General features: G+C 34.6%; 7 protein-coding genes and 1 pseudogene across 11 annotated transcripts; 4 read left to right on the top strand and 4 right to left on the bottom strand.

Annotated features, from left to right (window-relative positions):
• Nucleotides 1-645: 645 nt before the first annotated feature.
• On the bottom strand, nucleotides 646-4,550 carry LOC133703335 (alpha-glucosidase-like; annotated as a pseudogene).
• Nucleotides 4,551-5,891: 1,341 nt separating this feature from the next.
• On the bottom strand, nucleotides 5,892-9,161 carry LOC133703471 (ACT domain-containing protein ACR10-like). Of its 2 annotated transcripts, none has more exons than XM_062128011.1 (6): nucleotides 8,795-9,158; nucleotides 8,367-8,585; nucleotides 7,872-7,977; nucleotides 7,225-7,558; nucleotides 6,767-7,051; nucleotides 5,892-6,507 (listed from the first exon to the last, which is right to left on the bottom strand). In XM_062128011.1, the coding sequence occupies exons 1-6, from the start codon at nucleotides 8,946-8,948 to the stop codon at nucleotides 6,367-6,369; spliced, it is 1,239 nt and encodes a 412-aa protein (XP_061983995.1). In that variant the 5' UTR covers nucleotides 8,949-9,158; the 3' UTR covers nucleotides 5,892-6,366. The 2 variants fall into 2 exon arrangements, with proteins under 2 accessions (XP_061983995.1, XP_061983996.1); XM_062128012.1 differs by having other exon boundaries at nucleotides 6,290-6,507; nucleotides 6,694-7,051; nucleotides 8,795-9,161.
• A 7,158-nt stretch (nucleotides 9,162-16,319) lies between these two features.
• LOC133703070 (vacuolar protein sorting-associated protein 2 homolog 2) lies at nucleotides 16,320-20,599 on the top strand. Its single transcript, XM_062127476.1, has 11 exons — nucleotides 16,320-16,587; nucleotides 16,854-16,898; nucleotides 17,042-17,076; nucleotides 17,182-17,232; nucleotides 17,666-17,770; nucleotides 17,874-17,945; nucleotides 18,585-18,656; nucleotides 18,979-19,059; nucleotides 19,148-19,183; nucleotides 19,291-19,352; nucleotides 20,330-20,599. Exons 1-11 carry the CDS (start codon nucleotides 16,554-16,556, stop codon nucleotides 20,388-20,390), a joined length of 654 nt encoding a protein of 217 aa, XP_061983460.1. The 5' UTR covers nucleotides 16,320-16,553; the 3' UTR covers nucleotides 20,391-20,599.
• A 3,514-nt stretch (nucleotides 20,600-24,113) lies between these two features.
• LOC133702720 (protein LSD1) lies at nucleotides 24,114-28,784 on the top strand. 2 transcript variants are annotated; one of them, XM_062127055.1, is made up of 8 exons: nucleotides 24,114-24,331; nucleotides 24,490-24,625; nucleotides 25,667-25,777; nucleotides 26,507-26,619; nucleotides 27,934-28,008; nucleotides 28,137-28,190; nucleotides 28,318-28,363; nucleotides 28,530-28,784. In XM_062127055.1, the coding sequence occupies exons 2-7, from the start codon at nucleotides 24,514-24,516 to the stop codon at nucleotides 28,357-28,359; spliced, it is 507 nt and encodes a 168-aa protein (XP_061983039.1). In that variant the 5' UTR covers nucleotides 24,114-24,331; nucleotides 24,490-24,513; the 3' UTR covers nucleotides 28,360-28,363; nucleotides 28,530-28,784. The 2 variants fall into 2 exon arrangements, with proteins under 2 accessions (XP_061983039.1, XP_061983038.1); XM_062127054.1 differs by having other exon boundaries at nucleotides 24,115-24,331; nucleotides 28,318-28,784.
• A 1,443-nt stretch (nucleotides 28,785-30,227) lies between these two features.
• Nucleotides 30,228-31,213, top strand: LOC133702587 (CASP-like protein 1B1). The gene is made up of 3 exons (XM_062126894.1): nucleotides 30,228-30,501; nucleotides 30,641-30,764; nucleotides 30,860-31,213. The coding sequence occupies exons 1-3, from the start codon at nucleotides 30,272-30,274 to the stop codon at nucleotides 31,091-31,093; spliced, it is 588 nt and encodes a 195-aa protein (XP_061982878.1). The 5' UTR covers nucleotides 30,228-30,271; the 3' UTR covers nucleotides 31,094-31,213.
• Nucleotides 31,214-36,301: 5,088 nt separating this feature from the next.
• Nucleotides 36,302-43,100, top strand: LOC133702623 (lysine-specific demethylase JMJ18-like). Its single transcript, XM_062126928.1, has 10 exons — nucleotides 36,302-37,049; nucleotides 38,146-38,223; nucleotides 38,300-38,809; nucleotides 38,905-39,129; nucleotides 39,465-39,626; nucleotides 40,097-40,465; nucleotides 40,585-41,617; nucleotides 41,737-41,840; nucleotides 41,966-42,163; nucleotides 42,383-43,100. The coding sequence occupies exons 1-10, from the start codon at nucleotides 37,008-37,010 to the stop codon at nucleotides 42,737-42,739; spliced, it is 3,078 nt and encodes a 1,025-aa protein (XP_061982912.1). The 5' UTR covers nucleotides 36,302-37,007; the 3' UTR covers nucleotides 42,740-43,100.
• A 2,109-nt stretch (nucleotides 43,101-45,209) lies between these two features.
• LOC133703054 (gamma-soluble NSF attachment protein-like) lies at nucleotides 45,210-48,704 on the bottom strand. The gene is made up of 9 exons (XM_062127459.1): nucleotides 48,537-48,704; nucleotides 48,068-48,135; nucleotides 47,884-47,968; nucleotides 47,614-47,772; nucleotides 46,922-47,059; nucleotides 46,724-46,802; nucleotides 46,346-46,425; nucleotides 45,861-45,990; nucleotides 45,210-45,502 (listed from the first exon to the last, which is right to left on the bottom strand). Exons 1-9 carry the CDS (start codon nucleotides 48,581-48,583, stop codon nucleotides 45,398-45,400), a joined length of 891 nt encoding a protein of 296 aa, XP_061983443.1. The 5' UTR covers nucleotides 48,584-48,704; the 3' UTR covers nucleotides 45,210-45,397.
• Nucleotides 48,705-51,638: 2,934 nt separating this feature from the next.
• On the bottom strand, nucleotides 51,639-57,692 carry LOC133703457 (subtilisin-like protease SBT2.2). Of its 3 annotated transcripts, none has more exons than XM_062127987.1 (10): nucleotides 57,182-57,692; nucleotides 56,252-56,405; nucleotides 55,576-55,973; nucleotides 55,299-55,394; nucleotides 55,128-55,200; nucleotides 54,358-54,640; nucleotides 53,836-54,167; nucleotides 53,404-53,674; nucleotides 53,022-53,303; nucleotides 51,639-52,253 (listed from the first exon to the last, which is right to left on the bottom strand). In XM_062127987.1, exons 1-10 carry the CDS (start codon nucleotides 57,406-57,408, stop codon nucleotides 51,823-51,825), a joined length of 2,547 nt encoding a protein of 848 aa, XP_061983971.1. In that variant the 5' UTR covers nucleotides 57,409-57,692; the 3' UTR covers nucleotides 51,639-51,822. The 3 variants fall into 3 exon arrangements, with proteins under 3 accessions (XP_061983971.1, XP_061983973.1, XP_061983972.1); XM_062127989.1 differs by having other exon boundaries at nucleotides 55,576-55,986; nucleotides 57,182-57,320; XM_062127988.1 differs by lacking the exon at nucleotides 57,182-57,692 and having other exon boundaries at nucleotides 55,576-55,986; nucleotides 56,252-56,783.
• Between the last annotated feature and the right edge of the window lie 1,317 nt (nucleotides 57,693-59,009).

Raw genomic sequence — 59,009 nt, forward strand, 5'->3', positions numbered from 1 at the left:
AAAAAATAAATATTTTTTACATATTAAAGATAAATAAAGATTTTTATACAATTTAGAAATATATATACCTTTAACTTTAATATTTTATTTTAAATATCACAATAAAAAAAATAAAAAAGTAAAGTAAAGTCTTGCATACTAATATAAAATCTAAAAGGATTGTTAATTTTACATCCATGGCTTTAATAAAATATTAAATTTAGAAATGCCGGATATAATAGCTTATTAAATCTATAAATACTTGAATTTAACATGTAGTTGAGCCCATAAATATTAAATCATCATCATATCTTCAGTCTTTTTTTTTTTTAATAAAAAATAATATATATATAAACACGTTAATCAACCATCTATGATCCTGATCTGAAGTTTCTGGGATGGCTTCTTGAAAAGAGACTTGGAGAGCTTGCGACTGTTTGTCCTCCTTAAGTCTTCCTTTTATTTTATTTTTCCTTGTAGAATACGCCAGTCAATGATTCAAATGTATGTCCAATTATTCTATCGGCCTTCTATATATTATAATTTGAGATTTTGATAACCTATTTCACATTTATATATTCTGGATTTTTCACCAAATAATAGCTGATGTATAATTTAGAGGGTTGCCTGTGAATTCTCTATAATAATTAAAAACCAATACCAAACTAAAACTGTACAAATGAATTAAATTTAAAAATTAATTATAAAATATTCTCGACGTTGATTAATCTTCTAATATAATATTTCATGAGAAAATATTTTTTTATAAAGGGACACTGATCCATCAACTACTGCTACTTCAATAATTTTTAAGAGATTTATTGTACTATAATTTAATCATCAATGTGGACGGACTAGCGTTACAGCTTTGCTTTCAACGACCGAAACTTCCTCTCAAAACTGTTGAACACGGAGACGACCATTTCTGCAGATCAATGTCCAGATGATTTGGTTGCTGAAGTTTGCAGAGGCATCATCCTGTCATTTACCGTATGAATTCCAAGTATAGTCTTGAGTCACTTGCTTGATTTATTACTATAAACTGCTGGCAAAAGTGATATGGCAATGCTTAAATGCTTAATTTCACCTCTAACTTGAACTCCTCTCCAAGTGATAGAGAAAAACCTGACATCTCTAGCATGCCAAGCTCTCCATTGCTATTGAAGCTTGCTACTGTACCTGAATTTCCACTCTTTGTTTCCTTGGGAGTCTGCAGCTCATACCACTTGAACCCCTTGGTCTTTTCCAATCCGATGAATGTTACTTTGCTTACAATCCATTCTTGGCTCAGAGCATGTTCTCCATTTATGATGATTGATCTAACCATTGCCATATCTCCAACTATTCCACCGTAAAATCTCACTAAGCTCCAATTCTTTCCCTCCCCTCCCATCTCCACGCTCTCCCCGTCATCTAAGAAAACCTCCCCTGTGCTGTTTTCATTGCTGCTAAGAACTACTAGTAGATGGAATGCTGTTCTTCGAGCTTCTTTAGTTGTCATGGCTTCACCTTGCAAGGTCATCAAGATATTTCCTTCGCGAACATGAACGTTTATATGATCTGCCCGAGCATCAAGCTTGATGTACTTTCCTGAATCTGCAGTAACTGAATTGGTGTGGTTGAAAAGGTTAAACCACTTTCCTGCTGGGAAGTATGCATCAACTGAAACTGCTCCTGAGTTTAATACAGGTGATACCATAACTCCTTTGCCGACTAGAAATTGCGAGTTGATTCCGTAAGTTTTGATGTCTTGAGGGAATGAGAAGAAAAGAGGTCTTGCTATTGGGGTTCCTTTCATGTGTGCCTCATACGTTAACGTGTAGAAGTAGGGAAGTAATTGGTACCGGAGACCGAGCACCTTCTTGGCTGCTGCTGCAACAGAATCCCACAAATAAAGCTCTTGCCGTGTTAAGTCTATTGCTGAGTGATCTCTTGCAAAGGGATAAAAGGCACCTAGCTGCATGGCAACCACATTTGAAAACTAATTAAACAAAGGCAGAAGTGTTAAACAACTGTGCAATTTCCAGCCACGAGCAATAATTTCACCTGAATCCAACGTCGACAAAGCTCTTCAGTTGTGTTCCTAGAGAAACCACAGATGTCAGAACCAACCATTGGTATACCGAACAGCCCAAAATTCAAAATCGAAGGAATGGTGTATGCCAAGTCATCCCATGTGGCAGCATTGTCTCCAGTCCAATGTGCTGTGTACTTACCAGAGCCAACAAAAGTTGATCTTGAAAGTATGAACGGCCTTTTACCAGTCACATTGATTAGAGCTGCATTTGTGGCTTTGGATTCTGATAGGCCATAAAATTATGCGCATTATACTCTACAATGTCTCCATTGTGTAGAGAGGTTGCAGGAATGGTTTTGTTATTAATAGGTTGTTGAACAGCAGCATTGTTAATCTTGTATGGAGGATCGTCTAGCTTAGAGAATTCGGTAGGAGATGGAGTTATGAAATTGGATATCTCATTCATATCTAGCCATAGACCATCAAATGGCAGAAGTTCATGGAACAATTTGATCTCATTGCTCCAAAACTCTCTGCCAGCTTCATTAAGAAAATCAGGGAAGTAGACTGATCCAGGCCAAACCTCTCCCATATAAGGAATGCCATCATGTCTGATGAAAACATCAGCCTTCATCCCTCTGATATAAGTTCCATATGTTGTGTTCACGCTGATACCTGCAAAGGTCAGAGGCAGTTTGGCTCTGTAAGAATTCAATTTAACCCTTTCATCCCAGCAGCCTTGTAAGAACTAGAGGAGTTTCAGATAAATGGAACTTTTTCTTTCTTCAAGTTGCCACATACCAGGATCCAAGATGAGCACATATTTCTGACCATTTTGGTGAAGGGTGTCGGTGAATTTCTTCATCTTTTCCAATGGGAAGTTCACAGGATCAAGAGTGAAATCCTTAAATCCATCCATTTAATCAATTTCTGTCCACATAACTTCAAGAGGGATACCAGCTTTTGCATAGCCAGCAACCACTCCTTCAACATCAGAAACATTTTTGTAACCCCATCGACACTGATGAAATCCTTCACACAGGAAAATCAATCATATGGGGCAAGCAAGAAAAGAAAATCCAATGATGTGAAGCAAGAAAATAGTGGCTGCAAGCCTGTACTTACCAAAGGACCAATATGGCATAGGAGCAGGCCGGCCAATGAGTTCGGTATACTGCTGTACTACTAACTCAGGCAAAGGCCCGGCGAAAATGTACAAATCAATTACTCCACCAATTACCTTATAAGTGATCCTATCACCTTCATAAATTATGTCCATTCCATTACTATTAAGCAGCAAAACACCATGAGTAGTCCCTGCTATAACTTTACCGTCAAGAGATTCTGATCTCACATCAACGTAAAAGGGATGGGATCCATAAAGGTTAACATCAGGAACAGCACTAGCAATGTCAGCATTCCACAAAGTGAGTGGCGTCTTATCAGGTTCCAACTTAAAGGACTTCTTTGTATGCTCTCCGAGGCCATAAAGAGAAGACCTATCTTTTGGGAGTGAAAAGGAAAGCTGGATATATTGGTCCTTGAAAACAAAAAAGGTTTCAGAATCGGATGTGTTCGGAGACGCATCGAAAAGGACATCTCCAGAGGAATGCCGGGACAAGGAGAAGCCAAATGGTGTGGTGTTGTGAAGGGTGAAGAAGAGGTCAGAATTGGGGTCTGAAAGAATGTAGTTTGCCAATGAGGACTGGACATGGTTTTGTCCAAAGCTGAGGTTATGTTTTGGGCGTGGAATTATGTCTTGAGGGATTTCCCACCTTCGCTTGTTGGCGTCTGTTATCCGAATTCTCAAACGATCTTTTGTGTCAAAGCTGCAGGGAAGGCATTCTTATTGATCAATTCTAGGGAAGTTAGAGATCTCAAATAGTAATTGAAGGACATTCCATAATTATCAAACCTGGTCTGATTAGAAAATTAACTCAGAGCCCGGCTCAAGCCATGTTTACTCTAGTTAAATCTGAGTGATCAACTTGTAACTCAGTTGACTTAACTAAACTTAGGTGAGATATAAACATGTCAACTTCAAAGATTTTTTTAAAATATTTTGTCTTAAATGATATCAATTAAAAAAAAACTTAAAAATTTGAAATAAATCTCAATTGGCCCCATCAATCCATAGATTAACTTGACCAATCTACAAGGCTTGATTTAGAATCGGGTCAAACATCGAACCGGATGGGATAGCCATGCTTAAACCCACTAGCTATAACATTTTTTTTTAAAGTAAAATTAGGAATGAGTATTGAACCAAGTGACCTGGCAATAAAGTTGAGGTTCTGAATGTCAGGACCAAAAGTATAGGAATTCTTGATGAGTTGAAGATCAGCTGTCAAAACATTTACAGAGGGATCAACTCTAGCTGACACGACCTTGTGACCATAACCAACAGGCTGTGATTCTACCTCTCCATTTGATATAGATAGTGGAGCCAAGCAAGATGCAAGGAAGAAACACAGAATAAAATAAGCCAACTTGGCTGTAATATTTCTATTATTTGTTTTTGTCATTTGTGTTTGTGTTGTGAGAAAAACGGAGCCTTTCCTAGTGACCTTTATCTCATCTCCACGGTCCAAACAGGTACAAAATGGGGCATTTTTTTCCTCCACGTGCCTAGTGGCCTTGTCCCACTCTCTGTCTCCGGTTGGAACAGTAGGTAGGTAGTAAAGCTTTTCCCCATGTTCATCAAACTACAAGGAAAGACATGGTCTGAATGTAGGAAATTAGGAATTGGCCTGCCTCGGAAGGTCAATATACATACGTAAAAACTTTGGACGCTCAACTTGAAAAAAAACTATTAAAAAAAAAAGCTCGCTCGTTCATATAAGTATATATGGGTGTTAAATTATTTTCCTCGTAAATGCAGGGACTCAATTGACAAAATCTATCCTTCTGAGTTCTGAACTCAAATGAGAATTGGTATATATTTCAAGGACTTAATTGAGAAATTGGGATACAGGCCAAGAACCAAACCAGCCAGTATATGTACGGACAGAGAATGGTGGGGTTTTAGACTTTTTGTTGGTGCTCTCCAATCTGTCAGTCATCTTTCTTCCCAGAAACAAAAATTGCAAGAGAGGAAGGTTCGGTCTAACTACTTGTTATATTTCTTTTTATTTTTTTATTGTCCTGCTGTATTTTTCAATTCTTGGCCTGTAAGGCTATTGCTCCCATGGCCACAGCAGCAAGTGTTGCTAGAAAACTTGAAGCCTTCCCAAAACATCTTACTAAAGACATCCACGTCAATAACCTGATGTGTTAACATCTCTCACACCAGCTTCAGACAATCATACAGCATCTGAGGAAATCTTCCTTGAACAGTGAAGTATTTGGAATTTGAAGATATGGCTTGTGATTTCTATGACTACAGGTTTATTGTAATTGCACCAGGTAAAACGTCTAATTGATATGGTTATACATCACATCTACAAGTCCCGAATGTGTTAGGATGTTACGATATTTAGAATATAGATTTTTATATGCTGGATATCTAAATAAAGCGTGGACAGCTTTGATGTGACAATGATATTTTCTATGTAATAAACTTTATTTAATAAAAAGCATGCCAGTAACAAGGGCATTCCTTGGCAAATTGGGAACCGGTTGATTTGTCAGCTCTGCACTAAGGGGAAACAGACAACCAAAAACAAATGAATAAAGCTAGGAAAATAGTATCCACAGAAAATGAAAGAGAGATGACCTTACACCAGTCTCCATTCAGTTCAAGTCTTGGCAGGCAACAAGTCTTTCATGGCTGACATTGAGTTGCAAGGAAAGATTCAAAGAAGAAAATCACATTGTTGGGCTAGGTAGAAACCGAAAAGTAAAATATTTTGCTGGAAGAGAGCTCTTGAATGTGGGCATGCATGGGAGATTAATATACAAGAATTTGTTGTGCAACTGATGTGTTATTAGCTTCACATGGATAGTTTCTTTACAGCTCCTTCTATTGGCACAACATACTGCCAAACTACAAGTTCTACATACAGCTTTTATGTACAAAAAGGAGCTCTACAGTCTACAAGGTACTAATGGTTTTGAACTGAGCGTCCACATGCATCCACCAACAGAAACGAATCTGCCATGCCAAAATGTTCATGCCATGGCTACATGTCTGTCTGCAATGATTTCAAGTGTAAAAATACCATGTCAGCTTCACTCATCTTATCTCCTGCCACCAAGTTGTCATCGTTACGCTATGAAGTTTGTGTTAGAGGAGCTGCAAGGATTGATGTGGAACAGCTCAAACTTTCAGTGATATATAGCCCAGGATTTACATTGCATACTAGTCGTTTGAGGGATAAGTATACTTCACAATAGACCATTGCCATGTTCGGAAGGATATTTGAAATTGTTCATTGCTCCCAGCCCATTAACATCTTCCAGACTTGTTCCTCAATTTTTCTTCGTGGAACAGCCAAGCCTTCCCCTTCATCAAGTAATACTCTGTACACTTCGAATTCCCGATCTCCAATCATGCGCCTCCTAATCTCAGCCTGGAAAGACAAGCAGGGTATATGACATGTACAGTGAAAGAAAATAGCTATAATCACTTAATTTACAGAATTCAAATCTCTCAAATTTAAGTAATGATCGCAAGCAATCCCACAGTTTCAGCCACAATGCCTAGTCAGGTTCAAATATCAGGCAAATATCATCTCATTCGAATAAAGAAAAGATGCCTGTAAGTTGTTGAGAGGCAAAGGCCAAAGTGATGTCAAGCAGATATTGCCAAGCCAGCAAGTAGCTCAGTACCGAGAAAATGCAACTGTTAAGCATCGTGAGAGCAAGAGTGATGTCATGGAAAACAAGAGGTCGGCCCTTGCCGGATAACTCCACAGGATTCGCCACCATCAGCTCTGTATCAGGACCACGGCTGACAACAGCTACTCGGAGAGGGCGCACTAGTTCCATCTCCAAACGGGAGGACAGTGCTTTCTGCTTGTTAGGATCAACTATTTTCTTCCCATCAGCTTGCATGATAAACAAGTCAATCTCACAGGTCCTTCTGTGTTTTATGTAAAAGCGTCCATAAGAAATCTGGTTAAACAAGCAGTAATTAGTTTATCTCCAGAAAGATTCAGTGAAAACATTAGAACAATGATGCAAAAAGTGCTTCCAACTTGGAAAATGAGGCATCTGACTTGCATGAATAGCAAACATGGCAGAGATGTCCTTCGATGTAATTTCAAAATCTCATACAATTAATCTACCTGTATATTGTAATCCTTTAGAGTCCTCATTATGTCGTAAAGAAGACCCTTGTGATCTTGGCACACAATTTGAACAAGGGTGTGAGCTGGACTCAGCAAGTTGTCCATTATAACAGAAACACTAGTGGAAGTTAGTGAACTGGGGAGTTCATCTGGCATTTGCAAAGGGAGAATGTTTTCTGTGATTGCAGTTGGAAGAAATGAAGATTCTGCTGAACATGCAGTAATTTCAGGGCCAACCATTTCTATGTCACAGCTTATCATTGAATTTCCCATGACAGCTCTTAAGTGATCATATGTATCCTCCTTTCTCTTATTTGTATGCAGGAGCTCTCTGATAAAGAAAGACATTAAGAAAAATTTATTTTAACAAGAACATAATCAAAAGTTCAAGAAGCTGCATAGCTATGCAAACGGGAGTCATAGAAATGTCCATCTTGATTGCTCACATCTTTCTATGAACTAATACAATAAATGACCTACAAGTAGGTACGCAAACATGGTCATTATGAGAAGATACACCTCCTGTGAAAACTTCTATTTTTACCCCTCTCAAATTTTCTGAACGCACAATTATTGTAAAACAAGGAGCATAAGCTTGAAAATATATGATAAAGTTTTGAGGAGAGACGTCGAAAATTCAAAACCTTGTATCTGTAACGAAGAATAGGTCCATTACTCTCCCATCCGGTGTTGTGGATACCTTCACTTTTTTTATAGTGAGTTCAAGCTCACAAAGAACCCCGGTCACATCTGCAAAAGCAAACCCTCCAGGATTCAGCCTGAAACATTCCAATTTCTAAATTCTCCACTGAAACATCAAAATCACAGGGGGATCTGACAACTTTATGCCGATTGCGAGGTATGTGCAAGGTTTTTTACAGGGAACATGATTCCTTCAAAGCTACATGTGATTGCTGAATTTAAAGAGTATGAATTGCAATCTTGGAAACATGTGACAAGCCAAGGTTTTTGAAGAACAAGAAGCAATAAATAGGTAACTAAGAATCAGATCGGCCTCGGTGATCACTTTAGCAACAAAAATTACATGTATGAGAAGAAAACTACACAATCAAAACAATGAACAAGGAGGATCAGATAGAGAAAAGCTGAATAAAAAAAACCCAGCAAAATATCAGTACCATGTAAAAGCCCTTTTCTGTCATGACAAGCTAACTTCAAGAGGAAAACATCAGGTGGTCTTGGAGGCTGCAATTCTGCAGTGTAATAAGAAATCCCAGATGCTGAAGAGCAAGAAGGGCATGCCCCTACTAATCTCTTCTTCAATAAACCCCACCTTGTTGTTGATTTGCCAACCACCCAAAACACTATGTAGCACCATTTCCCATCCGTAGAAACATCTTCACCACATCAAAAAAAATCCAAAAACACCCAAAATCAGAACAAAAATCCCCATTTTCTTTCACAAAACTACTAAAAAAAGAATTAAAAAAGCACACACACACCTTTGTTTTCCACAAACTAAAGGTGTGGAAAACAAAATATTGAGCTGAAAACACTCGAAGACAAGCTCTAAAAATGGAGACTTTTCTCTCTTTGGGGTCCTTACCTCCTCTAACAATGCTAAGGCCAAAGAAGAGAATGATACGACATAAATCACAACCAAGACCAGTCTTGTCAGGACAATTCACAGTGATAACAGCAGGGTCTCCTTCTTTCTCTGAGTGTCTAATTATCACTACATCATCATACAAAATTCCCATTTCCTAGACCTTTTCTTTCCCTACTCCTCCTCTTGCGAGCTGGGGTTTTTCTGTTGCTGTTGGTGGTGTACAGGGAAGAAGAAGCAGCAGCAGCAGCGGATAAAGAAACAGAGAGAAAGAGAGTCGGAAGACAATGTTGTGCTGTGTTATTTTTGCTTCGCTTCTGCTTCACTTGTGCTCTTCTTCTTGTTGTTGTTTCCTTGTCTGTTTATCCTTTTAATTGAGATATTGGACACGAGATGATGAGACAGTGTTCCAACTTCCAAGTTTGAGAAGCACGAGAATTTGCTGTCAATGCGGCATTTTCAGGTGTTTGTTTGTTATTGTATTTTTAATTATATTTGTATATATTTATAAAAAAAAATAGTGTTTTTTATAGTTTTAATATGTTAATATTAAAAAGAATGAAAAAAAATATTTTAATATATTTTTAAAAAAACAATATTTAAAAAAAACTCTATGCGCTATAATATTAAACACACTATAGGAGGGAAACAATCGTCTAAAATAAATAAAATAATTCATGGAATTTATGATTTTTTGTTTATTAATTATCTTCTGTCCAAGTTCTTCTTTGAGCTCTGAAAATTGATTGGTTAGGTGGGTTTGTGTTGAAGATAAGAGAAGGTTTAAGAGTATGATGTGATTATTATTATTTTTTTATCAATTTAGATAGAAAATTCTTTGCTGGTAGATAGCATGCTATTTTTTTTAATTTATGTTTTTTTATTTATTAAGACAGTATTATTTTATTATAAATTGCAAGAAAATAAAAGGAACAACTTGATTCATCGCCTTATAATATGTATCTCGTGCGTCTCCGTAATTTATCTTAATTTATTATTAGAAAAAAGTTATAGTTTAGAAAATGTTACAATAACTTAGCAATTTAAAATTTGATTTAAATTGGTTTTTATTTTAAATTGTTTTTAATATTAATTTATTATCAAGTTAATTTGACCAGAACTAAATAAGATTTATTATAATCAACTCTTGTGAATTAAAAAAATAGAATAATTATCATTTTAGAAGAAAAAAATTAATTTAAATTGACACGGTGATCTATAGATGACTCAACAATTTATTTTATATTATTTTTAATATATTATTTAATTAAAAACTCTTGGAATTTACACGTGTTCAACATTACATTGTTTTTTAATTAAAAATTATTATTTTTAATTTATTTTAATTTGTTAATGTCAAAATAATTTTTTTAAAAAAATATCTTAAAATATTTTCATATAAAAAACACTTTAAAAAATAATATCAATTATACTTTCAAACATCCCCTAAAACTCGGTTTAGCTCACTCATTTTCAACCATATTATTTACTGTGCAAAATTGAAGTCATATAACAAACTATAAATTAATTTTGTTTCCTAAAAAATAATATTTTTTATATCATTTTTTTGGCCTTTAATATAAATAAAATATGATTAGTAGGCTCACTAACAGGTTTCAACTAATATTAATGCAAAAAATATTGACAAATTTAATTAACAAAAAAAAAATTTCTTTTCCCAAAAACATTAACACATTCGCAAATTCAATAAATCCCTTCAATTTGTTTTTTTAACTTGGATTACAATATAAAAAAAGAACTCGAAGGACACTTTTACTGGACAAATCCAATATTATTGAACCATAAATATTAAAAAAATGTCGGTCGGTCCATTACTCTTAAAGTCCAGCCTCTAAAATACCCATTTACGGAGATGTTGGAACTTCAATACATTGCAATAAATTATATGATATATCATATAATGAGCGTACGATATGATAATTGGCCAGGCCAGAGCAGTGTGGTAGCCGTCAGCACGTGTCTTATTTTGTGGATGGGTCCCTCTCACGTGCTTATCTTAACGGAGTCTCCAAGAAAGAAAAGTCCTTTTGTGACTTGTGATTTTTTATATATATTTTAAGCCCTTTCACACCTCCTTTTTCATTTCTGCGTGCCCTGCTGTCTCTCTGGCCACACTATTGCTTTTTTAAGTATTAATATATTAAATTATTTTTTTTATTTTATAGATTTTATTTAAAAATAATATAAAAATATAAAAAATTTATTTTTTTTATAATACTATGTGAGAATATAATAATAATTATTTTTTAAAATACTTTTTTACTCGAAAATATATTAAAATAATATTTTTATTTTAAAAAAATTATTTATAATATTATCTCATTAAAATGATAGAAAAACGCTTAAAAAATTAATTTTAAACAAATAAAAAAATTAATGTTTTTAAAAAATACTTTAAAAATGCAAAAAATAAAAGCTCGGACTTTTAGAGGGTGTTTAAGAATATGGGTAGGTTGTTTTTTAAAGTTTTTTTTACTCAAAAATACATCAAAATAATAATTTTTTTATTTTTAAAAATTATTTTTAACATCAGCGCATTAAAATGATCTAAAAATATTAATTTAAAAAAAATAAAAAATACTTTTAAAATATAAAAACAAACAAAACAGTATATTCAGACTCCGTTACAAACTAAAAAAACGGTGCTTAGACAACAAGGCAAAGCAAGGTGTAGAGCACTTGCCAGCTAAATTGAGAATTAAAGAATAATAGTGTTAAAAGAATATGTAAAATGCTTTATTCCATCACAAATAGTAGCCTCGGCCGAGAGTGAGGTATGAGATCATGGACACCACGTCATCAATTTTGGTAGATTCTAATAATTTAGTTGTTCAATGGAGTAGAAATTTGGGTGGAGGAGAAGGACTTGGATCTTGAGATTATTATGCGCAAGGATCCGTGGTGTTGGCGTGTAGCCTAGGGCATATACTCATGATTAATTTCAGAATCTTTTCACTCAGGTTAGGCCAGTCTCCGGCTACCACCACCAGTATAAAATCCTCGCCTGCCGTCGAGATTTCATCGTTTCAGACCACACGAGTCTAGGTTTAAGAAAGAATAAAAAGAATAACTTGTCCTGTTCCGTTTAAAATCCAAGTCATGATAAAATTTTATTAAAATTCAGGTCTTAACTTTATATTTTTTATTTGGCAAATCAATATAAGACTCGATTGATATGAGATTAAAATCAAACTCAATTTAAAAAAATTAAAAATCAGATTGATCTGACAAGTTAACTTGTATATTTCATATATCAACCATATCTAAATAATATAAACCACATTATCACACTATAAAACAGACAAAATCCTTTTTAAGCAAATCTTCACCCTTTAAACTTCAATGAAGGTTGTTGACATAAAACTTGCAAAACAAAGCCCTATGAAATGTGAAAATTAAAAGTATTTATAGGATGAGGTTTTTTAGTGGTTGAAGTATAGATTGGTTAAAGTGTCTTTGTAAATAGCTTATTTCTTCAATGTTAAGGTAAACTTTCTTGATAAATGCTTTTGGGTACTTGTAAAAAATCCTATTTTTTGGTGTTCGAGGACCCCTGTGATAAAATTAGCAACTTAATAGAGAAAAAGAGTAATAAATACACTTAAAGAGATTTAAATTCTAAGATTTTAGTTGTTCTTGTGTTAAATCTGTATCTTTTTAATTTAAGGAAAAACTTGTATTTTACTTAGAAGTTTAAGGGGTATTTATAGCCCATAAATCTTGTTTTTTTCTTAGGTAGAGAGACTGAAGAGTAATTTTATCATTGACAATATTTACTAGGAACAAAATATGCATCACATAAGCATTAACAGGGAAGAATATCTCTTACACAAACATAAATGAGCATTAATGAAGAACGATATCTCCTACACAAGTATTAATAAGCTTTAATGGAGAAGGATATTGACGATGTCCCAAAAAATCCAAATAGCCTAGGAATAGAGCTCCCGGGTTGGATAATAGGTTAATCAATTTGTCTTAACAATATCGTTTATTTTTTCTAGTTAAGGTAGTTAATAACTTATATTTAGTATTTGGTAGACCAATGTGGTTTATGATTAGTATCTGTAAAATGTCATTTTTTATGGAGATGAGGACTCTCTGATAGTAAAGTAAGTAACTTGTAAAGAGAGAAAATGCAACGATATTTTAGAGAGACAGACTTGAAAATATATATGCTAGAAATGTTGAGAATGAAGAGATTGTGAATCTTTGTTTTGAATGTCTCATAATGTATTTATAGTTTATAAGCTTTGTCCTTTTGTGAAGAGGAGGGTTTGGAGTGTAATTTTATCCTTGTAATATTTTAAGTTGTATTCTGCTCAAAAAAATATGTATTGAATCAATATTAAAAAATGAGAGACCTGTATAGGGTCTCGAAATTTTTTTTCCTAGTGAGTGTTGGGTTTAAACAAAGTGCTCGAGCCCACAAGAGGTGAAAGTAGATCCGGACGCACTGTCTTATAGACTGGGTCTGGCATGAAAGCTCAAGCCCATAAGAGATGAAAGTAGGTTTGAGAGGGTTGCTTAGACTCAAATACGTTGGGCTCGAGCGTGACAACCCAAACCCACAAGAGGTGAAAATGGATTCAGGGGCACTGCTTAGACCCGAACATGTTAGGCTCGGGGTCCGAGCCCATGAGGAATGAAAGTGGGTTTAGAAACGTTACCTCAACCTAAACATGCTAGACTCAAATGTATTAGAAGTGAGAAAATAATCTAGACATGTTGTCTGAATCCAAACATATTAAGTTTAGGATACGCTATTGACCCCATAAGGATGCTGGGATACACGCTCGACCCTAAAAAATGCTGGACATGCGCCTTACATGAGCTAAGATAGTAATTCAAGCCCAGACTCCTTCAATAATGAGACCATGCTATCATATCTAAGCTCAAATTACAACAATACTCTTCACCGTTAGATTGCAAGCAAATCTTCACCATTTAAAAAACTTGCGATGTATTTTTTTTTAAAAAAAGCCCTAGCTAGAGTCCATGAACCGTGTCCCATAATTATCAAAATCATGACTCGTCATGCTGACATTGTAAGTGAGCACATCGGCAAAGCAGAAGTTGTCAAGTTTCATGGCATCATCGCCATAATGACAGCAAAAATAATTTCAGACCTGTTCAAGGAAGTTCACATCACGGGCCTTGACCATGCCATGAACTTCAAAGGGCGACTTGAATCTCGGCTCGAATGATTTGCCCTCCAAATGGCCTGCCTCAGATGCCTCTACAGCAAAAGCCAGCGGTTCCCTTGAAGCCACGCATCTCCCTCCCCAGCTTGGATATTTAATACTCTTCACAAGTGGTCAATTCAATAATTTTCATGTCTGGGTTTTTATATAACAAGGGTGATCTAGACCCTTGAAGCCACAAATATAGAAGGGACAATAAACTTTAACTTGTTCCTATCTGTCTTTGAATCTATAAAGTAAATTATTCTTCAATAAAAATAATAAAATGTATACTTGAATTATTTGTTGTTATCTAGATGGATACTAATAAGTATTTTTGAATTAGCTTCACGGGTTATCTCATACTAGAAAGATAACATATTTATTTTTATTTTTATGTTTTAAAAGTGTTTTTTAAAATTTTATTTTATTTTATTTTATTTTAATTTTTTTATATTCTTGTATTGTTTGATATATTGATATTAAAAATAAATTTTTAAAAAATAAAAAAATATTATTTCAATATATTTTCAAGTAAAAAACACTTTTGTAATAATTTAAAAAAATTAAGAACTCAAAATTTAAATGAAAGACAATTATATCAATTAAAGACCTCATCGCATGGCCCTCATTCATATATATATATATATATATATATAACAACAACTCAAATTAATGATGTTTCATTAGCTATTTTATAAAATTTATTTTAAAAACATAAATAAATATAAAGGGGAGAGAATGTAATATATTCACTAGAATTGTTTTTTTTTAGTTATATTTCTCAAGTGAATTTATAGAAGTAACTAATAAAATATTAGTAATTACTCCGTATAAAATTACTCGATTCATCCGAGATCATTGATTTGAGCTTCTAAAAACCCTAATAGCCTAGCAAGTATCAAATTGGGCATGAGATGTCCAAGTCGCCAATCCCTTGGCCGAATTTGACAATTGTGCTCTCAAATTATAGAGTGTATATATATAATCAGCCATTCCTTAAGGGCAAGCTTCTCCCACAATTGTCAACTTCCTCCAGTGAGCAGATGTTGACGGTGGCAAGGCATGAAATGTCCAGTTTCACGGCATCACCACCACAATTTCAGATTTGTTAAGGGAAGTTGACATCATGGGCCTTGACAATGCCAGGACCTTTCAAGGGCAAGCTTGAATACTTGGCCTGGTTGATTTTCCCTCTATACAAATGGCTCTTTTTTTTTTTTAAAAAAAATTTCCCAGCTGGGTGGTCTCAATTTTCAGAATTACTTGAAGGTGTATTTTTATATATGGAATATTTAATTAGTAATTGAATCCCTATAGCTGAATAAATTAATCAATTAGTCTTTGTAGCATCATAAATAATTAAATAGTCCATTGACTAAGATAGATCCACCATCCATAATTTAGTAGTTTTTTAAATCAAATTTGCCCATATTACCTAATTTTATTTTATTTTTTTAGTTTTAAATAAAGGGAAAAACAAAATAAATTAAAGAAAAACACCATCTATGTAATAAATCTGGTCCTTTTTTTTTCCTTATTCCACTCAACTCTTTCAAAAGTTTTTCCTATGATCTAAATATTCCAATATTCTTAACTTCTATGTTTGCTGTAGAGGTTTATCTTGACTACAAACTCAAATAATTTTTTTTAATATAAAGTATTAAGATGCTATTTGTGGTCATTAAGTGAGTTCTGTTATTTTTAACATGATTTTTTTTTCATAGTTCTTATTAATGTATATTATTCAAGGTCATCTATTTCATAGCAAATAAATATTTTATTTCTACTAATACTAAATATTATGGACAAGTTCGTGATAATATTTTATCATGCGCATGCGCGCGCATATATATATATTGTATTTTTACTCTATTAAAATCAACATTCTATTATCATAGTTTAGAATTAACTTGGAAAAAAACTTGAATCTAGATTAATTGTTTTTATTAAAATAATCAAGATTAAATGGATTACTCAAATCATTATAAATTTAATCGGATCAGTAATATTTTATCAAATTAATATTTTATTTAATTCTATTTAAAATTCACTCAAATCAAGAAAGGTTTTCTAATATGTAAAAATCCAAAATAATGAATATCAGATCGATCACTTTTACTCTATTCTACTCATAACACAGCAGAAAGAAGAAATTGAAAGTCTTTTCACTCCTCGGACTTCTAAGAAAAACAAAAGGGGGCATTTAAAAAAAAACCATGTGAAAGTGTTATAAAAAGTGAAATCAAAGAAATATATATATATATAAAAGAATTAAATGAAAAGGGGCATTATAGGAAGTGAAGAGAACTGTAACGGCTAGTTAGACTTGTACAATTGGATGAAGATCTTGGGGGAAAGAAAAAAAAAAACCAGCACGCTCCCCGAAGCAGTAGCCTCCTCTCCTTTAACCACATTTTCTACTTTCTTCCTTACAGTGCACACACTTTCCTTACTTAGAAGAAATCTAGTACTGCACTAGGGTTTCTTGTCTTCTCCTTAGAAGAGAACAGGGGATTTTTTTTCCAAGTGTACAAGGTTCACTGTTAGCAACAATGAACATCTTCAAGAAGAAAACTTCTCCTAAAGGTACTGTTTTTGTTGTTGTAAATAATATGTTTAAAGTGGCTTTTGTTTTAGATTGGTGATAGTGTTGTAAATTTTTGAACTTTTTCAGTTTTGGTGAAGTAGAGGATGTTTTTTGCTTATTTGGGATTGTGTTGCTGTTAAAATGTTAATGATTCTGTTGTTTGCTTTGAGTTTTGGAGTGGAGGATCAGGGTTTGATTTGTTGGATTTGATAGTTTTGAAGCTTAGTTTGCGTGAAATTAATGAAGGATTGTTTGAATCCAACAGAGGCTCTCAGGACTAGCAAGAGAGATATGGTGGTTGCTACTAGAGGTATTTGTGGTTGCTTTTCCTTGAAGGATCAAAATTTTGATTAATTGTTACCTGGGTCAATTGGTTTAACAGTATAGTTGGAAACTTTCTGTGTTAAATAGTGGCAAAGCTATTATGGGTTTTTGTTTGTCTTTGATTTCTAGGTATTGAACGTGAAATTGCATCACTTCAACTGGAGGTATGTTGATGTTGCTTTTTTGCAATGGTTTTGGATGGAATTTACTACCAGGTCTTTTTTTTTTTAATTTCTTTTTCTAAATTGTACTTTGTAATGCATTTTTAGGAGAAGAAATTGGTGGCAGAGATAAAGCAAACAGCAAAAACTGGAAATGAGGCAAGTCTATTTATTCTTCGGTGTAGTGGTTAAATGGTTCATGGATGAGAACAAATATAAACATGACCTATTATGAATCTATGATCAGTTATTATCAATCTTGTGCCTTTTTGATTTGTTATGAAGCATCATTTGACATCGTGGAAAAATTGTCCACTTTAAGAAGTTGCAGATGCATCATTGAGGTGAAATGAGATAAAATAATTTTAGAGTTTAGGGAATGAGAGTTTAGGGAATGAGATGGTTTGTGATAACTTAGACTGTTCAGTGAAAATTGCTCAAGAAATTTGAGTAATCTGTAGTTGCTGCATAAGTGTGTGCTGCATAATCCATGCAAAGTTAACATGGTTTGTTCGAAGTCATAGCTTGGAGTTGTTGAGGATGTCTTCTTGGATAGCTTCTTGATAATGTAAGACTTTTGCTCGATACTTAGGCTGCTACTAAAATCTTAGCCCGGCAACTTGTTCGACTTCGGCAACAAATAACAAATTTGCAGGGGAGTCGTGCCCAAATCAGAGGTGTTGCTACTCATACACAGGTAACTTTCTGTCTGCACAATCTAGTTTGTAAGTTTAGAAGGATCTGCAGGGTTGTCCTTGTTGTCTGATGTTGATGCCCTGGTCTTTATTTTATGTTCACAGGCGCTGTATGCCAGCACTTCAATCTCCACTGGAATGAAAGGTGCAACTAAGGCAATGGTGGCTATGAACAAGGTATTAATAGTGATGCAACCGTAGTATAATAGTTTTTATTACTAAACCTATCCTATTTATGAGACAGGTATTCATAGAAAACCATAATTCCATAAACCCATGTCTTATTGGAAGAGACGCTTCAAACTGGAAGTCATTCATACTCTATGTAGTGCTTGATATAGTATCATGTTCAGCAGTTACATACCCTTCAATGCACTTAAGTGTTGGCTATGGTTTGTTAGAGATGACATAGGAGACATTTCATAGTGCAAGTTATGATCTATTATTTTCTTCTACTTCATTGACTGAGAGGCGTTATAAGCATGAGCCATTTAAACTGTATTGTAGTAGACAATACTGTAACATTTTCAATGGTGCACTTGTCGATTGGTTTGTACGGTGTTGACAGAAAGAGATGTCAAAAATAGCGTAAAAATAAAAATGAGAGTATTGGATGACCTAATGTTGTGTTCCGGTGCTGCTTTGCAGTAGAAAGGTGCACAACAGGGCTGGTTGCTTAGATTACAGTGTGTTCATCAAAGTGCTCACATAATCCATTGAGCTTGTAGTGCTCATTGTGGAGGCTAATCTCCTGAAATATGTTTAAGCATTCTTTACAGTCGACTGGAGTATATCAATACCTTGTTTTTTTGACAGCAAATGGCTCCTGCAAAACAAGCTAAAGTGATCAAAGAGTTCCAGAAGCAGTCAGCACAAATGGATATGACGGTAATCCTATGTTTTGTTTCTACAACATTTCATTTTTTCCTATAAATTCCTGTGTGTAAGTGGAATTCCCATACTTCTTCTAGCAATCAAATGATTATTCTTAGATAAAAAAGTTTGGAGGAGACAATGCACACACAACCATTTTGCCTTTTTTTTTTTTGACTAATCAGAGTGAAAATGTGCAAGATGCCCCATATCATCAAAATGTCAAATAATGTCAAATGGTTTTCATTCAATGGATAGATTGAACTTTTCTCTATGACTGATTTTGTTGTATAGAGTGGTACTGGGAGTATCTAAAATCTTATTAAACATTTTGCAGATTGAGATGATGTCAGAAGCTATAGATGAGACTTTAGACAAAGATGAGGCTGAAGAGGAAACAGAGGAGCTCACTAACCAGGTGAAACATCAACAGCAACAATTTAGTTTGTTTTAGTTTTATTTTAAAGACCTAGTCCATCTCTAATTTAAATAACATCATTTTGTAGGTGCTTGATGAGATTGGTGTGGACATTGCATCTCAGGTTTGTTTTGTTGACATTAGTTGTCCCATGTAATCCTTGGTTGTTATGCCTTCTTAATTTCTGGGATGTCTAATCATATGTATGATTCTGATCCTTGTTTTTAACAGTTATCTTCAGCTCCAAAAGGTCGGATCGCATCAAAGAATGCTCCTCCTAATGCTGTTACAAGGTATGACGTAGCACTTCACTTTGAAGTAATGTCCATTATTTAATCCATGTTGAATGAAAAAATGGCTCAAGCAAATTTAATTTATGGCATTGCCTCGTGAGTGAAACTTTCAAGTTGGTGATATCCCCGGCTCACAATTGGTGCCTAAGTAAAAATATCCTCTCAGCTGTTTTCTGTTTAGTTAAAAGAGACTGAACATGTGAACAAAGGGAGAAGAGAAATCTTTTTATGTTTGCTATAAGATTCGGACCATACCTAAATTTTCTGCAAACAAGATAAAAATTGCTAGTTTTGCTATTCTGTCAGACTTGGATATAATATATACCTGCAAAGTGCAAGCAGCTATGGCAGTGCCTGGCCTTGATCATTGATGAGTACTGCAACTTGCGTAGAGATGTAGTCCATGCCAAGCTCGAGTTGGAATATTACAGGGTTCTTGGACTCTAGAATTTCTGTTAGTCCCTATAATATCATATTGTCCACTGAGATTTAGACCATGGCATACTGGGATGGCTAGTAGTGTTGGTGGTGTGATGGTTGGGTGTGAATCATAGGCACAATTTGTTGGGTGGTGGATGTGGCACCAGTTTAGATTTTTTCATGGAACATTACCAATTTTTAATGGGTAAAGCATATTTAATGGAGCAAGTTTCTGAGATAGAGGAATCTATTGGGATTTGTCTATGCTGAAACCAGAAATTTGTTGTGTTGAACTTTATTCAGAGATGGGGTTCTGAATGAGTGGTGTGAGAACTGTGATGACACGAGATTTCACCATTGATATTTCCCATCAAAATAACAAGAGCCCAGAGAGTTACTTCAGAACAATACTCTACGGACAATACTTTGAGCCAGCATCTGAGCGCACATTCTGCAAACTGAAGTTTTTCCCGTGACAGGAAGCAGATATAAACGAAGTCTTTACTCACCAAAAATTTGTTATACTAACAAACTCTTTTATCTGAATTTGTATGCAGTCCTGAATCTACCAATGTTGAGGATCTTGAGAAAAGACTGGCCTCTCTACGACGCATTTGATCTGGAAAACATGTAGCAGTGATGCTTGGAGCAGAATCTTAATGGGTGTAAATTCTTACAAAAACAGTCAGATGCATGAAATGCCAATTAATAGTAGCAGCATTGTCTATGTTATACATATTCTACTTATGCGAAATGCCACCATACTAGACTTTGTTATATGAACAGGAGAAAAGGGAGTGCATATTGAAAGATATTCTGATTTTGTACTTGGAGATTTGTTTTCATTCTTTTACTCTACCCTTTTGGACTAGAATGTCTTTTCATTTGGGTCATGGGAGGGTCTAAAATACCCAAAACACCTAAACTGCTTCCGTAGCCTCCTGGTCCTGGAGGCGAAAACCCCCTTTTGATCATCTTTCAGCTTACCCTAAAGACATGAAGCTACTACATAGAAGGGAAGAAAAAACCCCCTTTTGATCATCCTTCAGCTTGCCCTAAAGACATGAAGCTACATAGAACTATAGAAGGGAAGAAAAGGAGATTTTGAGCATCGGGACAATCATCAAAGCTATTTAGCCCTTGTTTAGTATTATGTTCGAACTGGGATTGATTAAATTTTAATATATATATATATGTTTTTATGATTTTGGATTGTATTGATATTAAAAATAATTTTTAAAAAATAATAAAAATATTATTTTAATATACTTTAAAAAACACTTTCAAAATATCTTGTCCAAACATTGTTTTTAGATTTCGTTAGTCAACTTAAGTCTCTCACTTTAACAAAATACTAAATCCAATAATTCCATCGGACAACCCATTGTGCATCAGCAAATGTAGATGGGGTAAAGCATAGGCAATGTAGTAGCCGCAATGGGGCTGCATTAGCAACTTGCTTTAACACATCTTGTCATCAGCATATTTTATGAGTAAAATGCAAGCTGGAAGCCAGAGTAGCTTTATGCACAAAGCAAATTCATTTCGTGCAATTGGCTAAGGAATTGCAACTTGGTTTTAGTTGGCTGAGGTATATTCTAACGAGAATCTGTCTCCATTCTTGATTGATCCATGAACCAAGAATCAAGTTGATTTATGCATAGAATACAACTCCAAATGGTCCAAGCTCCAAGCAACTTCTTTTGCTGCTGAGGTCAATTTGGGTCTAGCCTTGTTCTTATCATGATGAGATTTGTGGGATCAGGAGATTTTTGTAGGCTTCAAATTCTTTGTCTGGAATCATGATCAGCATGGTTTGACATTGGACCAGAAATATGTAAGCATAAATGAACAACGCCAAAATGATCCTGAAGTTTATGAGCAGCTCAATTTGGGTCCCTCTGGTTAGTGAAATTACACCAACCACCATGGACTCTTCCTCTTCGCAGGTCATTAATGGCATGCGGGAAGGACTTGTGCGCTTCCACGAGATTTAAAAAAGAAATTGATCGTCATTTACATAGGATTCTAGAAGGTGTTAAGCTGGACTTTTGTAAAATCTTTGATTTTAGACCCATGGGATATAAAATATTGATGTCCATTTTCTTAGCTTGCAAGTCTCTCTCTCTCTCTCTCTCTCTCTCTCTCTTAATTTGAAAGTCTTTGGATAAATTCTCCATACAAATTTTCAACCATTTTTGCTTATTGAGATTAAATCTTTTTACACACCAAGCTAAGTTGTTGTCCATAGCCTAATACAAAACAAACTAGAAGTGCTCAGCTTTTTCTTGTACCATACGAGGAGAAATATTTTGGATTTTAACAATGTATTAATTATTTTGTCCTGAAAATCAAAATGATATTTGTTAATGGGCCGAGATAATTCAGTAAATTTATGTTTTTTATATATAGTAAAATAATTTCATCACCCTTAAAAGCTAAGAAAATAAGCTTTTTGTCCGGAAGCTGTATTTACATAGTTAAAAGACGATGATACCCTTAAAAACTCAAAAGTTTTGGCTTTGTAAAGAGTTATTTTTGTTTATATATTTTTTTTACAATAAAATAACATGTCTAGCCTTTGATTATAAAAAATTTAAGCTCGGTATGAGAGGGCGCTTTCATCTTTACAACATTTTTTTATAATATTAGGATGCTCTTAAGGGCTTTTTAGTAATTTGAATCATTAAAATATTAATAAATCCATATAAAAGGTTGATGTGTGCTACCCACGTGTCATCATCCCCCTCCATCAAATGGGAGGCGCATGGTACATATTACGATGAATCTCGAGTTTAGTAAGTTAACCTGGTTAATTTTAGTTTTTTAATTCTATTTTTTAATTGATTTTTTTTAATTTCATCCTTTAATGTTTAGTTAATTAAGAATTATACTTCATAATTTGTTTTAATTTCTTTCTATGAGGTTATTCTAATCTCATAATCCATGTTACAGATTTAATAATTTAACCCGGTTGATTTGGGTTATTTTTTAAACCATTTTTTTTTCAATTTTATTCTTTAACATTGAGTTAATTAAGAATTATATTTCATAATTTATTTCACTTTACTTCTGTAAGGTTATCTTGGTCTAATGACTCGGGTCACAGGAGTGGCTGGCTAATCCAAATTGACTCAAGTTGTCTTTTTTATTTTTTTCTAATTGATTTTTTTTTAGTCTCATCATTCAATATTAGGTTGATTCAGAATTAAAAACTTGATTTGATTTACTTTCTATAGAATTATCACAGTCTCATAACCTAACCTGCAAACTTTACAGGTTAACTCGGGTTGACTTGATTCAATCCAATATGTTTTCGTCTCAATATTAAAAAAAATATCACTTTGAATCTTTTTTTTAGTCATATTATATTTTTATCGAGGTTGTTTTTAAACCCTCAAGTCAATTGGGTTATATTAGACCAATGCTTATTCGACTTACAATTTTTTTTCTACTAAAAAATACATTAACAATATTTGAATTTTTTTTTTATATGACCTACATTTTAATGGGGTAAATAATCTAGTAAGATTTATTAAACACCGTTTGATAAATACTATAATTCAAGTATTTTTTTTAAATGTTTTTTAAAATGTTATTTCACATAATTTTTTTTAAAAATTCATTTTTACCATGTGACCAAACACATTTTAATAATCTCAATCAATTGATTTTTCTTCTATTTTTTTCTTTACAAATAAAACATGTCATCTAATAATGTTCTTAAATTCGCAAAACCCATGTATATCTCTTGGCATATGGCGTAATCATGAAAGAAAAAAACACTTCTATATGGCATATGAACTTTGTTCATATGCTGAATGAATTATCCTTTATTATTATTATTATTATTATTATTATTATTATTTTGAATTTGAAATTACACATTTAGTTTTAAAAAAACATAAAAATAATGTATTTTCAAACTAAACACATTTAAAATACAATATTATTATATAGATAACCGATACTCAAGTGTTATCTGGCAACCTAGTCCAAATAATATTTTATAAAAATTTGATTTTTTTATTATAATATTTTTTAATATTTTTATTTTTTTAATACATTAATATTAAAAATAAATTTTAAAAAATAAAAATATATTATTTTAATATATTTATAAATAAAAAACATTTTAAAATATAACTATTATCATAATAACAAATATTATTCCTCGGAAAGTTGACATGTAAAATTTGTTGTTCTTTAAAACAAAAAAAGTAAAACAATAGGCTAGTTCTATAAATAGAAACAAATTGAGGGACCATAACAAGAAGCAGAAAAAACTTTAAGACAGAAATAAAAGGAAGCTTCTACTCATACCGTTGACAGGTTCTATTTTTATAAACATGACACCCCAAAACCTTTCACCTTATTTTTCACAGAAATTACAAAAACGCCCTCCATTTTCTTCCCTTTTCTTACCCGAATCAGAAAATGAAGTCATAATACATTCAATCTTATCTTTCTAAGCCCTCGATTTCATCAATCTATCAAAAAACCCACCTTGGTTTTTCCCATAAAAATCGAACTTCTTTCTTTTTTTTTAAGCAATTCAGGTTTTTTTTTTACTGCCAATTTTGATCGATATTCTTGTTTTGACGTTGAATTCATGCCTGCCCTTGAATTTTTTGCTGTTAACTATCATGTTTTGATGTTAAAGTTTGGTTCTTTTTAATGTTTCTGACCTGGGTTTTTGATTATTTTTTTTTTGTAGAGAGAAAGAGGGAGAGGGAGAGAGATGCAGAGCCAGGTGGTGTGTAGAGGGTGTAGAAGTTTATTGTTATATCCAAGTGGAGCTACTAATGTTTGTTGTGCTTTATGTAGTACCGTTACCTCTATTCCTGCTCCTGGTATATAATTCAGTTCCCTCTCTCTCTGTTTTGTTTGTTGAACCCTTTAATGTTTATGTTTTTATGTGAATGCTTTTCGCCTTTATTAATGTTAATGATAGGCGCAATGAATATTGGTAATTTGGAAGATTTAGGTTTTTGGTTTTTGTTCTTCTTTCTAATTGGTACTGCTAAGTTTAAAAATTTCTTCTGCCTTTTGTTTTAGTGTGTTCTAGGAGATAATTGCTCGAAGAATTGTTGGTGGGAAAGATGGAGGCTGTGGGTTTTAGATGAATTAGTTGACTTGGGTGGTTTTAGATGAAATTAGGGTTGGATTTGATGATTAGCTTTGGAGGTTAGAATTTCATCGAAGTTGTTGCTTTGGATAAATTTGGAATTTTCTGCATTGTGGAATTGAAGTTTAGAAATGGATGAAAAATGCATCTAGAACTTGTGTTTTTACTGTTAAAAGAGAGTTACCTTTTGTATTATACTGGATGTCAGTGTCATCTAAGATTAGCCATGGATTTGAAAACAGGAATGCCTTCTTGCGTAGTTCATAATCCTGCTGTTATCCACTGAGTGTTAAAGTTTCATGCTCATTGTCTGGCTTCCATTGCTTATACCGAGTGCCAATTCTGAGCTTTTCTTAAAATGAAGGGACTAGCTTGTTCTTAGACTCTAATGAGAATATGCATTTGTATCTGACATATAAGTTAGATTGCAGTTCAAAAGGATTTGGTAATTTAAATCATTATAGCCTTCTTCCCTGGTTCTTGATATGAATAGACAGCCTTGTTACCTATATTTGTAGTACTAGTTATGAAAAACAACCAATCCCCCAAATGTCCACATTCTAGATGTTGAAATTGAAATGGTCGTGGAACCTCCACTCTTTTTTATGAGGATATAAAAATGCTCCAGTTCCGTTTCGTTCTCTTTTGACTTAAATAAAAAAAAGTAAAGAAAAAGAATTCAATATGTGGTGGGAATTTCAATTTAGATTGGATAGAATTAAAATATATGGTGATAGGATATTTGGGTCCAATTGCAAACTTGCAGGGATGGACGTGGCTCAACTCATATGTCGAGGTTGCAGGACATTGCTAATGTATGCACGGGGGGCAACAACTGTGAGATGCTCCTGCTGCCACATAGTGAACTTTGCACCAGGTATAATATAAGCATTGTAAAATTATTTCATACTATTTGACAAATTTGGATTTGCAATTTGCAAGCTTAACTCATCTAATCTGCTCCATAACAACAGAAATAGTCTTGTGCTGTTTTTCTTTTTATAGTGTAAAGGTTTAGGTTGATAATTTGCTTCCAAGAAGCTTGGATTGCTCTTTTCTTCCATGGACGTTTTCTGTGCCTTATCAAAACATTTCAGATTCTCAAGGGGAAAAAAACTAAAAGACAAGAAGTATATAGAACTATCAGCAGGGCACCAATGATCCTAATTAATTATAGAATGTAGTGGTGAGAGTGGTATCTTCTTTTTGTGATGAGAATTCATTTCTAAAACTTCTATCTCACTTTATTGCTTATTACTCTTTTCCATCTCACTTGCTTTCTTTTAGTAGTTGTTTGCACTATTTTCCAGGTTCCTTTTTTATTAGGTAATTGCTATTGAGTTTTTAAAATTTGAACGTTTGGAGGGATTAGTAGCTGGTGCACTTATGGTTACTGAGAGTGGTGATATTTTGATACCCAGTTTCCATCAATTTACCTACTGTCAATGAAACTGGAAGTTGTTACCATTGGCTTCATTTGTGTACTTTCTATCATTTAATTTCTAAATTGCATTTATCGATTGTGCTAAGTTTCCTTTATCTTTCTCTTTTGTTTGGTGGTGTGTACTGATTTGTTTTCTCTATGTTTTTGTGGCTGTGTGAGTAGGACCTAACCAGGTTGCTCATGTCAACTGTGGGAACTGCCAGACTACACTTATGTATCCGAATGGTGCTCCATCTGTCAAGTGTGCGGTCTGTCACTATGTTACTAACATTAGTGTAAGTGCATTAACTATATTGAGGCACCAGTATTTACCTTGTAAAATTTGCTGTGGCTGCCAAAGATTGAAATTATCTTCGGTTTTGGCTCAAGTTTTTTGCTTCTGTTATTTAAATTAATTTCCATCTCATGATATGAACTTCAGTACTTCAAGTAGTAATCTGCCTTTGCATTTGTGCATTGGATCAAGATTGTCTCCTGTTAATGTTTGGGCACATGCTTGCTTATGAACAATAGTTTATCTAATATTCTGCTGCCTACAAATTATACGAAGATCTTCATGTCTTTCTATCTCTGGATGCATATAATGATCTGTACTGTATGGTTGAAATATTTGAATTCCATAAAGGGATGGATAGTGGATAACATTATGTAGTCATTAGGAGTTGGTCTAACATGATTATTGCCTCTCTTTTTAAGGACCATCTTTACCATCATTAATTTTACAAATCTCCTCCCCTCCTTTTATACATCCTGCTACTCATTTCTTGGTAGTTATTGCCAAATCGCCAACTTTCAGTACAAAGTTAAAGCCTGAAGGTAGATATATGTATGAACTCAGAATTTTTTTAGTTTTTTTGTTGAGGACACATAATTAGTTGCGAATGAGTTTTCCACATGCCATTGAAATTGATTTATAGCTCCTCTTTTTGACAGTTCTCTTTGCTATGATAATACACAGTGTCTTTAAAAAACAAAGTTTGTCCACAGTGACCACCCAACCTGAAACTTCTTCCTTGATCTTTTGATAGTTCTAAGTATTTGCTGCTGTGGTTCGCTTTGTGATGTGTTGCAGAGATAATCTTGACATTTTTTTAGTAAATGTGCTTATTGTTTAACAAAATTGTCCTTTTCTTTTGAATGGATGTTAGCTCTTTGTACTTGCCAGTTACCTCTGGAGTCAATTGGAATAGTCCAAAAGAGCCAAATGTTTTTGTATTCTTTGACATGGATTAGTTCCTCTGTAAATTAAGATTATTATAAATATAAATTTCATTTTGATCCTGTCAGCTGGCTTTCAGGAAATTCAATATTCTCCTGTGTGTGTGAAGTTAAATAGACTTGGAATGTATTTTCATGATCCAGATGATTCCCTTGCAGTGAGAAGTAACTTTCTAATACTGCTAGAGCATCCTTGTCACCATGAACAGACACCATAGCTTTGGATATACATCTCTGTTTTTGGAGACTGAATGATTTCTTTTATTGCATCAACCAACCACTGCACTTTTTCCTCATTTGGTTATTGTGAGGTCTTTAGTGAGCAATGATTGTTCTTTTCACTCTCTTGTGCTGTATCATGTGTCTTGCAGATGGCTAATGTGAGAGTTCCGCTTCCAGCAAACAGACCTAGTGGTATAGGTGGAACAATGCCGTCTACTTCAACAGTAAGTAACTGGACTTACTTTTCTTTCCTGGTGGAAAATGCTACAAAAAATCTTGGTTATTTTGTATCTAATGCTTACTAAATCTGTTATTTCCCTTCTCATACCTGTTTTCAATGCCTCATTCTCAGACTCAAACTGTCGTTGTGGAAAACCCTATGTCTGTTGATGAAAGTGGCAAATTGGTATAACTCAACTTTGTTCCTTTCAACTTTTCTTGTTAAAAAAATCTGATTTATTTTTCCCATTCTTTGTTTTCCATTCATTCCTTTGGAGTAGAATATGTGCTGATAAGATTTCTATCCATTGCAGGTTAGCAATGTTGTTGTTGGTGTCACTACAGAAAAAAAATAATCCGGTGAGATTTTGATATCTTGCTATACTTTTAGTAGGAAATGGCCCAGATTCATACTTGTTGTGAAGAAGGATATGAAAATTCGTTATGTATATTTTGTCTAAAATAGCTATGAGCAACATTTGTTCAAAACCATTTTGAATACACGAGCTGTTGGTGAAATTTGCAGTGTGGATGTGTACATTTTGAGGATATGAAGCTTTAGAGGGCATTCTTTCTGTCTCTCTGATTGCCGAACTGAAACATCGTTATGTTTGTACTAATATCTGGTTGAGTGAATGTGCTTGTATCTTTCAAAGTGAACTATCATATACTGTATGCAGGGAATGTGCTTATTTGGTACTTCCGGAACCCTAGATTCTTGAAGATAAATTCTGTATAATTGAGTGTTCTATCATTAAAATCATGTTTTAACCTTTCCAAATTAGTTGTATCTGCATTGTGGTTTGTTTCTCATCAAGGCAATGACTTTCATTGCAATAAACGGTTGACTTTTTTGGGAATTTAATCATTTATAGAAAATAGCTGTATCTCCTTTCAAAAACGAATTGGGAGGTGCACATTATTGATGCCAAGGCAATTTTTGATAACTTGTGCTAAAAGAAAAGGGAGGAGAAAAGAAATGAGCCATAAGCAAGTCTCCATGAAATAGTAAAGAGAGATCACTTCCTAAGCTTGAATTTTGTCTTGATTAGAGTTGTGGATTACTTTTCTCGTCATATGACAGTGCAAGTCCAAGCTCGAGAGATTCCATACGAAGAGGAGGCTGTCTAGCATTGAGGTTGAATTTATATTGAGTGTGTGTTAGCATGAAAAATATTAAATACGTGTTATTATAATGTTTTCTATGGTTTTTTTTGTTAAAATTATATTAATGTATTTTTAAATAAAATATACTTTTATAAATGATTTTATATCATAATATAAAATACACACAAAGCATTAGAGTGGGGTTTTGGAGGCTGGAGTCACATATTGTTAAACTAGGCTTGTTAACCTATGACATGTAAGCCCATTTCCCCTCGAAATGTGAAACATAAGAGAGATCACTTCCTAAGCTTAATTCTTGTCTTGATTGGAGTTGCTTTTCTCGTCATATGACAATGTAAGTCCAAGCCGGAGAGATTCCTCATGAAGAGGCTGTCTAGCATTGTGATTAAACTTATATATTAATACTTGAGAATAGATTGGAGTGCCCATTGATTTACAAATTAACTCAAAAAACTCACCATCAAAATCTTGGACTCGATAAGATCCCGGACTGAATCTAAAATCTATGATGTAAAAACTTCTGAAATAGAATTTATTAAGTAAACAATCAAGGTAAATATTTTTTATTATTTTTTAATCAGAAATTATTTCAATAATTTAATAAGAGATGATGAAACATTTTATATAATTTGTTTTATTCTTGTTCTACTACCATATAAATTCCAAGTAAATTGAACATAAAGCATATATCAAACAATACCATTCTCTTCATTTCTTTCGAGAATGGAACCCAAGTTCTTCACTTGTTTAGCATCCAAAGGCTCTTTTTTTTTATCTGGTTTTCTCTCATGTCAATGGGATTTGTTAGGAGGAGGAATTCTCCAACACAAACAAGCAATTGGCATGACGAGATCATGAACCTTACCCTACGTGAAAAAAATCTGATGTTTACTGCAAGGGGAAAAGGACTTGAACTTTTCCCAACCACCAAAACCAAAATTGTGAACTTTAAGTTTGATGGTTAGACAACCCAAAGAAAGTTAGTGGCACACTAAATGTGGCTTACTAGACTCAACAAAGGGATTTGGCCATCCATTCTCCTCTCTTAACCTATATATATGGCCTGCCTTGTGCTGGTCTGCCATCATCATTACACCGTTCATCCCTTCTATCCCAGTCTCTCTCTTGTCTTCTGTCAACATGGGCTTGCAAAATGAAGAAAAGCTTGAGCTTGGATGCACTGGCTTACAGCCAAAGCCAAAGAAATGGGTTCTCTTGATGGTAAGGGTGGTTGCATTCTTGGCCACAGCAGCTGCAACACTTGTGATGGCGCTCAACAAAGAAACCAAAACTCTTGTTGTTGCCACTGTTGGGAATACCCCAATAAAAGTCACCCTCACTGCCAAGTTTCAACACACCCCAGCATTCGTGTAAGCCTAATCAACTCATCTCCTTCCTTTAACATAACTGTAATCAGCATTTGTAAGTACATGAACATAGGAGATGGGAATTTAGCATGGAAATATTTCAGTGTTTCTAGTTATGTGTGTGAGATATGGTGTACTGCAGGTTCTTTGTTATAGCTAATGGAATGGCTAGTTTCCATAACTTGGTGATGATTATGGTGGAGCTTTGTGGTCAGAAGCTTGATTACAAAGGAATGCGCCTTGCCATGGTCGCCATTTTAGATATGGTAACATTCTCACAACTTTTTTCTTTACCAAGAGACAAAAAAGGGGAGAGAAGACTCTTTGTTAAACAAAAACTATTTTGCTCAAATGCTTGCAGATGACAGTGGCTCTGGTATCAGGAGGGGCTAGTGCTGCGACTTTCATGGCTGAGCTAGGCAAGAACGGAAATTCTCATGCAAGGTGGGACAAGATTTGTGACAAATTTGAGACCTTTTGTGATCATGGTGGTGCTGCACTCATTGCTTCCTCTGCCGGCCTTATTCTCATGATGATTATTAGTGTCATGTCGATCATGAAGCTTCTAATTAAACCAAAATCTGACAGCAGCTAGCATTGTTGTCCCATATAATGTAAGGACTAAGTGAATCCATTCACTTTGCACCCTTTTCTGCTCTGTGTATTACTCTTGCAAATAATCAAGAAAGTTGCCTTTGAGCCGTCTTTGTTGCTATGGCCAGAGAAATGCTATCAGCTGCTTTCAAGTCTCAACAACCATGCATAACAGATAGAGGTTTTGAACATGAATATGGCTTAATTCTATGGCAAGGAAAAATCCTTTTTCTATCCACCTCCATCGAGCTTCCACAATCAATATACATAGGTAAATAGATACGTGGACCCAGGCTACACGCATGGCTGGATATATATATATATATTAACAATAAATGACTATAATAAATTGATCAAATAAAAAAATAACTACAATAACCTGAAAAAAGAAAAAGAAAAGGCGACCCCGTAATTAAACTGAAGGGGAGGGTCAATGCGAAGAAGTTTAGGTTTTCTGTACCACTCACAATCTCTAGAAGCAGGACTCCAAAACTGAAGAATTCAGATTTCAGAGTAAAAATGCCCTCCATAGCATTCCCCTTATTCTCCAGCGCACCCCTCCAACTATGATCATTTGCTCCGATACAACGTTAAGAAACCATTGTAATTCAAAAATTTAAATTGTTTAATGAAGTTACAGAATATAATTTATATTACTCTGACATGATCAAAGCTCTAAAACTCGCAGCACAGAAATTTATTAATTTTGAAATATATCAGGAAACTGAAGCGCGTAGCAGCATGGAGAGAAATTGTTGCTTAGTACCAAAGATAAATGAATCCAAGCTTTTATTAGGCATGTATTCGTAGACTAACATCTTCTCATCCCCTTGAATGCAGCAACCCAGGAGCCTGACAAGATTCATGTGCTGCAATTTAGATACGAGTATAAGCTCGTTTTTGAATTCAGCAAGCCCTTGTCATGAACTTCTTGATAGTCTTTTATCTCTCTCTCTCTCTCTCTCTCCCAATCGATAAATTTCCCTCAAATAAAACATCTCACTAGTCATTACATAGATTTTAGGGTTTTTGAATTTTTTTCTTTGAGTGATTTATGTAAAACTACATTGTAAACAGGTCCAAAACTGCGCCGTCCAAGTTTATTCTTTGCTGAGAAGCAATCTGTGGCAGCCATGATTGTTGCAGCACTTTCAAGTTATGTCCCTTGTTCCCCATCATTTTCAAGTTCATGGATGTCATTTGTTCCATCCAATGTCATCAACTCATTCAGAAACTTTTCTTTAACACAGTAAGACATAAAACCCGGTGTGGGCCAAGCTTTGAATGTCATCATATTGATTTGTAGGCTGAGAAAATCACATGTCGTGTAGAAAAAAAATCACAATTCACCTAATAACGTTGCATTATCAAGTCAAAAATCACATGGTTAGGCCACTGACTTTGTTCTTTAACACAGCAACCACTCTCAACTGATTTATTCTCTGGGTTCAGTCATGTTGTAGCTCCAACCATTTGAACATACATGATTGGACGATGCTAAGAGTATGAACCAGCAACGTTCAACGCATAATCACAGCATGAAGAGATGCCAAACGAAAAAAAAGAGGAGTGTAATTGCAAGCAAAAGCTGCGGCAGCCATATTAGCAGACCAACAAAGTAAGGAAAACATTTAAGCTAGATGTCGTGCCAACACGCAGGAAAAAAATGATGAACAGCAGACATGTTCACAAAGTATATAGATATTGGCATTCTTTTGAGGAGATAGTATTTGGACTTGCTATGGGATCATTCCTCTGTGCTTGTAGAAGTCACAAGTACTATAATATTATTCGTCTGAATAGAACATCGACCCAGATATGCTAATGTCCTCTTATGTACTGATACATCCAACTCTCAACTCAATGGTTTTCAAAAGAGAAACCCTTTGTCCTGTTTGAGTTTCAAAACAAAGTGAGATAATATCTGGACTTGATATGGGACTGGCCTTCTATTATGATAAAAACAGAGAATTGATGTGCATGTTTCTGGGTTATTCTTAATTCCTTCAAAGTTTATGAGCTTAAAAATCATAATTCAATTCTTTTTGCATGCTTCTGCCGTGAAACTTCGGTTGATTCTCTTGAATGCAACAAAAGCAGAGGCTTTCCGTGTTTGCAACAATGATAATCCTGTTGCATTTGGACAAATCATGATGCAAAAAAGGTCAAGCAAGGAGAAATGGTGCCTACTTATCTTAAATTTTATGGCAGGCATGATGTGAGAAAAGTATACGCAGAAAAACACAAAAGAGAGGGACCTTTGGTTGCGAAGATGCTCTGATACGCATTTGTTTCTGAGGCTAGGGCAAAATATCATGGCTAAAACCAAAACCAACTAACACCCTGCAAAAAAGGATGAAACTCGGTAAAAGAAAGGCTAGAAAAATAGCAAAAAGATCAGAGAGCAAAAGTTTAGCAGGAAACTAACAAACGCAGCTAACCATGGAAATGAACAAACTTGTGAAACAAGGCAAATAAATCCTCTCTGGCACATATCATGTGATAGTTGATATGAAAAAGAGCAAGAAAGAAGCTCAGCACCCCCTTAACAAACCAAATAATGTGGCAAGCAATGAGAAAATGAAAGGAAGTGAGCTGAAGCAACTCCATAGTGGCGAAACCAAGTAGAAAGAGTATAAACTAAAGGGAAATAATATCATCCCACTTTTCTTGTTGAGAGCCAACACCAAGAGAGAAAGATGATGAACGGGATATAGAAGAGTTGCTAGTGATGGATATTCTTTTTCTTTTTTTTTTTCAAAAAATCATGTCGGAAAGGCTCAAAATACCTTTGGACAGGCCTGTCCTAGCATGCACTGTTAAGCCCAAAAAACTATTAGATTTGCCATGTACTACCAGACCCAGCACTTGAACTTAGCAAATGTGTCAGGCCTAAACGCTGGTTAGCCTCATACACATGCAAGGCCCAGCAAGTGAATTTGGCATGACGCCAAGCCCATTCTCTATAAGTATGGTATTGCGCCAGCCCAGACACAACTAGGCCAGGAGCTTGCCACACCAAGGTGTTGTTGCCAAAGGGTGTTGAACTTTAGGATTTTTTATCATCGCACCCCGGATGGCTTTATGCATGGCCATATCTACTGCACTTATGGATTTAAACATAATGCCTGAATATAATGTTATATCTCCATATATTTTTAAATAAATCTTAAAGAGATTATTTCTTAATAAATAAACTTAATTAAACAAGTCTACATTTCATTGACATCATTGAGTATATTAAAATCTCTCGTAACCTACTATGTCTCTATCTCTTAATTGGATAAAATCAGTGGAAGACAGGTATGTTGTTATGGTATCTTGGATAGACCAAGTAAAACACAACTCACGATACAAAATTAATTTAGAAGAGTGAAATGACTTTTTAACCCCTTCACTTCAGCAAAAAAATAAAGTTCACGTTCTATATAAATATCCTTGAACTACCTTGATAAAGAGTTTTGAATCTCTCTCTCTCTCTCTCTCTCTCTCTCTCTCTCTCTCTCTCTCTCTCTCTCTCTCTTATTTTTGTTTAAAAATATCATTGCTTTTTCTCTATAAAAATATTTACTTAAATATCAAAAAATCTTTTAACATATCATAAAAGACTTTTTTCAAATACAATACCTCTAATAGCAAGCTACAATAATTTTAATCATCTAGGCTAAAGAGTGTGGTCAAATTACAAGAACAAATGATTAACCAATTTATTTATAACTTATTCTAATCACCTTGGGATTTTTAATTAGGGATATCATTAACTAGCAAACTGTCAAATCTTCTTGATCTGCTATTAATTTAGGTAATTGCATAGCAATTTTTCAATGAGCAATCTTTCAACCCCAATTTCAATATCTATCAAAAAAGTTCAAACAATTTTATTAGTATTAAAAAAAAATACAAAATTATAATTTTAATAAAATTCCCTTTAAAATAAGCTTGATGCATGCATGAAAACTAGCAATAGCACAAGTCTCGTAATGATACAAGTGATATATCAATCATGGATACTGAATCTTGATTAGATTTTAATCCATATAATAATCAGTTTAAAGAAAGGACTTAGAACAGCAGCCTGCAACAACATATACCCTGTTTATGTACAACGATTATATTTTGTTCTATGCTATTTTACATCTAGCAGATCCACATCCTACTGTGTAGTGTATCCCAATTTAAACCGAACCGAATCAAACTGAAAATAAAAAAAAACAGAGTCAAACCGAAAAACCGAGCCAAATCAAAAAAACCGAGTCAAAACCGGTCTATTAAAAAACCAAATCGAACCGAAAATGATCGCCCCTATTATATACAGCCCAATTTATATCCAGACTTGACTCGGGATCCATTTGATTCAAGATCAAGTCTCGGATGGGTTGGCCGGTTTATTCAATTTTTTAAAAAACAAATATTTTAAAATAATAATTTTTTAAAAAAATTAAAAATTGTAACCTACTCAATCCAAGTCAGGTCGAGATCAACGAGTCATAAAAGTGGCAAGTCACGAAACTAAACTAAGACAAGGAGTGAAGATGAAATGCTAAGATTCATAACTACACTTTTAACACTACTATACCAGTGAAAGTGGATAACATATTTCATGTCCAACAAAATACATTTATGTTTTCTGTTTTTAAAAAAACTTAAGTTCAACCTTGATTATAAAACCTGAATCAGCTCGGTAATTAACTTGAGATTCAATCGACTTAAAATTAGAACTAAACTAACTAAAAAAAATTTAACCCAACTTGACTTGGTCAATCCCCACTCCTTAGCTTTTTTTTTTTAATGATTAATTCAAATCAACCCTCCTGAGTCGTTACATGGACACAACCATGAATCGGGTTTTAAGATAATAGATATGTTTGGGAACGCGGTTGTGGCTGCGTTCCCAAAAAAATTAAAATTTTTGTTTTACTAAAAGTTAATATGGTTTGTATGTTTTTTATCGTTTTGATGTACTGATGTCAAAAATAATTTTTAAAAATAAAAAAATATTATTAACATATATTTTAGTACAAAAAATTATTTAAAAAATATCTACAACCACACTGTCATGCACGTTTAATGAGTTGAACCTCACCGTTTTGAAAAAAGAAGTTGCATGCGTGCATAGGAAGCATATGATAGTGTAACGTACAAGTCCTCGTATAAAGAAAGAGAAACAGTTGGTTGTTTTCGTTAAAAACAGCGTGCGTTTGAGCGGGTATCAACAATTGACTTGACCCTCTCTTCCCCTTTCTCTCTCTAAGACTTAACGACTTTCTCTCTCTACATCAAATCCATTTGCGTGCCACTGGGGTCTTTCTCTCCCTTCATCTAGTCTTACTCTTTCCCCACTATTATTTATTATTGTTTTTTAAAGAAAATTAAACCCCATTTTGTTTTATTAATGAATTACAATAAATAAAATGTGTCTACTGAATTAATTAGATTGCCAAATTAAGATAGGGAGGAGACTGACTTCTTGCTGCATTTAAACTTCTTTCAATCTTAACCGTTCTTAACTTTGTTAATAAGGCAATAAATATTTATATGTTGATTTCACCTGCTTTGTCATTATTATTATAATTATTATTATTTATTTTTCCGATCTCTCTACCAATCAAATTAAATAAATAAAAAGCCCGAGTCTTTCCTTTTGTTTCTTTTAATAAAATCTTAGTATTGGATTTGATTTATTATTATTTTTTGACTTATTTTTTTTGTGTTCATGCAAGTTTTATGAGAAAAGAAACCTTTTTTAGACAATTGGGATAGAAGGGAATTGAGGGTTAGGTTTCTTTTTGTTAGGGAAATAGAGTTTTTCTTTCTGGGTTTTTAATTTTGGTTAGGTTAGTTTAAAAAATTGCTGGTATTGCAGGGTAAAGATTCTAACTTCTCGAGTCAAAATTCTTTCTTTGTTTGAACAGTCAATGGAACAGTTCAAATCTCCTGCAGAATCTCATCTCAAAGAGGTTAGTTTGATTCTGCCCCATGATTTATTTGTTCTAAAGTTTTGATCTTTGTGTGTTCTGTTTCTCATTGACTGAATTGTTTTTATGTAAGATTGGTGTCATTTGGTTCTGGATATAGTTATTATCTGCATTGTACTAATCTGGGTTGTTGAGAAGATTAGATATTTGTCTTTCGATCGGAGTGTTAGGCAGAAAGTTTTGATCTTTTGATGATCATTCGTGTTTCTGTTACAATCATTGAGAATACAATGTGTATTGATTATTTGGTTTTAGTGAGTGGAGGAATTTGATTATGTAAGGATCATGGAGTTTTTGTTTCATGATCTTAAATGTGATTGTTGCTAATTTTTTGGTTTCTTGCTAAATTGGATTATGATTGTCAATTATGATAAACAGTTCTTTTACCTTCCCTTGGTTGTTAGATTGTTCTAGCAAGATTATGTTTCATTAGTTTCAGTAGATGCGCTGTGCTATTCCGGATTAGCGCTCTGATTATATCGCTAATAAGACCAAGTTTAGGGTTTGCATACAAAACTTTAACTTGGGTGGTATACTAGGATCTGGTGTTCGAGTGCCTGGACGAGGAGTATGAATTTGAATTTTAATAGAGCAATTAATTTAATTTAATAAATAATGTTTTGAAGAATCATTCTATTAAGCAATCCCCAAAAAGTGACAAGTCCTCTGAGGGCCCAGGAAGTCATCAAAATCAAAAGGTACACACAGTTGATTTGGTTTTCAGTTGTGGCAGTATGTGTGTTTACACTTTTGCTACTGAACTACAGTGTTCTCAGATGCGTAATCAAATTCAAATGTAAAATTTTTCTTCAATGGTATTTGGAGAACCTAGTGTAATAACTCCTGTTTTTGAACTTTGAATTTTTTTCACCATGAACAACTGAGAAGTATATACGCAAAAACATACATTGCCTGTTTTTTATTTTATTATTTGGATTGACAAATAGACCGTCTGATTTTCTTCATGAAGCAAAATCCAAATGCTTGAAATTCTTATGGTGCAGAATGTACCAGCTTGTTTTTTGAACCATTTAATTTCTGGTGCTTGTTTAAGTATGATATGATTCATGTGGTACAGGTAAAAGCCAGATGGGATCCAGATGAAGCTTGTAGGCCTATCATTGAGGATGCTCCAGTGTTTTATCCAACTGTTGAGGTAGTTATTTGGTACATTTGATGATAGTACTATCTTCTATTTAATTTTATAACAAGTGTCATGCTCCTTTATTTAGGAATTTGAGAATACACTTGATTATATATCAAAGATACGTGCAAAAGCAGAGCCATATGGTATATGCCGGATTGTCCCTCCACCTTCATGGAGTCCACCTTGCCGCCTCAAAGAGAAAGATACATGGAAACATAATAAGTTTTCTACACGAATTCAGTTTGTTGAATTGCTTCAAAATAGAGAGCCAATGAGAAAGAAATGTAAAAGTCGGAAACGGAAAAGAAGGAGACAATTAAGGATGGGAATCACAAGAAGAACCAACAGGAGACGTACCAATTCTTGTTCAGAAAGTAATGTTGCGTCTGAGACCGATGAGACATTTGGATTCCTTTCTGGTTCTGATTTCACTCTTGAAGAATTTGAGAAAGAAGCTGCTTATTTCAAAGAGTGCTACTTTGGAGTGAAGCATCTCATGGATGGTGTGACTGTAAACCAGAAATTGGAGCCTTCTGTTGAGGATATTGAAGGTGAATACTGGCGGATTGTTGAGAAACCAACAGACGAGGTTAAGGTATGAAATAGGGTTGTTGATATGATTGTTTCTCCTGTGTCTTAATTTATATCCATGTTTAACCTCTCTAATATTTCTCTTCTATCATATCAAAGGTACTCTATGGAGCTGATTTGGAAACGGTAACATTTGGAAGTGGGTTTCCTAAGGCTTCAGCCTTGATGACCAAAGGTGATTCAGATCAGTATGTGGTATCTGGTTGGAATCTAAACAACTTACCACGCCTGCCAGGTTCTGTGCTGTGTTTTGAAGGATGTGATATCTCAGGAGTTTTAGTTCCATGGCTGTATATTGGAATGTGTTTCTCATCATTTTGTTGGGTAAGTCATCAGACTACTATTTTTAAAGATATTTGAGAATAGAGTGATCAATACAATAGGCTCTGCTAGGTTTAGTTTAACCAATTTCAACATGACAGGGGCATGCATCAAGTTTTCTTGGTCTGTTGTTTTAGTTATTGATTCTTTAAGGTTCATGTATCTCTAGCATTATCAGCCTAGTACTATAAATTGATCAAAATTATTCTTTAGATTCAAGCTAACATCAATTGTTTGTACTGCATCTAGTTCCTATGCAGTTGGATTTTCCTTTCCTTTTCATTTGTTTACTGATTTGTTCTTCCCCTTTTCACCATTTGAATTGGTTTTCAAAACAGCATGTTGAGGACCACCACTTGTATTCGCTGAACTATTTACATTGGGGTGATCAAAAGATATGGTATGGTGTACCTGAAAGCCATGCTTCCAATTTGGAAGATGCAATGAGAAAGCATTTACCTGATTTGTTTGAAGAACAACCTGATCTACTTCATTGTCTGGTAAGAAGATGACTATTTAGTGTTTTTAATATTTAGATATAAATTGAGCTGTTTAAGAGGTTATTTGTTGATAAAAGCTGGACAAGTTCCAAAGATGTCTGAAAAATGAGGAGGAAAGTGCACAAACCAAATGAGATTAGATAGCTGTCCAATATATGAAGCTAGAAGATGATCTGTTCTGCCGTGACTTCCAACCTCATTTCCTTACTCCTAAATCAGTTAAATGGACTCTACTTACAAATTTTGAGCTGATATACCCCCCCCCCCCCACACACACACAATCTCTTCACTGGCTGGTTTTCTTTAAGTTGCTTACCTCAATGATTAAGCTGATTCATTGTGCAAGACACTCTCATACTAAGTTAGGAATCCACAAGCACTAAAAGCTTTTGACCTTTTGTTTTGACCCCACTTTGCTTCTAATTTTTGTGAGAAGTTATCTAACATGGTAATTCCTTTTTTGGGTACAGGTAACTCAACTATCTCCCACGGTTTTAAAAGCTGAGGGTGTGCCAGTATATCGGGTGGTCCAACACTCTGGGGAGTTTGTTCTAACCTTTCCTAGAGCATACCACTCTGGCTTTAATTGTGGCTTCAACTGTGCGGAGGCAGTCAATGTAGCCCCTGTTGATTGGTTGGCACATGGACAGCATGCAGTTGAGCTTTACAGTGAGCAGCAGCACAAGACATCTATATCTCATGACAAGCTACTGATGGGAGCAGCTCAGGAAGCAATCTGTGCCCTTAAGGAACTGTTACTTCTTGGAAAGGAAACTCCTGAAAATTTAAGGTGGAGGAGTGCCTGCGGGAAGGACGGAGTGCTTACCATGGCAGTTAAGGTACTCTTTTATCTGTCATGTTATGATGCATACATGCTTGTATGTTCATGCACTTTACATTATAGAATATTTTAGTACCATCAGAAAGACTAATTTTTTCAAGATTATACTTTCAACAGACAAGGGTGAAGATGGAGCAGGAAAGAATAAAGTGTCTTCCAACTAATTTAAGACTACAAAAGATGGAAAAGGACTTTGATTTGCAAAATGAGAGAGAATGTTTCTCGTGCTTCTATGACTTGCATTTATCTGCGGTGAGCTGTAAGTGCTCCCCTAAACGATTTGCTTGCCTTAAACATGCAAGCCAATTTTGTTCCTGTGAAATAGAACATAGGTATGTCCTCCTTCGCTACACTCTGGATGAATTGAACACTCTGGTTGATGGATTGGAGGGAGAATCATATGCTCTGAATAAATGGGCATCTGGAGAACACAGATTGGTTTCTGTTGGTGATAATGACACTCATGTGCCTGAGCTTGAACTTGATGGCGAGGAATTGCAAACCAGCTATTCTAAGAGACAGGAAAGTCCACCTTGTTCTTCAAAAGCAGAAGAAAACTTAAGCACCAAAGGCTCTTGCAGTTTTAGTAGCAATACTTATTCAGAAGTAATCCAGTCAGGGAGTCATCACAACAACTTTAACAAAGAAGCTTTGTTTATGAAAAACGAAGTTAAGATGAAGCAAGAGGGATGCATTGATTTGAACATTGATGTTATGTCTATTGACCGGGAAAGTAAGCTTCTGCTTGTATCTGATAGCTGTAGTAAAAATGTGAAGGAGACGCATGGTTCACCATGCATGCAAGACACACATTTCAGTTCAGATGCAGCAAAAGAACAAGGCAGGGAACAAGCTGCTGGAGACTGTAAATCTGAGTTGCATGAATTGTCAAACAAGAACCAGCCTTCATATTCAATGTTCGGTGCATCTTGTAAGAAGCTGTTTGGGGTTGATCTTTCATTTCCACCTTCACATTCAGTGATGTCAGCAAAGAGCTTCAAAACTGAAATGGTTGAGGGATCAGATGTAAGATCCGTAACAAACCAAAGCAGCCCAGTGAAGAAATTGAATCCTTGTGTGGAACCAATAAATGTAGGATCTGTCATTTTTGGAAAGCTTTGGTGCTGTAAGCAGGCCATATTCCCTAAAGGTACACTGTTTTATGATGTTTTCTTGGTTTTCTTAATTATATTTTCTGTTTTTGTAGTTCATTTTTACATATTGCAGGATTCATTGATATATTGTTTCATTTTTGTTTATTTTTTGCAGGATTTAGAAGCCAGGTGAAGTTCTTTAGTGTTCGTGATCCAACAAAAATTTGTACCTATATTTCAGAAGTACAGGATGCTGGTCCTCTTGGCCCTCTTTTCAAGGTCTCTTTTTTCCCCCCTCTACATGTCTGCTTGAGTTTAGGACTAATGAAAAATGTGGATTTAGAGTTTTAGAGTTGAACTTGTCATGGATATCTAGCTTTCAAAATGACACCCTGAAATTTCAGGTATCTTTAGAAGAATGCCCTGGTGAGATATTTGCTGATGTTTCAATTGAGAAGTGCTGGGAGATGGTTCTGCAAAGACTAAACGGAGAAATTCTAAGACGAAACAGCCTAGGAGAAAGAGACCTTCCCCCTTTGGAGCCTTTGCAGAGCATTAATGGGCTGGAAATGTTTGGATTTCGCTCCCCACCAATTGTTCAGGTAAAGCAACCTCCGCGTGCCATATTTAATTGATGCTTCTGTTACAGAGGCTTCTTGAATCTAATAGCATTTATCTGGTAAGACTAATGGAATATTTTCAAAATTGGAACTGTCATATATTTGAGGTTGCAGCACATACACGCCATAGGTATGATGTGTTGCCCACCTTAGATTATACTATCCGAATTCATATGTTGACTCTGACTAAATTACTTTCAGGCTATTGAGGCTCTTGACCCCGATCATCGGTGTGTGGAATACTGGAATCACAGGCTTGTGAATTTGAGGAATGCAAGTGAAGTCAAGCAGCCCTCATTTGGATCACGTTGCTGTCTTGCAGAAACAAAGGAAAAGGCTGACATTAACCTTCTGACACAGGACCCTGGTAGTTTATGTGTAGGAGGTCATCATTCGGTTGATGAAGACGTGCAGCATGTGCTGCGAGGATTATTCAAGAAAGCAAGTCCAGAAGAGTTAAAAATAATGCACAGAATACTCTGCAGTGACACGCAAAGTGCCGAACAGAGAGTAGCATTCACAACACTGATGGAAGAGATTCAGAAAACAAGTAGATAAATAAAAAGAACATGTTTAGGTTCCTTCATTCTTTCTCAATGAGGGTAGCTTTACCACATCTTTCTCATAACTTAGGCCCATTCTTTCAATAGTTCATTAAATGGAAACAGTTCCCAGGCACGAATCGCACAGAAATGTTGTGCAGCGTGCCTGCTCGTAACGTAGATACAGCAGCATCTTGATTTCTGCTGCCTTCTGACCATAAGGGAGATTTTGTACTTCAGGAAATTTTACCAACGTGTTCAACTTGTAACTTGAGCTGACCAGAAGAGGGAACTCAGAGATTTGTCTACAATCCATTTAAGTTTCTTGAAAGTTGAGGTGCCTGAATGAATACATGCTCCTCATGGTTATATTCCTAGCTATGTTCTTATGGCAAGTTCTCTTTGACAATCTTTCCTCTTTTCTCTCTGACCATATCACCTTCTTCTTCTTCCCTTCTATATCGTGGCAACTCTTATGGTTACTCGAAGGTGTTACAGTTGTGTTGACAAAATATATCTTTGCCCTTGTAGATTCAACAATGTTCCACTTCTACCCCGTAGTGTAGAATTTCCCAATGTTACCCTTATAATTTCTTGAAAGTTTCAATTTTATCCTTTACTAAATAATTTACAAAGAAATCTCTTATTCATATTTTATTTCAGTAATTTCTCTTATTTTTCTTCTTGGATCCCCATAACAGTTATAATATCTCGGATTGACACTTGAAATATAAAAAGAAAACTCAAAAACCAAATTAAAAAAGGTATGTGGTTTAATAATTAAGACACTATTATAACAATAGCAAACACCATAAATTAATAAATACAAGTACTTTTTTTTAAAAAAAATTCTTTGATTAATATATAATAGCCTAGCAATTTAAGTATATATATGGTTCTCAAATTCGATAGGGAATTAATATAGAAATTTGGTGACATGCAAACTAACTTGTTCGAGTTGATTTGATTATATTTTATCAATTTAATTAAAATTCAATTAATTTTATAAAAACCTAATCGAATTCACTAATAATTTTAATATATATATATATATATATATATATATATATATATATATATATATATATATAAAAGCCTCGATGACTTATTCTTCACTTATGAGATTTGCAACAATGTGATTTTGAAGAAAACAAAAAACAACTTGAGTTTTGTTTAAGTCAAGAAGATAATGGGTTTATCCAAGGTTTTTACTGGGTTAAATCTAAATTATTTTTTTTTTTAAACTCAGCTTATGCTGATCTTGGGATAATTGGTTTTTGGATTAACTTGTAAAGTTAGACCAAGTTTAATAAATATAAATAAGATAAGTGATGAATTTATTGTTTACTTGTTTTAAAATAGTTTTTAAAAGGGTGATTATCTGAATAAATATTAAATTAATTTTTTATATTTATTAAAAGTAAAAAATTATCATTTTGAATTAGCAAGAAATTTTCACCCAATTAAAGCAGCCATGGATTCATGAATTCTGCATCAGGTATTGAGAACAAGCACAATTACACAAAAGGGTGTTTGCGATGAGAGGCAACGAGCATCATTAGTTGGAGGTACCAATTTGACCTCTTATAAGCATCAGTTTTTAAAGTAGAGACATGTCTATTTAAAAAACAAATTGTGTTTGTTTTAAATAAAATAATTTATTTCAAATTGAAATAAAAAAAAAAAGAGAACGAAAATGGTAATAAACTGCAGGTATTAAAAATACAAAAGAATTCTTGGCTTTTTAGAAAACTTTTCCTTTTATTTTTCTCTTGTGAAAAAGTAGTATATTTCTGCCCTTTCATCTTCTTCTTGCATGTGTTCTTACAAAGGAAGACAATTGATTGTTTTAAGGCCAAATGATTGATTTACATCTTTAAGTTCATATTCGGTTAAGTTGGTTTTATTTTATATGTTGATTCATATATACTTTTATTATATCATTTATCAGGGGAATAACAAGCACTTCCTTGATTTGGTGTTAGAGGCCTACGAGAGACTCCATTTGTAGCAATGTGCAGGCTCTTTGATTGCTGAAGAGAGAAAAAAATGGAAAAAACAAAAGAAGGTGAAAGTTGAAAAACCTTGATCCCCTATATAGAGCAATATGGGAACAGTTCAAGAAATCTAGAAATGAAGTGTCATCTTGCATGGCGAGACAACATGGAGCTTGACCATTTATGAATGACATTTGTTCATTGGCAAATTCTACAATGTATGGCTTGATGAGGCCACAAATAATTTCAATGCCCATGTTTGCTGACTTTCAATGTTATCTTTGCAAAATATTTAATGCATTCTACAATTTTCTCATTCCCAAAGTTGGTGAAAGTGATCAATCATTCATGTTCTTGTATGCTTTATAGAGAATGCACTGTTCAGTAGCATTATTTATAGCTTAATGTACCTGAATTTGTTTTACAAGGGTCGAAAACCACCTGGTAAATGGCCTTGACATCTTGAGACTGCTGTATCAATGCTCACAATTGCCAAATTTGAAGACTCGGAAGATTTTACATATTAACATATTTTCAAGTACAAAAGGCTGGACATCAAATTATAACATGCTCTGGACATAAAATTATACTATTGTATGCTTTATACATGCTGTATATGACACCAAAATCCACCCATTTTGAAACAAATGTTACAAACCATCTTATGAACGAGAAAACTATGTGAGGTCATTCTCATCCAATGGTTCTTCCTCCTCTTTGGCAGCATCGGTCTTCAAAGCACTAACATCACCAGTGGGTAGCTTTCTTGCTAGCTTGATTACCTGAAACCAAGTTTTTCAAGTCATGTCAAGCAAGTGCAATTGGCTGGCAAAGCGGTTCACAGGTTCACGTACTTGCGTGTTGGTTAATTATGTTCTCCCTAAAGGTGGTGATGGCATCAAATCAAATGAAATTTCAGAGTCCATTAATCTGTCTTACAAGCACAGCGACAATCATTGAATGGAAAGGTTACCAAATACCAATAATTATGCATCTAAAAATGCCTGATGGGATAAGTCTCTATTAGATATGTGAGTAAATCCAAGACCAATAATCAATACATGACATATTACTGTTAATGTGAGACCAGCTGAAGCATTTTCAACCGGCAGGGTCAAAGAAGATTAAAATAAGATTTACCACATGGTCAAGATTTGAAACAGTGCTGGACTGAGCCAGACGTTTGATTTCTTCAATATCACCTTCTGTGTAAGCTGAAAGCAGTTTACTAGCACAGCGGTTCTGGTCACTTCTCAGAAAAGCTTCAACCCTGCAAAAAAAAAATTAAATAAATAAAAAGTAATCATTGTAAACTACTTTCAGCAAGCAATGACAGGATATTAGAGTACCTCTTCAATATTTTTAGTAATGCCGGGTATAGAAGATACAAGATGAAGGTGATTTCACAATGTTACAAGTTCAATCTATTCATTCAACATAACATTAATTAGCAGCAATTTTTTTTTAAGTTCTTGTATATGACCAGTTAAAACTCTCTGGTACCAGCCAAAGTCAAAAGAAGCTAGATGGCACAACAAAAGCATCATCATATAGATAGAACATGCTGCAAGAAATTTCAATAAATTGCTGTTAGCTAGAGGATGCCAACAGAAAAATTAGCTTACTGAGAACAATCATTGTAGCACTTTTCTGCTTGCTTGAAGTCATGCGCGTAAAGGTAGACAATAATTGCACCAAGATATGCCTGAAATAAATAAAGATAATGTAAGATTAACAGAGATTCTTAGACGAGGAAAAGAAAAAACTATATCATACTGCACAGTGTGAAGAGAGGCTAGATGTCCTAAACGCATAAAGGGAAAAGGTTGAGTTGCCTCAGAGCATGATCAGCAGTAGATGTCTTAGTTAATATAGGTTTAAATACAATTTTGAATGAAGGAAAACAACAAACAGAAAAGGAAAAACACACTATGGAGAGTGAAAAGTAGAAAACACAAGAAATGCATTGGGCCGCAAGGGAAAAAAAACACTTAAAATCACACCTTGCACTGGCTATTGGTGGCATTGCATTTATCTGCTGCTAGACCCAATTGCAACAAAGAAGCTGCAGCGTCACTATACCTGCAGGTAGGAACACCATAATAACACTTAGAAGTTTGCATTGTACAATAGCAGCCTCAAATTAAACATTAGGTGGTCAATGAATACTACTAATACACTAATACATAATAAACCCTTACTTCTCAAGCTTTATATTCACACTAGAGGCAGCATGGTATAGATCAAAGGTCATCTGTTCTTTGCCATCTTCTTCGAGAATAGCGGAAGCATCATTGTACAGCTGAACAGCAGCATCAGGTATAGTATCTTCCAGTGCGCTATGAAAGGGGAAAGAAAGTACTTTTCAAAGACAGCCTGATTTGGCAGGTAAATTACAATGAATATTTTAGCACAAGGAGAATGCATGCATGTCAGCTGGAGAGAGACAATAAATTGCGAAAAGATAAAAAGAAGAAAAAAAATCAACTAAAGGTAAATTATTAAACTATACAGCCACATGTTTAGAAAGAAGGGCAGGGGGGCACAGATCATTTTGCAATCATGAACAGACAACATGACTTGTATGCAGTTATTTGTTTACAAATCATTCTGAAGTTAAACTGATATGAAGTTTGAGTCTTGGAAGAAATGCGACTATACTATACAGTTATTAGGATCTTGACAGGGTATGGGTTCTGAATAAAAAATGATGTCTAAGCTTGGTGAACCATTAGAAACTTTATTGGCACTTTCCATAAATCCTTAAGTTTTTCTGAATCGTAAGTTTCACATGAGTTCCCAAGTGTTAAACTACAAATAGATAATAAAAATGATTTATTTCAAATACAAAGCATTGGAGTTCTGAACACAAAAGGAAAAACCAAGTCCTCACCGAGCAGCCTTAGCTAGAGCATCTGATGCTGGCTGTGGTCTCCCACACTCCATGTACAACTCAGATGCTCTTCTATAAAAGTCAGAGACTTCATTCCAGTTGCCTAGCTCCTTTGCTAGAGCAGCAGCAGACTCCATATCTTTAGCAGCATCCCAGGGTCTGATTTCTTATTAAGTATATAACTAAGCGCAGATTTACACATATCAAAACCAAAAAAGATTAATACTTTATGAATCACTCCTAGACGAGAGTCAACAAAAACAAGGATACGAAGAAAGCATCTCTTGTCCTTTGGAAGCCTTCTCAAATGCTTCTTTTGCTTTTTCATTTTTCTTTGCAACCCTAAACAAATTAGCTACAATAAAACAATCATTAATAAAAAAAAAACCCACCACAATCCATTTCATTTTGCATAAAAAAAACAATTCACAAACACACAAACTCAGTCACTAACCAGCTTCTTCATACAAAAGAGTGGCATTTCTCCAATCAGCACTCCACCTTGTAAGACTGAGTTTAGTCCTAACAAAACAAAAAATACAAGTAAACAAAATGAAAAATATTCCAGTCCAAGAAATGGGCCACCTTCAGATTTTCACAAAAATGCAGAATCTAAAAAACCCAACACTTTTTCTCCTAACAGACATGCAAATCATCAAATATTTTCAAATGGGCAGATTAAAATTCACGTTAACAATCAACCCATTTGAGCTTAAACTATCCCAGTAAAGAAAGTCAAGTTCTTTTCACATTTCTCAGTAATCTATAACTTCAAGAATTCAGTCTTTAAACGTCATATCTAACCCAAAAAAAATAAAAATAAAAATCAAGAAACAACATCAATACATAATCATTTAAAACCATGAAAAAAAAAACAGAATGAATCCTTTCACGTAGAGAGAAAGAGAGAGAAGGGGGCTTACAGTTTATCAGCCTTGGCAATTAGCTTTTCGGGATCGGAAGCGGGCATGATGATGGTAATGGAGGACTGATTTTTCTTTTTTCACAGACTGGCAAAGCAAAGCTTAGCAACCAGGCAGTCTTGCTGGATTTTACTTTCTTTTATGCTATTTTTGTATTGTTATTTGATATATACCCATTTTTTACACATACTAATTTATATCCTTTGCATTTTACTTTTCAAAATAGATTTTTTTTTAATTAAAAATATTTTGCCCATATATGTGTGTGTGTGTGTGAAAATGGATATTAAATAGCGCTTTTAGATTATCTAGATTGAAATAAATAAAAATTATTTGACATTTTATCACTATATATATCATAATTTTCAGGGAAAATTACATAATTATTTTATAGTTTAATTTTTTTTATATTTACACTTTTATATTTTAAAAAAATTATAATTTACATTTTAATCTTCTCATGAATATTTATCGTATGGAATTATATGCAATCTAGTGTAACTAATTAAATGTAAATAATTAAATAAATAAAAAAATCAAAGTCACCACAGTCTTGCACACGCAAAACTTGGCTAAGTAATTAGGTTTGGTGTCGTACTTCAGCACAACCCATGAACACTAACCACCATGCACTCATACAATAACCAACACTCTCATTTCTCCTCCCATAAAAGACCACTGTGATTTCCACTTCTTCATCACAGCTATCAAACCCCATTTCACCACTTAACTTGCTTGAGTTGATCAGTCTCACAATGGCTTCCAAGCTTGATCTCTTGCTAATTGCCTTTGCTTTCTTGTTTCTTTGCAGCTCCCATTACTGCTCAGCTTCTGGCAGGTCACTAAATCCAGAAATGCCAGCAACCACAGAATTTGGACTTGACCCACCTTACCTTCTAAAGCCAACTTTTCCATTACCAGAAGATGAAGAGACACAAACACCTCCAAGTTCCACACTACCTATGCTTCCAATGCCACTTCAACAGCCAATAACACCTCCTCCTCCTCCTTTTCCTGCTGGCCAGGATGGGGCCAATTTGACTCCAGCTTTCCCATTTCCTCACTTGCCTCCTCTACCCAAATTCCCTCCTTTTCCATTTATTCCTACCATGCCATCAATCCCTGAACTCCCCTCAATTCCTTTGCCTCCACAGTTTGTGGATTCAGGCTTTTCTTCACCAGGAATTGGAAATGAAGGTAGCCCGTGAAGCTATAATTGCCTTTTCCAGGTGGAACTAGCCAGTTTGCAAACTAACTATATCATCAGGTGGTTTGAGTAGGTTGGCGGCAAATGTTATGTGTCATGCTCGATCTTGTACCTAGTTTCCTTTTCCATACAAATAATATGGGATTTTGCCAATATTGTTGATGTAGTAATTAATGAAGATCTATAATAACATGGTTGATGTTAACGTTGCAAATTGCCATGAACATACTGCTCCATGAGCATTCATCAAACTAATTCCATCAGCAGTTACAAAAAAGATAATGATAGGAAGATTAAGGGAAACATTACACAGTACTAGTTAGATACAAAAATAGAAATAAGATAAGAAAACACAGCAGGATAGACAGAAGCAAAACATGTCCCTTACATATGACTTGGTACCATCACAAAGTCACAGCTTATTGTTGTTTATTTATTTATTCTCCTCCTCCTCCTCTCTTTTTCCATGGCTATTTAGAGGTCACAAGGTACTCAAAAAAGTTCAAAAATTGATCATGCTGGAGGAGACGGAGGGAAAGGGATGGGAGGGAAAGGAAAGTCAGGAAGTGGAGGGACATTAGGAATGTCAAATGGAGGTGGAAATGGGATTCCAGGAATTGGTATGTTTGGAAATGGTGGCAAGTTCTTCATCTCTCCCAATCCCTTCTTGGCATTGATTTTATCAAACTTCATAGGCTTTCCATTTTCTTCCTTGAGTTGGCGAGCATCAATCTGTAGTGCAAGACAAGTGATCAACAGAAACAAGCCTAACAAGAATATAGGTTTCAAGACCACTTTCGAGGAAGTTTTGGTAGCCATGACTAGGCAAAGTTCTGATGTCTAGCTCTCACCCTTGTGGGTTCATATATATACAGAGAGTTGCAAGTCACATTTATGAGTCAGCCTTCTCAATCTCTCTTTCTTTGTCTGTGTAAAAACTTGTTGAAACTCAAAACCTCTTGATGATTGTGCCAACAAGTGGAAGAGTCATAGAGACGAGAGCAAAGAGGCCAGATTACTACAGAAATTAAATGCTGCTAAAGAGAATTGGAAAGAGTGCCAAGAAACATTATTTCATTGATCTTTCTGCTGAAACTTCCTACATACATGCCCTTTATTATACTAAAAAATAAGAAGCAAAAATGTCTTGGAAATGCGTGTGCATAAAAAGTAGATACTCCTGCATGAAACCATTGCATGTGTCTATACAACCAGCAGCTAGCCATATTTATAGCCTGCAATTGTATCCCACTATTGCAGGTAAGAAAATCACCAGATAGTCTTTAAGTTTTGGACAGTACCAATCCCTACATAGCGTATAACGATGACATAAAAACAAGGTTTTCTCAAACCCTAATATATCGTTTATCAATTCTCTCTGCGGTTTAGCTGTAATTTTAGAATTTGTAAAAGCATGATTTCTTTCTGTGTCAAATTTTAGGCCTTTGTTTATGCGTTTTCATCTCCGTATGTGGTAAAGAAGAAAACAAAAACAAAAACCCTCTTTAGATAAAGAAGTTCTTGACTCATGTCTCCCTCTCTGGTATGCATGATCTCTTTTGAGAAGTTCTGAATTCTTTCGTTCCCTGGGTTAGCTGTGTTTTCTCGGTTGTCTTTCGACATCTCCACTATATAGACACGCGTGATGACAGATTCCCAAAAAACACAGCCCAAATTACAACCCCTAGATGTTCCAAGGGTGGAAGTGATTCAAAAAACTACTTTCTGCGGCAGTGAATATCCCATTACTTGGAACTAAGAGCATCGCATAGAGCATCAGAGACAAAATGTGTCATCAAAATTGCCTTGGAAAAGGCCATTTTTTGCAAAATGTTACGAGGATCTCTCTAAATTTTCTTTATCAGATTTCTGACAAGACATTCAGTTACATAATCTTAAACAAGGAAGACAAAATACAATTATTAATCAATTTGTTATCAACATATCGCAAATGCTTTGACATTTACATGATAAAGAATGAATCAAAAAATTGGTTAAAGACATCTCACAAGCAAAAGGGAATGCTACAAAAAGCTACAAAAGCATATTACAGAAGACATCTCACCGGTCTCTCAGTCCTCAGCCGTTTGTCGTGGTATTATATGTGACTTTGACAATAACAGACAATGGAATGTTGAGAACATGACCCTGATCTCCAAACAGTCCTATCCTTCCATGGCTAGCAGTAGAACTATTCATTATTGCGTCAAAGAACACACTCAAGATTTGCCTTTCCCCACTGGCAATAGAGAAGCGGGCCGGGACCACCTTTACAGTCACTCCATAAGGAGCACTCCAACCAACTTTATACGTTTCATTACCAGCAATGTTAGTCACAGATCGTTGGACCGTTCTAGACTGATATAGTTTAGCGATTGTGATGGAGGGAAGATTCAGGTCAGTGCTATTGATGGTTGAGTTATAAGACAAACAATTTTGTCCTGTGTAGTTCAGGACCACAGGACTAGATCCGTTAATGCCACAAAGGAATGACATATAGTCATCATAACCTACAAAAAGCAGAGTATGAAGTTAGAATGAGATGCATGAAGTTCACAAGTAAATTAATGGATCACAGATAGCAAATGCAAAATTAAAATCCAGATTTTTTCTAGTAATAATTTATACAGTATTAAATTGATCAAGACTAGCCAAGGTGCCTCTTCCACTAGCAAAATATGGCTCTAGATAAAGTTCAAGGACGTAAAGAATTTATGTTTTAGACTACAAGAGTTTGAGCATCGATGAAAATCGTTCAATCAAATGTTTGCTTTTATTAAAAAAATAAACTATTTAAAATGGGTTTAAAGACATCTTTAAACAACAACAAAAAAGCTTCACAATCATAGAGTAGTTGGGGTCGGCTATATGGATCCTTTTGAGACATCTTCAAAGGAGAAAAGATGCATGATTAATACATCCAAGGAGGCAAGGATAATATAGGTGGATAAAATATTTTCTACAGTGACAACAAACAACAACAAAAAATAAAATGTTTGCTTTTATTAAAAAAATAAACTATTTAAAATGGGTTTAAAGACATCTTTAAACAACAACAAAAAAGCTTCACAATCATAGAGTAGTTGGGGTCGGCTATATGGATCCTTTTGAGACATCTTAATTGGATAAAATATTTTCTACAGTGACAAGATAATAATTGCTATCATTACCAGATTTTATGTACTACGGTAACTCCAACATCCTAAGTCAATAAATGAAGATGGGAAAAAATTACTTGATAACTAGTAAACAGGTTTATATGATAAATGTTAACTTACAGGAATCAAAAATCAAACCCGGATCAAGAGCAGCAGTTGCATTCACAAAACCACTTCCCATGTCGAATGGCGTGGCTGGAGACTGATTTAGATCTGGGTTGGCATAAGCACGCTGAGCCATTATTGGCCCACCATTATTGTCATATAAAGAAGCAGTTGAGGAAAGCGCAGAGGCAATTGCTGAAGGACTGAAACTGGGGAATTTTTGCTTGATCAGTGCAGCAAGCCCAGCAATATGAGGAGCAGCCATACTCGTCCCAGACATCATTGCAAAGTTCTCACCTAGAGGGTTCAGTTGACAGATTAAGATACATTTTACTTGTGTAAACCTTATAACTAACATGGAATCTCAATTGGACTGCTCCAGTATCCATATTCCTACCTTGAAATTCAACTGAGTCCGTGCCAAGTGAACTCCATGCAGCCCATATTGAATTTCCAGGAGCTACCAAGTTGGGTTTCAAAATGTCAGCATCATCAAGAAAACTATCTTCTGGATCCGGTCCTCTTGCAGAATAGTACATGACTTTGGGAGCAGAATTGGAGTAGTTAGCTTTAAGTCCCCCTAAAATACTTGCAACAGCACCAAATTTAGTAATTTGCTTTGTAGTTTCGTTCCTCTCCAAAGAAGAATTGTAGTATTGGAGTAAAACCTGCCACAAGGATCATTCAAGACTAAGATTTCACATAAGTGACAATTTCTTTTGAAAGGAGAAAACTCACAAAATGATATCATAGAAAGACCTTGCAAGCTAAACACTAAAAGAAAAGAATAGTCATTTGCCAGCAAACGCTAATGCACAGAAACCTTCACCTTGGAATCATCAGGGGATGGAATTATGATCCCAGGCACACTCATTGGAATTGGATTAAGCTGAAAACCAATTACAAAAGGATCCATGTAGAACACCACCCCAGCTGCACTGAGGTTTTTGGCTGTTTCTACAGCTTGTTTGATTGTGGAAAGTCCAAGCACAAATCGAATTGAATAACTACAGATCAAGAGGTTTCCTTCGATAAAATCCTGATTGAAGCTACTGGAATCTTGACATTCACCCACATACATATCAGTAGTAACTGTTGTCTCATTGTTCACGGCATGAAGTGCAGAAACAAGGGTCAACATGGTGTCTTCATCTGTTCCCGCTGAAGGAAAACAAAGCAAGTATATTAGACTCTTATCTCAATGGAAATATGTAGAAAACTATTGATTAACAGGAAAATAATAGCATCAATTGCTGCTATGCATTTTACTCTGAGTTTCTTTGTTTGCAAGTTCATTTCAAAAGAATGTGTACAGAGAAACTAAGAAATGGAGTGATGATGATAAGCTTACGTGCAAGTCCAACTCCATGAATGGTTACATTGTTGCCAAGTATTATAGAGTTACTATAAACTCTGTCATGAGAAGCCGCACCAACAGTGAAGATCCATGGACTGAAGGAAGACATGCTCTTAGGCGATGGCCCAGTATTGCCGGCAGCTTGCACAGTAAAAATGCCAGCCTTCACAGCTGAGAGCAACGCCATGTCTATGGGATTAAAGAATGTTGCAATACCAGGAGGACGCCTGTTGGGAGTGATAGATAAACTTAAAACATCAACCCCATCCTGAGCTGCCTGCAAATACAAAATAGGTGATAAACATTTAATTATGATGACCATATGAATTGATATTCTAGCAATGCAATCTCCAGAAATTTTCTTTCTTCTATCTGTTTGTTGAGTCGAGCTACTCCAACAATCCCAACCAGTTGGAAGGGAACCTTCTCTTGCTTGTCATTTAGCAAAATTGCTCTACTTGGAAAGATAGAGCAGTCTCCCAAGCAATTAGAACCTATTAAATCTGGCCATAATGAGGCAAACAACAAATTGGGTGGCCTGAAGACAAGAGGCAACAGCCATTTTATGAGCTCAAAACTGTCTAGATGAAGGCCAAGTTCAGTCACAGTCCATAAACGAACAAAACATATGGATAATCAGCAGCGTATAAATCGATCAAATGCCCCAGGCAGTTTCAACTTTCAAAGTTCTTTCATCTTTTGAAAAATTGTGTAACACAGTAACAGAATCATTTGCAGAAACAGACCAGATTAAATATATGTACCTGATCTATAGCAGCAACAACATCAGCAGCGAAGCCTCCAAAACTCTTATACAATGCCTTGTAAACAGAAACACTGGAAAAGATGAACATGCAATTAATACAAAAGAAGAACTACTGCAAGTAAAAGCTTTACAAAAGTGAGATTTTCATTATATGATAAACAGAAATTACTGTGCACGAGGAGCCATCCCACTGGCATTCCCAAAACAATGTCCAGCAACTATCACTGGAATCCCATGGTTTCCTGCAGCAACAGAGGCAGTATGCCTGAAAATAAAGATAAGATTCACTAAGACTAACTGTGTATTGAAGAATTAGATGAACATGTTTACTGTGTTCCATATCATGGAATCACAAGAGCTGGAATTGGATCAAGATCTTTACAATAATGCATGTCAAGGAACCACCAGTGTTGGTTCTATCAACAATGAAATGAGCGCACACTTACGTTCCATGACCATCACCATCAAATGGAGAAGCATAGTCCTGACTTGAATTGAAAATTCCCCTGGTGATAGCAGATGCTGCAAAATGGCGTGCCCCAATCAGCTTCCTATTGCAGGAACCAGAAGGGAAATCTCGAGTAACCTCACAAATGCCTGAAAAATGGCTAGGGACTGGATATGAGTTCAAAGATATGTCATCAGCGAAGCTGGGGTGAGTTGGATCGATGCCAGTATCAACAAAGCCAATCACAATTCCTTCACCGGCAGTTTCATATCCACCTGCTTTGACCCAAGCCCCTTGTGGCAGGCCCAGGAACTGTGGAGTGTGTGTGGTTGCAGTTCTAACAGAGAAATCCAAAGCCACATTTGCCACTTCTCTCCTCCTCGAAAGCTTAGAGGCCTTAGAAAATGATATGTACAACCAAATTAAGAATTTCAGTTTTTTTCTTTCCAAACAAGAACATAAATTCCCATCACAAAAATAAAGCTCGCAGGGAATTTGTTAGGCTACATACAGAAATATATATAAAACAAGCTACAAATCAAAGATTTTACAAGTTTTGTAGCCAAGGCCCAATAGCTATACATAAAAAATACATTAGTAATAGAAGCATCATCAATGTGCTAACCCACACGATTATGGTCACTTAATGATGATGAATGATGATTTATGCATACCTGTTCCGGGGTAACAAGAACAGCAAACCCATTAATCAAGTAGTGATAGCTGTACAGCTTGAGATACTTCTCCCCTCTCAACACCCTCCTCAATAATGAATCATGAACTCGAGCAACATATGAACTAGAACTCCAGTTGGATCTCGAATTATCCCTGAAAATACAGCAAAATCATTCAAAAACATAATTAATTAATCAAGTTTCTGTCAACTAGTTCATCCTCCCCAAAAGGAATACAATTGAAGGGACAAACTGTAAGGGGGAAGCATGGATTTCAAGCACAATCATTGGCTATGTTAGGTGAATTATAGACAAATAATTAAACAAAAAAAGTAAAATCTGGCTAAGCACTCATCAATTCACACTCTGTGATCCTAATTAATCCCGTCAAAATATGGAGGCAACGGTCAGTTCCTCAACTAGTTATTACAGAAGAGTTTAAGAAACAAACAAACAATAGTAAAGCTGGAAGGGATAGAAAGGAGAAAATAAATAAGTCATGTTTGTTAAGGAAGTAAATCCTTATCCAGTGATGTATGAAAAACACAACCTTACACAAAGTCCATAGAAACCCCACATAAGGAACAAGAGGACCCAGTTAGAGCAGACAAGACAGCAGCAATAAAAACTCAAACAGTTACCGGCAAACAAGAAACTTACATTTCATCAGCATCTAGCTACTTCTTTATTGGAGACAAAATGACCAACATGAAATTAAACTAAACTAAAATAAAATAAAAAATAAACCCGAGTACATGCAACAAAAACACACAAAATTACCAAAATTTTCTTCATTAGACAAGAAAACACATAAAAGCTCAACAATTTCACATATTACAAACCATAAAATGTCACCAATTTAACTAACCAAAACAAGATCACAGTCACTAAGATTGAAAGAAACACAAAATGAAGCAATAAAGTTAGTACCTTCGATTGTGAAATTGATTTGGATTTCTAGGAACACCATGCTTGAAAACATTAGTATTCTTTCTAAGCTTTCCATAGTAATGAGAAGCAGGAGCTTGTTTAAGAGTAACGATGTAAACAGCTGTAGTTTCATTGTCTGAACCATCATCAACCTGACACAAAGCGCCTGCTAACAACCCCAGACTAAGCACCATTACCATTAAATGCACCAAGTAGATACCTTCCATTGTCAAACACCAAAACACAACAAAAGCGTAACTCTTTAACAACAAGAAGATCAACAACAACTCATGATGCACTTCACTTTTCAAGAACCAAACTTTTGTTCAAGAAACTAAAGAAACTCCACAAAAGCAAAAACCCTTGTGTGGAATAGTTTGGAAACAGCTTTGAAGAAATGGAAGTACAGAAAGAACCCACTAAGCTTCTTCCACTGGCAGAGAAGCTACAAGTGATCGTGGAGGGAGGAAGAAAGTACCCTTTAGTTCACTTTTGAGAAAGATGGAGAGTAGAAGTATTAATAGAAGAAACATTATAGCATAGAAAAAGAAGCTACTGTTCAGAATTTTCTTGGGGACTGTGAAGATGAACGTTTTGTTTATTAAAAAGTTACAAAAATATTGGATTGATGACGAACGATTTCTTGTCTTTTTCTTTCCTTTTTTATTTTTTTTTTACCGACATTGTTTAGGTTATTCGCACAATGACTAATTCTCGAGATATTAAAATGAATGATCAGGTAAATTTTTAATGTTCTTGAAATCTATAGCAATTGAACTAATAATTTTTTAGAAACAGATTCAACATCTAATGAATTAAATTATATTATTATTTTTTATTATTATTTTTACTGTGCTTGATTCTCTACTTTGCTGGTCAATTGTTAAAAATTTCATGTAGATTTTTTTTTTAAAAAAAAAAAGAATGGCTTGCTAATATTTTCAATGAATGCTAGGAATGCAAGGACAAGAGAGCTATAATAATCTCCACGAGAAGAGAGTTTTTTTTTTTCTTTTATTGAGAAGGCAGCATTTTAAATTGTAATTAATATTATAAAATGAAATTTCAGTCGTGTTTTCATGAATTATATGATAATTTCTTTTCTTTTTTATCTATAAGCCTAGTTTTCCTTTTCTTTTTTTTTTTTTTTAGAAATAAAAATATAAGAACTCAGTGGTCGAACCAACACAAAAAAAATATTGTCGAGTTTTTAATAATCATAAAAAAATGACATAATGAATTACTCTTTTTATATTTTAAATATTTCAAAAAATATATATATTATACTTTTTTCTAAATGGTGGTTGTTAAAAAAAGTAATTTCATTGATTCATTCATAATATTTTATGATTAAATAAAAATCAATGTTTATAGAGTAAAACTAGCTCTATATATAAATATATATATATATATATATATGATAATACAAAACTCTATAAATATTTATAACTCATATTTTAAATTGATCTCGATTTAATATTATAATCCAATGTTATATATATATATATATATATATATATAGACAGATCTGGAGGTCCATGATCGAATGAGAAAATGTTATAAATGAAGGGAATATTTGTTTTGGGAGCAGAAAATGGGGGGGAAAAAGAATAGAGCAAGACAAAAAGGGGACGAGGAAATATGTGTGGAAAATGATAGTCAGGTCAATGGGTCAGCCTTTTATTTTTATTTTATTTTATTTTATTTTTTGGCCCTCTTTGTTTCATTATCCCCAACGTTCCAATTTCACAAGATTTTGTCTTTGCCTTCACCCGTGACACTATTTGTACCCATTCACAATTTGATTCATCTTTCGTACCTCTGTGGC

This window comes from Populus nigra, chromosome 9, assembly GCF_951802175.1.
Source record: "Populus nigra chromosome 9, ddPopNigr1.1, whole genome shotgun sequence".
NCBI lineage: Eukaryota > Viridiplantae > Streptophyta > Magnoliopsida > Malpighiales > Salicaceae > Populus > Populus nigra.

What these genes read in the sequence shown, in the direction of transcription:
- LOC133703457 (XM_062127987.1), bottom strand. Translation starts at nt 57,408, where the DNA reads ATGGAAGGTATCTACTTGGTGCATTTAATGGTAATGGTGCTTAGTCTG. An exon ending in GATGGTGATGGTCATGGAAC is followed by an intron (nt 55,395 to 55,575) that starts GTAAGTGTGCGC and finishes CTTTATTTTCAG; the next exon opens with GCATACTGCCTCTGTTGCTG. An exon ending in GGACTCAGTTGAATTTCAAG is followed by an intron (nt 53,304 to 53,403) that starts GTAGGAATATGG and finishes TGAACCCTCTAG; the next exon opens with GTGAGAACTTTGCAATGATG.
- LOC133702587 (XM_062126894.1), top strand. Translation starts at nt 30,272, where the DNA reads ATGGGCTTGCAAAATGAAGAAAAGCTTGAGCTTGGATGCACTGGCTTA. An exon ending in CAACACACCCCAGCATTCGT is followed by an intron (nt 30,502 to 30,640) that starts GTAAGCCTAATC and finishes GGTGTACTGCAG; the next exon opens with GTTCTTTGTTATAGCTAATG. An exon ending in TGGTCGCCATTTTAGATATG is followed by an intron (nt 30,765 to 30,859) that starts GTAACATTCTCA and finishes AAATGCTTGCAG; the next exon opens with ATGACAGTGGCTCTGGTATC.
- LOC133702720 (XM_062127055.1), top strand. Translation starts at nt 24,514, where the DNA reads ATGCAGAGCCAGGTGGTGTGTAGAGGGTGTAGAAGTTTATTGTTATAT. An exon ending in TACCTCTATTCCTGCTCCTG is followed by an intron (nt 24,626 to 25,666) that starts GTATATAATTCA and finishes GCAAACTTGCAG; the next exon opens with GGATGGACGTGGCTCAACTC. An exon ending in CATAGTGAACTTTGCACCAG is followed by an intron (nt 25,778 to 26,506) that starts GTATAATATAAG and finishes CTGTGTGAGTAG; the next exon opens with GACCTAACCAGGTTGCTCAT.
- LOC133702623 (XM_062126928.1), top strand. Translation starts at nt 37,008, where the DNA reads ATGGAACAGTTCAAATCTCCTGCAGAATCTCATCTCAAAGAG. An exon ending in TGTTTTATCCAACTGTTGAG is followed by an intron (nt 38,224 to 38,299) that starts GTAGTTATTTGG and finishes TCCTTTATTTAG; the next exon opens with GAATTTGAGAATACACTTGA. An exon ending in CTGATCTACTTCATTGTCTG is followed by an intron (nt 39,627 to 40,096) that starts GTAAGAAGATGA and finishes TTTTGGGTACAG; the next exon opens with GTAACTCAACTATCTCCCAC.
- LOC133703471 (XM_062128011.1), bottom strand. Translation starts at nt 8,948, where the DNA reads ATGGGAATTTTGTATGATGATGTAGTGATAATTAGACACTCAGAGAAA. An exon ending in CCTTAGCATTGTTAGAGGAG is followed by an intron (nt 8,586 to 8,794) that starts GTAAGGACCCCA and finishes GATGTGGTGAAG; the next exon opens with ATGTTTCTACGGATGGGAAA. An exon ending in CAGAAAAGGGCTTTTACATG is followed by an intron (nt 7,978 to 8,366) that starts GTACTGATATTT and finishes TTGCTTTTGCAG; the next exon opens with ATGTGACCGGGGTTCTTTGT.
- LOC133703054 (XM_062127459.1), bottom strand. Translation starts at nt 48,583, where the DNA reads ATGCCCGCTTCCGATCCCGAAAAGCTAATTGCCAAGGCTGATAAACT. An exon ending in TGCTACAATGATTGTTCTCA is followed by an intron (nt 45,991 to 46,345) that starts GTAAGCTAATTT and finishes TTTTTTTTGCAG; the next exon opens with GGTTGAAGCTTTTCTGAGAA. An exon ending in TTTCAAATCTTGACCATGTG is followed by an intron (nt 45,503 to 45,860) that starts GTAAATCTTATT and finishes ACTTGGTTTCAG; the next exon opens with GTAATCAAGCTAGCAAGAAA.
- LOC133703070 (XM_062127476.1), top strand. Translation starts at nt 16,554, where the DNA reads ATGAACATCTTCAAGAAGAAAACTTCTCCTAAAG. An exon ending in CAATGGTGGCTATGAACAAG is followed by an intron (nt 17,946 to 18,584) that starts GTATTAATAGTG and finishes TTTTTTTGACAG; the next exon opens with CAAATGGCTCCTGCAAAACA. An exon ending in CAGAGGAGCTCACTAACCAG is followed by an intron (nt 19,060 to 19,147) that starts GTGAAACATCAA and finishes ATCATTTTGTAG; the next exon opens with GTGCTTGATGAGATTGGTGT.